The sequence below is a fragment of the Furipterus horrens genome, unplaced genomic scaffold, assembly GCF_987537825.1.
Source record: "Furipterus horrens unplaced genomic scaffold, mFurHor1.1.pri manual_scaffold_4, whole genome shotgun sequence".
Taxonomy (NCBI): Eukaryota; Metazoa; Chordata; class Mammalia; order Chiroptera; family Furipteridae; genus Furipterus; species Furipterus horrens.
Genome location: NW_028327174.1, coordinates 120,583,297 through 120,648,635, shown reverse-complemented (window position 1 = coordinate 120,648,635; position 65,339 = coordinate 120,583,297). Strand labels below are relative to the sequence as shown.

Genomic DNA, 65,339 nt, shown 5'->3' with positions numbered 1-65,339 from the left:
CCTTGTTTTCCTCACCCAACTGAACCTCATACACATGCTACCAGGTTAATATATAGCTATACTTCACATTTCTTTTTCTTCTTTTTTCTTTTTTGTTGCTTGGCTTAGGGTTTTTGTTGTTGTTGTTGTTGTTTTTTTTTTTTTTTTGGTTTTTCAATTACAGTTATCCCATTTTTCCCCATTGCTCCCCCCCACCCACCCCACCCCTTCTCCCACAATCATTTCCCTCCCCATTGTCCATGTACATGAGTCATTTATACACATTCTTTGACTAAATCCTTCCCTTACTAATCTCCCTTCTCTCCCTCCTCTCTCCCTCCGATTGACTGTTATTCTGCTCCTTGTTCTATTTAGTTCCTTTGTTTATGTTGTTCTTTAGTTTCCTGTATTAGGTGATATCATATGGTATTTTGCTTTCTTTGCCTGGCTTATTTCACTAAGCATAATTCTCTCTAGTTCCATCTATGTTGTCACAAATGGCAGGAGTTCCTTCTTTCTTTCTGCTACATAGTATTCCATTGTGTAAATGTACCAGTTTTTTAATCTACTTATCTACAGATGGGCACTTAGGCTGTTTCCAGCACTTAGGTATTGCAAACAGTGCTGCTATGAACATAGGGGTGCATAAGTTTTTTTGAATTAGGGTTTTAGGGTTTTGGGGGTATAATGCTAGCAGTGGAATTGCTGGTTCAAAAGGCAGTTCCATTTTTAGTTTTTTGAGGTAATTCCATACTGTTTTCCATAATCGCTGCACCAGTCTGCATTCCCACCAACATTGCAGTAGGGTTCCCGTTTCTCCACATCCTCACCAGCACTTGTTGTTTGTTGATTTTTTGATGATGGCCATTCTGACAGGTATAAAGTGGTATCTCATTGTGGTTTTTATTTGCAGCTCTGTGATGGCTAGTGATATTGAGCATTTTTTCATGTGCCTATGGACCTCCTGTATGTCTTCTTCAGAGAGGTGTCTGTTCAGTTCCTTCACCCATTTTTTAATTGTGTTGTCTGTTTTCTTGATGTTGAGTCATATGAGATCTTTATATATTTTGGAGATCAGTCCCTTGTCTGAAATATCATTGGCAAATATGTTTTCCCATATGTTTGATTCCCTTTTCATCTTGCTGATGTTTTCTTTTGCTGAGCAGAAACTCTTTAGTTTGAAGTAGTCCCATTTGTTTTTTTTGTTTGTTTGTTTGTTTGTTTGTTTTATTTCTCTTGCCTTAGGAAATGTATCCGTGAAAATATTGTTAACTGGGATATCTGAAATTTTCCTACCAATGACATCCTCTAATACTTTTATGGTGTCACGGCTTACATTTAAGTCTTTGATCCATCTTGAGTTTATTCTCATGTGTGGTGTAAGTTGGTGGTCTAGTTTTCTTTTTTTGCACATCCCTGTCCAGTTCTCCAAGCACCATTTGTTGAAGAGGCTCTTCTCACTCCATTTTATGTTCCTTCCTCCTTTATCAAATATTAGTTGACTGTATAGCCCTGGATTTATTTCTGGACTCTCTATTCTGTTCCATTGATCTATATGTCTGTCCTTATGCCAGTACCAGACTGTTTTGATCACAGTGGCTTTGTAGTATTGTTTGATGTCTGGTATTGTGATTCCTCTTGCTGTGTTCTTCTGTCTCAAGATCGCTTTGGCTATTCGGAGTCTTTTTTGGTTCCACATGAATCTTTGAAGTCTTTGTTCTAGGTCTGTGAAATATGTCATTGGTATTTTTATAGGGATTGGATTGAATCTGTAAATTGCTTTAGGTAGTATGGACATTTCGATGATGTTGATTCTTCCCATCCAAGAACATGGTATTTGCTTCCATTTATTTGTATATCCTTAATTTCTTTCTTCAATGTTATGTAATTTTCAGAGTACAGGTCTTTTATCTCTTTGGTTAAGTTTATTCCTAGGTACTTTATTTTTCTTGTTGCTATAGTAAATGGTATTTCCTTTCTTGTTTCTGTCTCTGATATTTTATGGTTGGTGTACAGAAACGCCTTAGATTTCTGTATATTTATTTTGTACCCTGCTATTTTGCCAAAGTTCCTTATTATATCGAGTAGTCTTTTAGTGGAGTTTATAGGGTTTTCTAGGTATACTATCATGTCATCTGCATATAATGATAGTTTTACTTCTTTCCCAATTTGGATGCCTTTTATTTCTTTTTCCTGTCTGCTTGCTGTGGATAGGACTTCCAACACTATGTTGAATAGAAATGGAGAGAGTGGACAGCCTTGTCTAGTTCCTGATTTCAAGGGGAATGCTTTTAGCTTTTGTCCATTGAGTGTGATGTTGGCTTCAGGCTTCTCATATATAGCCTTAATTATGTTAAGGTATGCTCCGTCTATTCCCGTTTTGCTGAGTGTTTTCATCATAAATGGGTGTTGTACTTTATCAAATGCTTTTTCTGCATCTATTGATATAATCATGTGATTTTTGTCTTTCATTTCGTTTAGGTGATGTATTATATTTATTGATTTGTGAATATTAAACCATCCTTGCATCCCTGGGATAAATCCCACTTGATTGTGGTGTATGATCTTTTTGATGTATTGCTGGATCCGGTTTGCCAATATTTTATTGAGGATTTTAGGATCGATGTTCTTCAGTGATATTGGCCTGTAGTTTTCGTTCTTTGTTGTGTCTTGACCTGGTTTTGGAATTAGGGTAATACTGGCTTCATAAAAAGAGTTTGGGATTTTCCCCTCTTCTTGGATTTTTTGGAATAGTTTGAGGAGGATAGGAGTTAGTTCTTCCCAGAATGTTTTGTAAAATTCGTCTGTGAAGCCATCCGGTCCAGGACTTTTGTGTGCCAGGAGATTTTTGATTACTGTTTCAATTTCCTTTTTTGTTATTGGTCTGTTGAGTCTTTCTACTTCTTCTTGATTCAGTTTTGGAAAGTTATATGTTTCTAGAAATTTGCGCATTTCTTCTAGGTTGTCACATTTCTTGCTATGCAATTGTTCATAGTAATTTCTTACAATCCTTTGTATTTCTGTGGTATCAGTCGTGATTTCTCCTCTTTCATTTCTGATTTTGTTTATTTGGGTCTTCTCTCTCTTTTTTCTTCATGAGCTTGACTAAAGGCTTGTCCATTTTGTTTATTTTTTCAAAGAACTAGCTCCTAGTTTTGTTGATCTTTTGAATTGTTTGTTTAGTCTCTATGTCATTTAATTCTGCTCTGATCTTGATGATTTCCTTCCTTCTTTTTGTCCTAGGCTCTTTTGTTGTTGTTGTTGTTGTTGTTCTAGTTCTTGTAGCTTTAGGGTTAGAGTTTTTATTTGAGATTCTTCTTTGTCTTTTCAGATATGCCTGTATTGCTATGAACTTCCCTCTCAGGACTGCTTTTGCTGTGTCCCATAGGTTTGGGCTGGTGTGTGTTCATTGTCATTAGTTTCCATACATTTCTTGATTTCTTTTTTGATTTTATTGATAAGCCATTCATTATTTAATAGCATGTTATTCATTCCCAATTAGTTTGGATGTCTTTGATTTTTTTCTCTGTGGTTGATATCTAGTTTCAAGGCATTGTGGTCTGAAAACATGCTTGATATGATTTCAATTTTCTTGAATTTGTTGAGGCTTATTTTGTGTCCTATCATGTGGTCTATCTTTGAAAATGTTTCATGTGCATTTGAAAAGAATGTATATTTTGCTTCTTTGGGGTGAAAAGTTCTATATATATCAGTTAAGTCCATGTGGTTTGGTGTGCTGTTCAATGCCTGTATATCCTTGGTGTTTCTTTGCTTTGAAGATCTGTCTATTGTTGATAATGGAGTGTTAAAGTCCCCTACTATGAGTGTGTTGCTGTTAATATCTTTCTTGTTGTCTCTAGTATTTTCTTTATGTATTTGGGTGTTTCTATGTTGGGTGCATATATGTTTATCAGTGTTATATCTTCTTGCTGTATTGTTCCCTTAAGTATGTTATTTGCTGTTTATCTCTTGCTGCTTTTAGGATTCTCTCTTTGTCTTTGAATGTTGCCATTTTAATTATGATGTGTGAGTGGGCCTTTTGGGTTTCCTCTTCATTGGGACTTTCTGTGTTTCTTGTACTTGCATGACCTTTTCTCTCATCAGGTGAGGCAAATTTTCTGTCATTACCTCTCCTATCAACTTTTCTATCCCTCGTTCTTCTTCTTCTCTCTCTTTTATTTCAATGATCCAGATATTATTTTGTCTCATGCTATCCTGTAATTCTCTTAGATCTTTTTCATACTTTTTCAATCTCTTTTTATTTTGTTTTATTGCCTGGGAATTTTTTTCTACATTGTCCTCTAACTCACTGATCTGATTCTCTGTGTCATTTACCCTGCTTTTGACTGATTCTACTGTGTTTTTCAGTCCAGAGATTGTATTCTGCATTTCTTCCTGTTTCTTGTTAATAGTTTTATGTCCTTTGTTATGCTGCTGTAGTTCTCCGTAAGTTCCCTGTAATTTTCTTGGAGCCGTTGGTAACTTTTTTGGAGGTTGTCATAGTTGTTTTTGAGGTTGTCGAGTATATTGAGCTTCTTCACCACCATTGTTTTGAATTCCATGTCTGACATTTGGGCTATGTCTATTCCATCTACCTCTCTTTCTGGGGATTCCTCTTTTCTTTTCATTGAGAGGTTGTTTCTGCGTCTTACCATGTTGGATTCTTCTTGTTTTTGTTTTTTGGATTTGTCTGCTTTGACTTCCCACCTTTGTGATATGAGATTCTTTCTAGGAGATCTGGGGGTTTCACTGGTGCAGTCTCTTTGATCTCCTGAGCCTGATGTTCTTGGGATACCCTTTATGTCCTTTGTTTATGCTGTCTGGTTATATTTCAGATGCTCTTTGGTGGGACCGTTCCTCTGCCTAGTTGATTGAGAGTCACTCTGTCCACTTTGTCTTGAGTTCTTTTGTGGATATGCTGTTAAAAACACAAACACACAGCCCAGGCCAGAAACCCAGACCCTCAAAAATATCCCCCACTCTCTATCCCACTATAGTCAGGAAATGAGCCAGTATTAATATAAATGCAGAGAGGTTAGGGCTTTTATACTATAGGAAGAATAGATGAGTTGTTTTTAATAAAGAAAAATATAATTTTTGAGAGGGGATGATAGATTTATAATAGTAGCAATTAGTGTGACTATGGAAGACAGTAAGTAACATTTACATTGTATGTTAATAACAATAAAAGAAAAAGAGGGAAGAATACAGAATATAGTAAGAAAGTGGAATTTTATAGTATTAGATTTATACAGTAGTTATATGCTATATATTTAGTGTGAAAGGGAGGATAAACAAAACAAACAGACAAACAAAAACTAAAGAGGAAGGATGAGAAGGAGAGATGGTATAAAACAAATTTAAAAGATAGTTTTAAAATTTTTTTTAAAATAAAAGTAAAAATTAAAATTAAAATTAAAAATAAGAAATTAAAAAGAATTAAATACAAATAAAAAACTAAAATGGAAATAAAAATTTAAAAAAAAAGAAAGTTTTTACTCAGTTCAGTTCAGCCTTTGTGTGCCATCTTCTTTTTCTGGATCCACAGCTGGTCTGTTGAGGTGTGCCAGAGGTTCCTGATCCTGGCAGCAGCCATGTGTGCCTGCTTGCAGTGTTGGTCACGCTAGCCTCGCGCTCACTGGATCGCGCGTCACTGGTAACACCTGCACGCCCACGGTGGCCGGCGAGTTTGTTTGGGTCCCGTTGGAGCCGGCCGGGTTCTTGTGTGCGCGCTCACGTGCGCGCGCACAGTGGCTGGCGCGCTAGCCTCAGGCCTGCCGAGCTGAGCCCCGGGCATTGGTCTCTCGCCCCTTGACGCAGGGCCCCGGACACTTGTGCATGGTGGAAGTGGGCATCTGTGAGTGGCTGACACCTGCTGTTCCTGAGTTGCAGCCGCCTGCTGTTCCTGCACCTGCCTGGGCGGGGACGAGTAGAGCTTGTGCAAGTGGGCTGAGTGCCAGCTTGGCGCCAATTGGGGCGGGCCAGTGGTGTCTGTGCATGGTCTCCTGCGTGCCCAGTGTGCCAGTTTTGCGCCCGTTGGCACGTTGATTTTATCCCTGTTGTGTTGAGTCCGAGGGGCAGAGGGACGCGCAGCTAGCAACCTGGCTGCGTGCCTGGGCTAGTGGACGAGGGCACCTCTCTGTGCACGCCTGTGCGACCCAAGAGGAGGGTTGGGGCATGTGCGAGCACACTTCTGCACCTGCACTCCTCAAGGATGTTCTATCACACCCAACCTCTCCTCCCCTCTCCACAGCACACAAGAGATATACATAAAGGGAAAACACGTTCTTACATACACAGCAGTACGCTGTTTCTTGTCTCTCAGCGCCAGATGCCACCTGGCCCACTCCTGGCTCTGCCAGCAGACAGAGACCTGCTCTCCTCCTGATTCCTCTCTAGGGAAGCCTGTGGTCACTAAAAGTCTTTGTGTATTTCCAGCCGCAGCTCGGGAAGCCAACCCAGTCAGAAATCCCGTCTCGTCCCTTTTTCCTCCACTATCCTCACCAAACAGGTCATTCCTAGATGGTCTTCTCTGATGCAGCAGTGCCAAGGCTCAACTATTGCCAGTGTCCAGATGCTCACTGAGATGTTCTGTCTGCAATCATTCCAAACTACAGATGGGTCTCAGGAGCTAGAAAACACAGCCTCCTCTCACTCCTCTACCATCTTCGAACCTACTCTATACTTCACATTTCTAATGGGATCATATTTTGCTATGATGTAGATGTTACATAATAAAGTCAACAATTCCTTTTGAGGTAGATAGGCACCCAATTTCCAGGTTTTTGCTATTTGAATAATGCAGCAGTAAATACTCTTTTTTAAATTATTATTTTTATATTATATTTTATTGATTATGCTTTAGAGTTGTCCTTATTTTTCCCCCTTAAACCCCCTTCCACCCAGCACCCCCACTCCATCAGGAAATCCCCCTACCTTTTTCCATGTCCATGGGTCATGAGTGTAAGTTCTTTGGCTAATCCATTTCCTATACTGTACTTTACATCCCCATGGCTATTCTGTAACTACCTATTTAATCCCTTCACCCATTCCATCACATCCTTCCTCCCATCTGGCAACCAACAAAACACTCTCTGTATCCATAATTCTATCTCTGTTCTTCTTGCTTGTTTAGTTTGTGTTTTTAGATTCAATTGTTGATAGATTTGTATTTTTGCCATTTTATTGTTCATAGTTTTTATCTTCTTTTTCTTAAATAAATCATTTTAACATGTCATATAATAATGGTTTGATGATGATGAACTCCTTTAGTTTTTTATTTCCTCTTTTTCCACTCTCGTTGCCTGTTTAGTTTGCCTTTGTTTCAATTCCCTAGCTTCTGTTGTTGGTTCTTGTGAGGCAGTTTTCATTTTAGTGTTCATAGTTTTGATCCTCCTTTTTCTAAACCAGTCCCTTTAACATCTCATATAATAGTGGTTTGGATCTAATGAATTCTTTTAGTTTTATTTTGTCCTGGAAACACTTTCTCTGCCCTTCTATTCTGAATGACAGCTTTGCTGGATAGAGTATTCGTGGTTGTAGGTTTTGGATTTTCATTACTTTGAATATTTCTTGCCAATCCCTTCTTGCCTGCAAGGTCTCCCTTGAGAAGTTAGCTGATAGTCTAATTGGGACCCCTTTGTACATGATTCTTTTCTTCTCTCTTGCTGCTTTTAAGATTCTCTCTTTATCTTTAACTCTTGACATTTTGATTATAATGTGTCTTGGAGTGGTTCTCCCTGGGTCCAGTTTTTCTAGAACTCTCTGTGCTTCCTGGACCTGTAAGTCTATTTCCTTCCCCAAGTTTGGGAAGTTCTGCTTTATTATATTTTCACTTAATTTTTCAATTTCTAGTTCATCTTCTTCACCCTCTGGCAAACCAATGATTCTTATGTTGGGCCTTTTATAGCTGTCCCAGAGGTTTCTGATCCTCTCATCCTTGCTTCCCGTTTCCTCTCTCTGCACTGGTTGACTGTTTGTTCCTTCTCTATGTTCTGGTTTGTTGGTTTGAACTCTGTATTTTTTTTCCTCACCATCTGTCTCGTATGTGGTTTTGTTCCTTTCAGTATGAGTGTTTTTTTTTTATTCTTTCTCATCTTTTTCCAGATCTTTTGTTAATTCTGTAAGCCACCTGATAACAATGGCCCTGAACTGAGCCTCTGACAGGTTTCTTATTTGTTCATCTGTCAGATTCTTCTTCTGTTGCCTGGTGAGCTGCGCCACCGGGATTTCTATAGTTGTCTGCCTCATTTTGACAGATTTGCGTTTTGCTTTCTTGCGCCAGCCATAGAGGGCAGAGCCTGTGTACTCGTCACAACCCAGCGACCGTTGGCGATCTGGCGCCAATCCACAACCTTTCTCGCCACGCTGTGGTGCTTTGTCGTCACTGCCCAGCAACCAGTGGTGATCTGCAAACTATTTTGCAGCGCTGTGGTGCTTTGTGTGGGGGCGGGGGTCCAAGATGGATTCCTGCAGTTATTGCACTAGGAGACCAGGATCCGTCCTCCCGCCCTCTGGGCCTCACCGTTGGAGGTGATGTGGTGGCTGCTTTTCCCAGCGTTGGGGTCGCGAGCCGCGGGGGTTCGACTGCAGCCAGTATTGTTCTCCCTGCCACTGTCCCTGGTGCTACCGCAAACAGCTCCACCCCCTTTCGCTCTTACCTGCCCAAAGAGAGCCACTGGTTTATATCTTTGTACGTTGGGCTTCTGTGTAGTTTTATTTTCTGGAATTTCTAGTTATCTTTTGTTTTGAAGTAGTTGTATTCCTCTCTAGTTGTAGAGGGAGACTGAGCGTGTCCGTCTAAGCTTCCATCTTGGCCGGAAGTCCATATTTTTAATATTAAGGAAATAACAAGACAGATGGTGCACAGATAAGTCAAATTTTGTGCCAATGGTATTACAGTGGGGGTTTGGGACCCTGTTCTCCACAGCAAAGATAGGAGTGAGTTTCCAGTTGCTCTGGGCTGATAGATGTATGTATGTGAAAGTGTCCTACTCTCCCCAGAGTACTAAGTAGGTGTTGGGCAGTTACACATTTATTTAAGTATATTGAAAATTCAAATATTGGGTTGGTCAAAAAGTTTGTTAATTTTTTTTGTATGATAACTCTAGTAGTGCTTAGTTGTCTTTAACTTCATTTAAAACAATTTTGTTAGATTATATTGTCATAGCTCTCATACCAGCATGTATTTAAAAAAACATCAAAATTGATGAATATATGCATAGTCACTTAATAAAAATGGGAGAAAATAAGCAAATTTTTGGTGTATTAGGCTTTATTACTTCAAGAAAGGTAAAAACACAACTGAAATGCAAAAAAAAAAAGATTTGCACAATATATGGAGAAGATTCTGTGACTGATCAAATGTGTCAAAAGTGGTTTACGAAGTTTCTTGGTACTATTGATATTGTGGCCAAATAATACTTTGCTGTGAATCTGTCTTATGCATTGGAAAATGTTTAGCACCTCTGGCCTCTACCCACTAGAAGCCAATAGCAGGAGATAGCCAACATACTCAAAATATCCAAATCAATAAAGTTACTGGTGAAAATGAAAAATGTGTCTTTTCTTTTATGAAATAAAACTAAGCAGACTTTTTGGCCAACCCAATAGCATGTAACCAGGGTAAAAGTCCAAATTACACTAAAGTGCAATGCAAAGGAAGGTCCCCCTCACAGAGCCCATCCCCAGAGGTCCCCACTGTGTAGGAAGTTGAGTGAACTGTCAGGGGAGTATGAGTGCTGGAGATTGATCAGACCGTCTCCAAAGATCAGCATTTTAAACACTGATTCTTTCCTTCCCTACCTCCCTCTCTCCATTGACTCTGTTTTCCTATTCTCACTCTTTTTCACTCCTTTCTCTAGCTTAAATAAGAGGAAGAGGAGAAGTAGGCTGAACTTTTTAAGACCAAGCAATTAACCTTTTTCAATGTAAATTCACTTTTTGGCTTGCACTGTGTAGCTTAGAGATTCCAGCTAGGAGAGGCCCTACCATGCCACCTCCTGGAAATTTTCTGTTCCTCCATGGTGGAGACTAAGTTGATCCATGTCAAGGTCAATCAACACCTGCCTCTCCTTCCTCCCAGAGTTAATTTAACACACAAGGTCTGAGTCTGACAGATAAAAATAGAGCCAGGGCTCAAGAGAAACTAGACTTGGTGCAAAACCTCAGAATCAATGACAATACCTCAAGGTCAGGTCAAAGCTGAACTTTCTCTAGTGGATCTCACACTAGAAGAGTCTTCAGGTCATGACTGACTACTGCCTTCCTTTACCCAGAAGCAGAAGGGAAGAACCTTAAGCTTTCTTATAAGACCATTTGAAAATAAACAGAATGTGAGTGAAACCAAACATGGGTTTAGCTGCCCCTGTCAGCAGAAACCAAACTCAAGGGCAAAAGGAAAGAGGTTTATACAAGTGCCAACCTAGGCAAATGGTGGACTCCCATCTCAAAGACCATTCCTCCTTCCTGCTCAAGCCCCCAATTCTTATAGGTATGGAAAGGGGAGGGCTTTCTTTCTCTATCCAATCATTTTGCTAGCCCTTGGCATGCTGGGGGCCCCTTCCATTCATCCCCTCAGCCTCTATTACCTCAGTGAAAGAACCTCCCCCTGCACTATCCTGGCCAATGGGTGAGACTCTCCAGTCTGCAATATCAAGACCAGAGGGAGTAGGAGGCTGCAGGCCCACCATTCAGGAAACCTTGAGTTGCAATAGCCCTAAGCCAGCCTCCAGATGCTGGACCCAGCACCTACATATCTGGGGGAGCCAGCTGGAGTCAGCAGGGTACCCCTGGATCCCTGCTTGCCTGTGTCCTCTTGTGCTGCTCCTACACAGCCAGCCCCTCCAATTGACTGTGGTAACATGAGGGCTCTCCCCCTTGGAGGGGGCCAAAGAATGAGCAATTTAGCTGGCAGGTGGGGTGGAAATGTTTGTATGCAACAAAAAAATCAAAGATTAGAATTATTCTAATATTAATATTTCTACCTCAGCTTTCTTTACTTGGCATTTGTCAGGTATTCCTTTTCTATCCCTCTATTTTTCATTTCTTGTCTGACACACATTGAATGTAGGATGAAACACAGTGAGTCTGATGTTATTTTTGTCCTTTTCCCCCGTCATCTCAGCCATGTGAAGCCAGCTAAGTGTTCTCAAATGCAGCCCAGGACAGAAACCTGTGATGCAATGGACATGGGAACCCAGAAGAGGTCTCTTGAATTCTTATGTTTGATCTTTCCCCTGTCGAACCTTGTGATTGGAAGGACCATGCCAAGTGACTGAGTTTGAGTGTTAAAACTTGGTGAAAAAATAAAAAAGACTAACTAGAGCAATTTTTTTTTTTTTTTTTTTGCTAAATGTGGACTGATAATATTTCTCTTCCAAGACTTTTCTCAGGGTTAAAGACAAAGTAAATATTTAATAATTATCAGGGACCAGTTAATGAGTACCTATCCTGTGTGGAACAGTGGTTGGAAGACTGATTAACAAAGGAACAGAAATTTATAAATTTGTTGTTTACTGGGACTGTGATCAAGACTCAAATATAAAGTGGTTATTAACAGAGCCTTGGGATTAAGTGCATGGGCTTTGGAGTCAGGCAGACCTAGGAGCTAATCTCTATAAGCACATTAACTAAACTCCATGAGCATTGGTTTCCTCGCCCTCAGAATGGGGTCAATAGTTCTACTCCACAAGAATTTTGGAAGGACAACATGAGAAAAAGTACATGGTCTACTTTAAAATTGGACTCTTGGTTCATTTGGATACATCATTTGGGAGAATAAGGAGTCAGGCCTTGGAGTAAGTGGGGTGTTTTGTCACGTATAACAAAGAAGGCTAGTAAATAGCTAACATGAGGACAATTAACAATACTACTATTGGCAATAGAATGGAGCATGAATTGATGCAGGCACTTTGGGAAAAGGTTCAGCATCACCTACTGGAATGCAGAATGAGCAAGGCCCATGGTCTAGCAATTCCTGAGTGATCAGGAGATGCACACAAGAATGTTCACAGCAGCGTTGTTACAATGACAGTAATCTGGAACTCTCTCCTAATGGTAACAATAGAGTGAATAAGTGGATATTTTCTCATGCAATGACATGTTACATACCAACGAAGATGAATGACTCACAACTACATAAAACAATATGGGTGAATCACAGATGTGTTACCGAACAAAAGAAGCTGGACACAAAAGAACACACAGTGTGAGATTCCATGTATGTGAAATCGTCAAACTGTAAGATAAAGCCCAACCAAGCATATTTGGTGATAAACAATGAAACAAACTAGGGAAGTGATTACCTTAACTGTCAGGGTGACCGCTACCTTCGATGGAGAGTGAGAGGTTAGTGAAAAGGAGGACACAGTGGTTTCTGGAGTGTTTGCTATATTTTATTTCTTTTTTTAACCTAAGCACTGGTTATATGAGTGTTCTGTGATAATTTTCTCAGTTGTATATTTTTGTTTTGTAAGCTCTTTCTGTACGTGTGTCATATTTCACAATAAAAATTCCAAGAAAAAGAAAAAGCATAGAAACCTTTAGCACAGTGTATGTTCTCATTAAATAGGGTAGTTGTTGGTTTTCTTAATATTAGTTTTGGAGATGCTGAATTGGAACTGCTAAACTAGATAAGCATTTCAAACTGACAACTCTCTTTCTAATTGTATAAACTAAGAGTGAGAAAACGTGTGTGACCCATGAGTAAATTAGGAGACACAAACAAGAGTAGACCTTTTCTTGGTGTTAACCAAGCCAGTAGGCTATCAGCAAACAGGGCACCGTGCCTTGAGAGATCATGCCCAGCAGAGCCTGGGAGAATTGCCTAGCCTAGGTAAGTAAGAATTTCTGAAGGTAAGGACAGCTGTAGGCACTTTACCAAATAACCCCTTATGATCCTAACCTGCACACACGATGGAAAACCTGCACTAGTGCTCAGGTGGAGGATGGCATCTGCTTCTACAGGAGCTTTTGCTGCTCCCAAGAACAGACATCCCAGAAATGGAGTAGAATGACCCTCAGCAGATCCCATGCTCGAGAAATCTTGTGTCACAGGCTAAGATGACTAGTAGTGAGGGTGTTTTATCCCCAACACTGCCTCCCCTAAGTTTGTTTCTTAAAACATTAGAGCTTCTCTTTTCATGAGTAGCCCCTTTTGTCCCCTTCAGATGCCTAGGCCTGGGATTAGGTTTTCAGAGAAGGGCACCTGTATCACCTGGCTCAACATCATCCTGGATAACAGCTCATATACTGGGTGCAGTAAAACCAGTTGTTAAAAATATTAATTTGTTGACCTCCTGGGAAATTTTAACTACTTAAGAAAAGCTACAGGTTTTTTCAATTGTGTAATAATAACTAAAAATGCCAGCTTATCCACTTATGAATCTTCCCCAAGATCATGTGCCACTAAAGACAAAATACATGTAATGAAATGAAATTAAGAGAAACTAATCTTACCTGGAGAATGTGACCCAACAAAAACCCTAAGGACAGCAGGGCAGAGCAGGTATACCTCCTCTCCTGCCTTTGTGTATAACAATACAATTTAATTTTGATGTAAACACCCAAAGTAAGCATCAGACTACACAGGTTAAAGTGCATGGTCCCCAACAAGACTACCCTCATTTTAAATGACAGCCCAAATTTGGGGATACCCAGGCTATTTGTACTTCTGAAAAAATGGCTATAAATCCAGGAGGTCCCTATGACCCTTCTTAGTTTCAATAGTTCACTAGGATGACTCACAGAACTCAGGAAAGTACTATATTTATAAATACAGTTTTAATTAAAAGGACTCAAATCAGGACCAGACAAATGAAGATGTAAATAGGACAAAGTCTGAAAGAGTCATGAACACAGAGCTTCCATACCATCTCCCTATGAAATCAAGATGCATCACCCTCTCAACACATTCATGTGATCACCACCAGGAAGCTCCACCAAACTTCAGTGTCCAGAGTTTTTATTAGGATTTCATTATGTAACTGTGATTGATGGAATTATTGGCCACATGGTTGAACATAATTCCCAGCTCCTCTTCCCTCCCTGGAAGTTAAACTGGCTGGAAACCCTGAGCCACTAATCACACTCCATTCTGAGTCATCTTGTGTAATTCAAGGGACTTGTGAATAATAAATATACTTCTATTACCCAGGATATTTTTGGGATTTAGTCTTCCTCTTGGAAATCTCAGACAAGAGATAATCAAATTCTTTATTATACAACAAGGTTTATACTTTGGGACATTATGTTGTAGAAGAGGAAAAACTGATATCTCAGATTTTGCTTTTGTCCAAGAGACTATTTAAACCAGCCCTGATATGAAATGGGATTTTAGTCCAAATGCTCAAATTCAAAATATTTTGTTTAAAGCAAAACACTGTTAATTGCAAGCCTAAAGTGACCGTCGCTCTTCAGGTGGTGGGCTCCTAAGTAAAATCAAAGCACTTTAGAGGCTATTGGATTGACCAACACTCACCAAACTTATCAAAGAATTCATACAAATCTGAGTAACAATGTAGTAGTTTGTAATACAGAAAATTTTGATTAGGTGACTCAAAATCATTATACAACTTGTTGGTACCTTCTTCCACCAGCAGCAAAGCCAAAATTCAGAGCCAAACTAATAAGAGATTTGTGTGTGGTAACTATAGAATCAGAGCAATGACAAAACCCCATACATTCTCACTTTTTGACCATTTTTTCTATAGGTGTACTATCAGCTTCCCACTTTCATGACATAATGCTTTCCTTAGATATGCTTATAACATTTATTTACATATAGCCTTACATCATATTGTACTTTCTTGAGGTCACATCAAGTTAATCTTAGTTGATCTTTTTAGATTAACAAATTTCCCTCAGTACATATTTACCGTCAAACCTGAGGGTTTATCTCATACTCTTATGCACTTTTAAATTGGTGGTGACCAGCTATTCCAGAGCATTAAATTTCTGAACTTATCCCAGAATTTGGCCTATATAGCTTTGTACACTGTGAGCGTGATTAAAAAGAGCCATTCAGTCCAGCCAGTGTTTACTTCTTGAGACATGTGTGACTAATCAAAGATATTTATTACATACTTAGTTGCCTAGATAGTATGTCCTAAAGTTAGAGCCTTTTAAAATATTCTTTTATTGATAGTTCATTGTTCAGCTGATTCCTTTTTATATCTTTCATCAGTGAGGCAAAAAGAATGAGATTACTTCAGAATGGTTCCTAAAGATTACAGAGAAGCTAGAGGGAGGGAGGAGAGAAGTTTAAAAATACAATGCTACCTCTGCCTCAGGTGAAGCCCAAATATGTATGGTTTTTGACTTTCCAAAATCATCAACTGAAAAGCAGTCATTCTGGAGACTCGAGCCCTGTAACTGGACATAACATTTAGCTTCAGTCATTTGGCACTCAGGATCTGCCTCTTATGACATTTCAGAAGCACTATGAAGAATGCCCACCCCTAGGTCTAAGAGACCAGAGTTAGACACACAGACGACATCCCAGGTGTGTACACCCAACCCCATTTAATGTACCATCCGCACCACGGAGAGCTTAGTCAAGATCCCATCATTGAGCCAATGCAGCTTCTTTGGGAGCAGCCATTCAGAAGAGGAAGAAACTGTTTCTGTCAGCTACCCAGTAGAGCAAGCCAGACTGTTGCATAAGGCAGACTGGACATTCCATCTTTTTTTCTTGGGAGTGGCTCTGAGTCCTCACATGTTAGGTGACAGGAATGCCTGAGAGAAAACATTGTGTTCCGCCAGAAATTAGTGTGGGCCTCTGTGAGCCTTGAACCAACACCCTGTACATAGGATCTCCTCCCTGAGGCTCACAAACTCAATGCCCAAAACAAGAATCATAATCCACCTCTCTAAATCCCTTCTCTCTGTACTTCTTGTTCCAGTCACTGGTACCACCATTATCTATCTAGAATCATGGACATCTTTTTTTGACTGGTCCCTTCCCTCACCCCTGTTTGCCCTCTGACTTTTCTTAAATCTGTCCACTTCTCTCCATTCTAACTCCAACACCCTAGTTGAAGTAGCACTCGGCTCTCTTCTGTAGAGCTCTGATACCTTGCCAGCTGATCAGCCACATTCATTGACTCTCCACACACTTGCCACCCTAGTCCAGGGTGATTTTCTTTAAACACAAATATGTCATTGCCCTGATGAAAGCCCTTCACAATCTCCCGCTAGTCTCAGGACACAGATCAATGTCCAGTTTCAGTGTGGCCAGTGCCTCATCTTGGGCCACACAACAAACCCCAAATCTTGACAAATCAGCCCTACTGGCTTTCCTCTTATCCATGCCATTCTACTCATACTAAAGACTACCTTTGACATTATTGAAGAAAATTAAGTAGTTCTGCATTGTCTTGAATTTTGTTCCAAAGTGGAATCTAGACTTGACCTTAGGAAAACTCAATCTATTCTAACAATTTTAAAATTTTTTTCCAAAGAAAATAATTACTAATTTAGACTTTACCTCTCATAAAAGAGGAAGAATACCTGGTAGTCTTTAAAGAGTATGTTTTCCTTTGATTCTATTCATCAAGATTTCAAAACTATTGATTCTGGACTCGAACATCTGCAGCAGTTTGTAATTTCCAAAAACTAATGTAAAATACAGCTATTTTAGATAAGCTTACAAAACACTCAGCTTGATCCTGCCCACCATGTCTGAAGGGAAGCCCCCACCACCTGTCAGGGGTGACAATGGTGTCTAGAGACGGTTTTCCCTGGGATCTGAGATATGTCGGCACCCACCAAGTTCATGCAGAACTTGTTAGTCTCAACTCCAGGAAGTCCATAGGTTACACAGGGTGCATCTGGGCTTTCATGGGACCAAAAACTCCACACATGAGTTACAGCAGGAACAGCTGACATTCGCACGGCCCTTTACTTGATGTGTTATTCATAACACTAGGAGCTAGGGATCAACATCATCAACAACATCATCCTAATTTTGTAGATGAAGGGATGACATGCAGAGGTCAAGCAGCTGTTCTAAGATCCCTTAGCCAGGCATCTGCCTTTGACGCCAAAACCCTGTTTTTTTCACTCCACTTTTCTTGATATATCATTAACCACTGTATTTTTAGAGGCAACTTTTATTAAAATGGCACTCCAAGTGGTATAAATAAAGAGCTTCTGGCCACTTTTCCCCATGTGTGAAGCCTTGGAAAGTAGAAAGAAATGTGGCTGGTGATTATATGTCCTTTAATTTGACTGAACACTTAGCACTTGATGGCACACTCTGTGGTTATTCAGTGAGTGTGTGTTGACTCACTGGTTGATCAAATATCTGAGAGGAGGTATTATATGATCTAGACTGCTTGGTAACACACAAAAACCTAAAAGCCCTGAGCCCAAGAGCCATCCCCAGGCTCTGTTGCCACTGAAGAGAGTATCCTCATATAGACACAGTTTGAGAGCTGGTTCTTGCCCTGGTTTTCTGAAAAGTTTCACTTAATCTTGGGAGAAAAGTTAGGATGCTCTCTGCTTCCAAGCATAGGCACTGGTAGGCTAAGTTCCTCAGGTTTTCTCTAAATCCTGTCCTGCCTGTCTAAACATTCTCCATGGAGAATACGGTGAAGAACATACTAATCTTTTGGATCAAAATGAGAACAAAATGCATAATCTCCTAGTGCAGCATCAGAGCATGCTTACTTAACACTGTGGGCTCTTGGCTGAGTGAGGCGCCTGAATGAGATCATGGACTAAACCTTCTGACACCTGTCCCCTTGCCACTACTACTTGTGTCCAGCCTTGGACCCACTGAGCCAAAGGTTCCAGTGACCAAAAATGTCCCTCAGGCTGGCATTTCCCATCTTCCCATTAGGTTTTCCTTTTTTTGGTATCTATAAATCTGCCTTTCATCACCCCTACCACATACTTCCCTCAGTGGTGTGTTCCTATGACCCTCACCATCTCTTCCCTTGGCCAAAGCTCATTTATTTTCATGTCAACTGTCAAAATTCCAAATGAAGTAGAATGTAGGTAGCTTAGCTTTATTCACACAGCAATGCATGCATACATCCCCTATACTTTTATTATCTACCTCCTTTTTGAGTTTTCTGCAGTTCCTTTCCCAGGGTTCCTTCGTCTTTCTTCAGTGCTCTCACCTTTCACCTAATCTAAAAGGACTTCAGGCTGTTCAGGAGGGGGAAAAGGATTTTATGTTGTTTTCAAGATTTTAAAAATAGTAATCATTGTCATTTTTTAACATTAATTTCCACTCTGATCCTTACTTACAAAATTATCTCTCCTGACAATAAAAATCTACTTCTGTCTTTCTATAAATTAATGGGGTTTTCTTTTGTTGATTCTTAATTTTGCTAGCTTAAAAATAGTTTCCACTGACACCTCCATTTTACCATCTGTACCTGCTTATTTTCCCCCTCAGTGGTTTGTGTTTAGGGGCTTCATACACAGACACACTTGGTGTGTAAAAGGCATTAAGAACACACCTGTGGGCAGAGATAATTGTGCCCTAGAACACAGGACAGCCTGGTTGTCCAGGTATTTATCTTTGTCCTATCACTTTTCAGAGACAATTGATACACTAAAAAATCACTGGTGGTTGAAAGGTAATATTAATGATTTTTTGAGGGAAAACTCTTACATATCCATTATCAGGTGCTTACTTATTAGAGTTTAAATCATTTTCCTCTTAAAATTATTCATGAGCATGTGTTTTAATTTTTTTCCCTTTTATTGATTCTGAAGAGGAGAAGGGAGGAAAAAAGAGAGAGAGAGACTCATAGATGTGAGAAAGAAACATTGATCAGTTGCCTCTTGCATGTGCCCCAGCCAGGGACTGAACCCACAACCCAGTCATGTGTCATGACCAGGAATCAAACCCGTGACCTTTTGGTTTGTTAGATGATGCCTGGTCAACTGAGCCACACCAGCCAGGGTGTGAACATATATTTTGAAGTTCTCATTTAACAAACTTACTGTGGAAGTCATAGAGCAAATGGAAAGGCTGGACTGCAGCATGAAGAATAGCACCCTCAGTGGGAAGCACCTGTGAAAGCAGCTTTCTTTCTGCTCATCCTGAAAGGGCTTCTCAGAAGGGGAATTATATTTTTCTTAATGCATTGAGTACTAAGCAAAAGGGGGATTGCTGTGCTTTTCTATGTATGATCATTCTGTGCATGTAGGAGGATTTGTGTTTTGTAACAACAAGCTGTATCTTGTTCCATTCTTTCTAAAATAGAAGGTGTGCCCCACCACACATCCCCTCTGAACCTCCCCCTGAGCAGAGGCAGCTGGCGGGGGAGGCAGCTGTGATGACAGGGACACAGTCCTAACCAGAGACACTCATCACTGGGTGAGTACCAATCTGACATTTTGATGCTTCAAAAACATGAATAGGAAGATGATTCATAGAAATTTGAAATCTAGTTTAGAAGGACAAAATTACTATATGAGACCAACATGCAAATAATTAGAGTCTGAGAACTATCCATAGAAAAGGTATAGTTTCCTTCTCACAGTCACTTTGAAAAGAAGGGTCCTCCATCTTTGTCCCATGGTTTGCTATTATGGAAAAGTTTCTCAGGAAGTGGCTTTACTATAATTTTCTCATTCTTTCTCAGTCGTTTGTTCTAACATTAGCCATCATGGCTACAGAAAACCTATTCTGAATATGTACAAACCGTCCAACTAGAAACCTAGTAACATAATATTACTTGCTCTTTTTATTTTTCAGACCTAGATATGTTTTAATTTAAAGAATACCTTCTATACAGTACTCAAACTGGTTTTCCAAATTAGAATCTAAAATATAAGTGCAAACATTTCAATCATTTACAGTTGTGAAGTACCCTACTCAAACGTAATGGTAACCCTGATGACAGATATCTATTGCTGTGTAACAAATTACCCCCAAATTTACTGGCTTAAAACAACAATAGATATTTATTATTTCTGGTAGTTTTTGTGGCACGAGGACTTAGGAGCAGCTTAACTGTGTAGTTCTTGCCCCAGGTCTCTTATGAGTTGTAGTCAAAATGCTGGTAATGCACTGACCAGTGTGGTTGAGTGGGTTGGATGTAATCCTGCAAAGTGAAAGATCACTGGTTCAATTCCTGGTCAGGGCACATGCTTGAATTGTGGGCCAGATCCCTGGTTGGGGGTATGCGAAAGGCAGCTAATTGATGATTCTCTCGCACATTGATATTTCTCTCCCTTTCTTTCCCCTCCCTTCCCCTCTCTCTAAAATAAATAAATAAATAAGTAAGAAAAAAGCTTATGGCAGCTTCAGGGGTCTGAGGGCTTCATGGGAAGGAGGACTACATCCATATTGGCCAACCCACATGTCTGCAAGTTGTTACAGGTTGTTGGTGTGAGGCCTCAGTTTCTCACTCTGAATGTTTCTCTGCAAGGTTGCTTGAACTCCTCCATGACATGGTGCTGCCTTCTCAAAGAGCATATGTTTCGAGAGAGAGGAGCCAAATGAAAACTATATCACTTTTAAGGCTCAGCCTAAAATGTTACACAGCATTAGTTCTATTTATTCAAGGGGAGGAAAATTAAGCTCCACATTTTGAAAGGAGGAGTATCAAATAATTTGCAGACATGTTTTAAAACAATCAGTGGTTATAGATAAATGCAAATTATTTAAAAAAATTTATAGCTTATTTAAAGTACAATTTATAGAAAGTAAAATTCAGAAATCTTTAGTATACAGCTCAGTGACTTTTTACATAAATATATTCCTATACAACCACCACCCAGATTAGATCAAAATATATAACATTTTCAGCTCCTTAGGAAGTTTCATTATGTGAATCAGAATATGTGTTTGAACTATGTGCTATCCCGGTAACTCACTGACATTCAGGGGCCTGACCCACACTGCCAGAGCGATACCCAAACTGAGTTTGCCACCAAGGGAGAGAATGTTCATTTTCCTCCTTCCAGAAATGGGTGAACTCTTAAGGGGTGTCACCAGTGGTGGGTGCAGAGCTAAACATAGTGGTAACACCCTGGTGGAGCTCCAGTCAGAGGGACAGCCAGAGACAGAGACTACAAGAACTGCCCATACAGGTGTGGACATTGGGAAGATGCTTTCCTGAGGCCTCCAAGATTACCTTGGGAAGGGAGTTCCAATGCAAGTTCCTGGCTCAAGCTGGTGAGGTCTCAATGTTAATGGGCATGTAAATCCATTTGTGGCCACCTGCTGGAGAGGGTCCAGGATATTTGGGAAATACCAGAGTTGGAAAGAATTTACACTGCACCTTTGGGATGGCACCTGGTCCATACCGGACATGCACTAAATGGAAGCTTTCCCACTTTCTCAGGGGTTCTGAAAGCTGGGCTGGGAGCACTGTGAGGCCTGCTTGGGTCATGATGGCTGCATAAGCACCCCGTGTCAGGCGGATTGGCAGGAAATATGACCTAGGATGTTGCTTCAAGGATTACTGTCTGGCCACTAAGTCCTAAGTTAGCTTAGCATAAAAGGTGACCCCAGGGTCCAGCTGTGGGGAGTATAGACACCTTGGGGTAGGTTAGCTTGTGGCTTTAGACAGAGGGATCAGGTTCACATGGGGTTGGGGGCCATGGAGGTGGAAAGTGGGTTGAGTCCTTTTAGCTTGGGAGAGTGGGGCCATGGGGATAGATGAGGAGGGTGTGGGAGTCAACTCTAGAAGCAAAGGTCTGAGGACTGCTTGCTTGAACCTCAGCTCTCAGTCTAGAATTTAGCCTCCTCTGTCTGCTTCTGACTCACTCTCCCAGACTGCTCACCCCTATCTGAGAGCGCACTATGCCACAGGCCAGACCCCTTCCTCCTGGCTTGGGTCATGGACCCTAGTCTAGCTCAATTGCTCTGTGAACTTCCCTCCACCACCACTGGGAGTCAGTTCTTTTCCTTCAAACCACATGAGTGATGTTTCTCTACTTTTGTGAAGACCCTTGCTCCACTGCACTAGACACTTGGCAAGATGTCTTACTTCTGATTATGAGCTGAACTGTATTTCCTAACATCCATCTGTTGAAGTCTTAGCCCGCAGCACCTCAGAATAAGGCTGTATGTGGAGATAAGGTCTTAATGGGGTGGTTAAGTGAAAATGAGGTCACTAAGGTGAGCTGTAATCCAATATGACTCCTGTCCTTAAAAGAAGAGGACATTAGGACAAAGACACACACAGAGTGACAATTACATGAGGACACAAGGAGAAGATAGCCATCTACAAGTCAAGGAAAGAGGCCTCAGAAGAAGCCAACTCTGCCCCCACCTTGACTTCAAACTTCCAGCCTACACATCTGTGAGATCATAAATTCCTGTTGCTTAAGCTACCCAGGCTGTGGTGCTTGTTTACAGCAGCTCAAACTGACTGATACACTCCCTCTGAAGGCCTGCTTGCTCCCCACTGCAGGACCAGTCTGTGAGTGAAGACACCCTGCTCTCTCCCCAGCTCCTGTGCTTGCTCCCTCAGTGTCCCACCCCTGCCTTCCTACTGGGACAGTCTCCATGCCAAGTCCTGTTCCCTTGCCCAAGGAGCCAGATGACTTACTCCAAGGGAAGGAATGAGTACTAAGGGGAAGGAGAGGCAGTGGGGTCTTGATACAGGTGGTGGGAGGTGAATGAATCTTTTATTTGTTCTTGTTTTGTTTTTTCAGGATTGGTTGGGGGGGAGGCAACTGAGAGATAAGAAAGGCAAGGAGAAGGAACCACTTAGAGCTGGTGAGGCTGAGGCAGAGGAGGCATGGAGACTGAGACCTGAGCAGGGGGCTCAGTGGGTCACTGCAGGGCCTGCCACCAGGCCCTGAGCACAGAAAACAGTGAAAAGCAGGTCTGTGAAGGCATAAAGGCCATGCCAAGCCTGGGAGAGCCTGTAGCCTGCAGAGGCTGGTGTGGAAACTGGGTCTGAGGAAGAGCAGCTGTGGGATCAGGAGGAGGTGTGAGTGTCTGGATCTCGTTGATCCAGTCAGAGAAGTAGATGACACTGGTGAACACGCTGGGATAGATGGGGTGCCGGCAGTCCAAGCCCCAGCTGGCCAGCCCTACCACAACCCAGGCATTGAGGAGGTCACAGACGAGGGGGCTCCCGGAATCACCCTAAGAAAGAGAGGAGAGTTAGTGGGACGACAGTCTGAGACACCAAGTGGCCGGGTGGGGCGTGAGTCTCCACTGTCCAGGCCACACTAGCATGGCCCCTATGAAAACCCAGACACCAGTGTCCAACTGTAGACCTCATCAAAGTCACCATGGTGGGCACTTGCATCACAGTTCAAAGAGCTTCTAATTGACCTCAGGAAGATCCTGGATCTCCATCTATCAGTACATGGACCCCACCCTCTGCCACTGGACCCAGGGAGGGCCCAGTGGCCCAGGAAAAGGCACTGCCCAAGGCCATTAGGGGACAGCTGCATGGACAAGGTCCAGGAAAGCTGACCTGTGAGCAGACCTGGCCAGCTGAAGCCTCCACTGATCCTCAGCTCCTGCCACACCCTGAACTACAGTGGCCTATCTCCACCTGGATCCTCTTCCTTTTTCATTCATTTAGGCCTTTGGTTTGCTCTCAGCTTCTTTAGAAAATGCCTAGGTTGAAGCATGGTGGAGGCAGCCTGAATTGCTAGGGGAATGAACAGGGGTCCCCAGAAAGCTCCCAGGGATAACTGAAGTCCTGAGATGCTATCTAGTAAGGACTACCCAGTTGGAAGTCCCCTCACTTCATTGGCCAAAGGGAGGGTCTCATCCTTCGGGGGTGCAGGAGCAGGGGCCACATCCACCCATCCAGCCTTCATGGGGAACATCCAGAGCAGCCTCCACACATGGGAGCATGGGGATGAGAAGGCAAAGCCCCTTCCTCATTGTGATTTGTAAGCAAGTCAATTAGCCCACCATGGTCAGATGTGACACGTGGAAACAAGCCATGAAAGGAAAATGGTCAGTGAGTGTATTTCATCTGGTGATGGTGTAAAGTTTTTCTGAGCAAAGACGCCAAACAGGAAACAACCTACCCTTCTGATTCAGGAAAAGAGGGGACTCACCAGCTGGATAGGTGGAAGAGCAGTGAGGGGGCCATGCAGGGAACAAGGGGGACAGAGAGGATGTGGGTCACAGGGCTTTATGGCTGGGCGGTTGGGTTTTCCACCAGTGGAGAAATGTACTCAGGGGGATGGGGGCAAAGCGGTGACCTGACCTATCTAGGCGGATCACTCTGGTGCACTGCAGAGAATGTACTTTGCTAAGCATAAATTAAAGAGGGAAGACCAGTTAGGAGGCAGCCATAGGAGAGAGATGAGAGGTTATTGATGGGGAGTGGCCAGGTGCTGAGGAACAGTCAGATTTGGGATATTTTTTGAAGAAGGAGCCAATGAAACCTGTTGAATCTGAGCCTTCCTCACCAACAAGGCAGAAGGCACAGAGGAAGAAGGGAGCAGACTGAACATGGAGCCCTGGGATCTCCAGTGGGTGGAAAGGGAAAAAGGAGCAGAGTGGAGCAGCTGTGGAGTTTGGGGCCCAGGAAATGGGAGTAAGACCTCCTGATGTGCTGAGTAAACAGACGACCCAGGACAACCTTGCTCTGCAAGACCAAGACTGGTGGGGATGTTGGCCAAATGGCTTTGGTGGCATGGTGGGGACACACTTGGGTGGAGTGGTCAAAGAGACTCAGTGCTGTCAGAGCAGTCTTTTGGGAAAACAGGTAGAGACACTGGGCAGTAGCAGGAGATTGCTCCTGCGAGTTTACATAGCACTCATAAAAGGGAGAGACAGAGGACAGGGAGCAGGAGAACCTCTGAGTGCCCAGTGCTTCAGGAGGGGTCAGCTGTGCATGAGGCTCAGGAGATGCATGATGAAGTGTTGGGGAATGCAGAGCCTTATGGCTGGGGTTGAAAATGAGCAGGCACTAGTCAGACTGCTCCAGTGTTCTTGGTGAAATAAGAAGCAAAATCTCCAGCTGAAAGGGAGGGCTGGGGAAGGGTGGATTGAAGGAGAGAGAAGGGTTCATGTTGTGGCTGGCAAAAAGTGACCCCCAAAGATGCACTTCCTCATCCCTGAAATTGGTGATTATGCTTCCTTATGTGGCAAAGGCAGTTTGCAGTTTCAAGGTGATGATCTTGAAATAGGAAGATTATCATGGATAATCTGGGAGGCTCCAATGTAATCCCAAGGGATTACATGAAGAGAGAGGAAGGCAGGAGGTCAGAGTCAGAGAAGGTGATGTGATGACAGAACCAGAAGGTAGAATGATGCCTTTGAAGGATAGAGGAAGGAGCCAAGAGCCAAGGAACATGGCAGCCTCTATAAGCTGGGAAAAGCAAGGAAATATTCTCCCCTAGAGCCTCCAGAGGGAACCAGCCCTATCCACACTTTGATTTTCAACTTTGGACCTCCAGATATGTACGATAATAAATGTCTATTGTTTTAACCACCCTGTTTGAGGTGATCTGTCACAAGAGCTTCAAGAAAATCATACACAGGGATGATGAGGCTGCATCATCATTGCCACAGCTCTTCCCCTCAGTCCCCAGTTGGAGTGCCCTTGGCATTCCCCACAGTGTACCAACCCCCAGCTGTTTGAGGCCAGCAGAAGACCCAGTCCCTGTTCACTTCAGACATCAGCGATTCATGCAGGTGAGCTATGTGGTTGCCAAAATGACAACGGATCCTGGGCCAGTCTGGGAGAGATGGCAAAAGCTCCAACCACCTCCTGGCCCTAAGGGAGATCTCAGAAGGCTGAGAAAATATCAGCACTCACATATCCCATGCAGTGAGCTGTGATTTGCCCCAGCATAGAGACAGAGCAAACTCTGTGTGTGTGTGTGTGTGTGTGTGTGTGTGTGTGTGTGCATCCAGCGGGGAAGGGCAGTGAATTCTACTTTGGGTGAGAGACTAGGTATAACATAGACCCAGAAAAGTGAGTACAACTCTGATAGAGGGAGGCAGACTAGGGAGAACAGCCAGTACTTGTTAACCACCTACTAAATGCCAGGCAATTTTCTACAGGAACCATATGATGAGGAGACTGTTCACAAACTCAATTCATGAGTGAGGAAACTTAGCTAAAGTCACAATGGCATTAAACAACAGGTTGAAGACTGGAACCAGATCTGTCCTGCTCCATAGTTTGAGCTGCAAGTCACCCTGTGGCTCCGACCCTCCTCAGTGCTATTTCTGGGTGCCCCATGTAAGGGGAGGGACACTTTAGGAGAGAGGAGGGAGTCCCAGGGTGGAGGGTGAGGTCCAGAGTAGGAAAAGGTGAATCCAGAGGGAATCCCAAGGACAGGCTGTGGTGACTGAAAAGGTAAGGGAGGAAGGAGGACTCCCAGGTGCCCAGCTAATTTGTGTCCTCAGCTTGGGGAGAAACTAGAGGAGGAATGAGGTCAAAGGACAGACAAAATGCACTGGCCCTGAGCTCCATGGGAATGGCCTTTGCAGGAGAAGGCAGGCATAGGATGAGGCTGGAAAGGAGGTCTAGCATAATAGCTATACAGGGACTTGGGGGGCTGAGCCCTTTGTTCCACCTCTGGGTGAAGCTAACTCTGAGGAGGTTGGACCATATCAGATAGCCAGCAGGTCCATACCATTAGTTATGGACTGAGAACCAAGAAACCTGGGTCTAGCTTCTACCAGGATGGCAGGTGACCAAGCTTCCAGACTCTGGCTCACTAGCTCACTGAGAAGTAATGGAAATAGCTGTCCATGAGGCCTACCCATGAGTCAAGTGCATCCCGTCCCCCCTGTCTGTCTCTTCTGGGTCTGCCATAACCCCTCACCACAAACTGGGTGGCTTACAAAAATAACAGAAATTTATTTTTCACATCTCTGGAGACCAGAAGTTGAAAGTCAGATGTTTCTGTGTTTCCCTCTTCTTATAAGAACACAAGCCATTGGATTCAGGGCCTACTCTAAATTTAGAATAGTCTCATCTCAAGAGTCTTAAATAATCATGAATGCAAAGACCCCATTTCCACATTAAGTCACATTCTGAGGTTCCACGTGGACATGAATTTGGGAAACACTATTCAACCAACTACACCATCCTTTCAACATTCCCATGGAGGAAGCCTCAGAATGCCACACTGTGAATGACACAGGCTCAGAAGGTGAAGAGGCTACTTGAGGTCACAGGGTAGAGACATGTGGTAGAGCACTGTGTCTGACTCCAGAGCCCTAACACTTTCCCTCCCCTCCATGGCACCATCCATGTAAAAGCTCAGAGCACTGAGACCAGCTCGAAAAGCTGGGCCCTGGGGATGCTGTGGAGGCATGTTTGGGCTTGGAGTCAGAACACCAGGGCGTGATGCGCTGCCTTATTCTAGGCTAGTCACTTTTTCTCTCCGGGCCTGTTTGCCCACCTATAAAATGGGGCAATACAGAGAGAAAAAATAGATATTCACAATCTATATGTCCAACAGTGGACTTATATTCAAAACATAAAAATATACCAAGAGCTCCTAAAAAAAAAATAAATAAATAAATAAAGGAAGACTCAAGAGAAAAATGGGAGAGGAAAAACAACTTGAAGGGAAACTTTACAGAAGATATCTGATGACAATAAATATATAAAAATATAGTTAATTAGCCATCAGAAAAATGCAAATTAAAACTTCAATAAAATATCATTACACATCCACCAAAATAAGAAAACACAGAAAGTGCCAAGTGTTGGCAAGGATATAAACTCATCCACTACTGGAGGAAACAGAGCTGATGCCACCACTTTGTAGAAGTTTGGTGACATCAGCCAAAGCTGAACATCTATACAACTGTGACTCCAAAAAGTATACTAATGGGCCTCTGTGAAATAAAATATGAAATATATGAAACACTTGGAAATGAAATAAAATGCAAAGATTGGATACTACTAAAATACCCATCAAGAACAGAACTGATCATAGAATTCACTTCATATGACAAAGTCCTACAGAGCAGCAAGAATGAACCAACTATAATATAAGTACATGTGACATTTGGATGGTCTCACAAATATAATGTTAAGACACAAAAGACAGCAGGGTTTTCTGGTCAAGATGGCAGTGCACATAAGCACGGCTTGCCTCCTAACACAACCACATCAAAATTACAACTAAAATATAGAACAACCATCACTCAGAACCATCAGAAATTAAGTTAAATGGAAATATGAAAACTTCAGAATTGAAGAAACCACATCTATCCAGAGTGATAGGAGAGACAGAGATGCAGAACAAGGTGGTCCCACATCTACGTGTGGTGGATAAAAATGTAGGAGGGGTATCTCAGGAGTGAGGAGCACAAGCCCCCTATCAGGCCCCCCAGGCTAGGGTTCCAGTGCCAGAAAGATAAGCCCCCATAACATCTGGCTGCAAAAGCCAGTAGATTGAGTCAGTGGAAGAAACTTCTGGAGTTCCAGCCAGTTCCTCTTAAAGAACCCACACATGGACCCACCTACTGAAACTCACTTCCTCTGAGCTCCAGCACTGGGGTAGCAGCTTGAAAGGCACCAGTGGCATACAGGGAGGAACTGAAGTGTCTGGGACATCAAGGTAGGAGGTGGGGGACTGCTTTCTCCCAGACAGAAGGGCTAGAAAAGGTCATTGTCCTTTTTCTGAGCCCTCACCTCACAGAACCACAGAGCTGGCAGGCAGATGCCATATCTGATACTCCATCAACCTAGCTAACAGTGTTTGCCCTACCCTGGAGATCTACTCTGACTTAATTTCATCCAACTTATGTGCACACCCAAATTGTTAACCATGACTTTTCCATATGAATGGCTGGTCTTGGCTTATGCTTCACAACTTCCTAAATTTTATCAAATAAGCAACAGCCAACCTCAGGAAGCCTGCAGCCCCTGTACTTCTTGCTAAGTGGCCCCAGGCCAGGCACTAACAGCAACTAGCCTAGATTCACAGCTTGGCTTCACCTTGCTGGGAAATCTCCAAGCCCAGCACAATTAGCAACTATCTCAGATTGCTTTATTGCCCATGCTGGGTGGCCCTGGGTAGAGCACAGGTGGGGTCTGACCTTGGCTTGAACCATCTGGTAAACCCCAGAGCCTGCACACCCAGTGGACAGCTACAGACCATGTCAGAGCACCACCACCCTGTCCCTGAACAGCTGATCCTCCACAGAGGGTGGAGGTTGGTGGTCAGTGGTGACAACCAGTCCTTGCAGCTGATCAATCAAGGCTCAACTATAAGAGAGGGTGTACTCAGCCCACATGAAGGGTGCACCTCAAGTACCCAACTTGGGTAATAGGGGAGTCTATGCTACTGGACCCTACAGGACACCTAATACATTAGGTCACACAACCAAGGTAGGCAGTCATAGCAGCTCTACCTATATATAGAAAGAAACAGAGAGAGGCTGCCAAAATGGGGAGATAAAGAAGCTGGCTCATATAAAAGAAGAGTTCAAAATTCCAGAAAATGAACTAAACAAAATGGAGATAAGCAATCTATCATATGCAGAGTTCAAAACACTGGTTATAAGGATGCTGATGAAACTTTAGTGAGGACCTCAACAGCATACAAAGATCCATTCAGAACAAAGGATACATTAATTGAAATAATAATTTAAGAATGGGAAGAAGACAGAGGAGTGAGTGGAGATTGTGCTTTCTTGCTCTGAGACTAGTCTGTAGTTTAGGATATTTGTGGACAGAGCATCTCAGTTAACATCTGGATACTGGCAGGAGTTGAGCCTTGGCGCTGCTGACAACAGAGGAGACCGTCTCGGAGTGACCTGTCTGGTGAGGATTGTGGAGGAAAAAGGGGTTAGTCACAAGTTCTGGTTGGCTTAGCCCCTCGAGCTGCAGGTGGCAGTGTGCAAAGATTTTTCAGTGCCTCAAGGTTTCCCCTGAGAGGAGTTGAGTTGGGGGTGGAGAGTGAGGTTCTGCCCACTGGCAGAGCTGGGGGTGGACTAGGTGGCATCTGGCTCTGAGAGGCAAGAAGCAGCATTGTTGTTTTTGTTTTTGTTTTTGTGTGTATGTGAGTTTATTTTTTTCTTTTGATTGGGGAGGAAAGGCTAGGGGCAGGGCAAGATTCTTGAGGAACCCATGCATAGGAGCGCATTTGCCCACTCCACCACCCCCAACCCGCCCCAGGGCACGCGCGCACATGAGCACCCCAGTCCACTAGCCCCAATGTGCCAGGGGCCCACCTGCAGCCCCCACCTCTGCCAGTGCACATAAGCACCCACCCATGGCCCACCCAAAGCCCACACACAGAAACGCCTGCATCCGCCCACCCCAGTGTGCATCCAGCCCACCCTCAGCCTGCTGACCCCAGCAGGCCTGCAGGAGCTCCTGCTGTCTGCCTTGGGTCTGCACACAAAAGTGACATGGGCCCACTGCCATCTCACCCTGCTGGCCTATCCTCCTGCCTGCATTCACCCTTGGCTGTAGCCAAAGGGGGGGTGAAGTGAACTAGAGGCACTTTGGAAAAGTTTTGGGCCCTGGTTCTGGAAAAAGAGCTGGGGAGCAGCAAACTAGATTCCAGTGCATAATCATCCCCAGTACAGTGGGAGAAATCTCTTAAGCAGACTACTCCACTCCAAGTGGCATCAGATGGAAAGAGGAGCTCAACAACTGTCTACAAGAAGGTCATACCACAAAGACAGGAAATAAAAGCAGGTCACTCTAAGAAGCAGAAACAAACAAGATGAACCTATTAAAATGGGGAGACAAAAAACAACACCCCATCAAAAGCAAAGGAGGAATTCCCAGAAGGAGGGATAGATGAAACAGAGGCATGTAAATTATCAGACATGGAATTCAAAACAATGGTAATGAGGAACCTCAATGAACTCAACAAACTCAGAGAAAACTACAATGAACTCCAGGGGAACTACAAAGAACTCCAGGGGAACTATAAATAACTCCAGGGAAGCTATAAGGAACTTACTGAGAAATACACCATCATAAAAAAGGACATAGAAATTATCAACAAGGGCCAGGAAGAAATGAAGAACATAATTTCTCAACTTAAGAACATAGTAGAAAGAACCAAGGCAGGATAAATGAAGCAGAGGATCAGATCTGTGTTAGTGAACATGTAAAAGAAAAATTCCCAGCCAATACAACAAAATGAAAAAAAGATTGAAAAAAAATGAAGAGAGTTTAAGAGAGCTGCAGGACAACATGCAACATAGTAATAGCCATATGATAGAGATACCAGAAGGAGAAGAAGAGGAGCAAGGGATAGAAAACTTGATTGAAAAAGTAATGACAGAAAACTTCTTGAACACAAGGAGAGAAAAAGTCTCACAAGTTCAGGAAGCACAGAGGGTCCCAATGAAGATGAACCCAAAAAGGCCCACTCCAAGGCACATCATAATTAAAATGGCAATATTCAAAAACAAAGAAAATATCCTAAAGACAGCAAGGAAAAAAAGATTACATACAAAGGAGCACTGATAAAGCTATCAGAAGATTTCTTAACAAAAACACTACAACAGAGAAGGGAATGGCAAAAAAATATTTCAAGTGATGAAAAACAAAGGCCTACAACCAAGACTACCCTACCCAGCAAGTCTCTCTTTCAAAATGGAAGGTGAAGTAAGGAGTATCCCAAAGTAAGACTAAAAGAATACATCTCCACCAACCCAGCACTGCAAGACATGCTAAAAGAAATGCTTTAAGAAAAAGAAGAAAAAGAGAGAGGGAGAGGAACACAGGTACAAAGGGAAATGAATAAATACCTGTTTATAATAACCTTAAATGTAAATAGATTAAATGCACAAATCAAAAGACGTAGGGTAGCAGAATCTTTATGAAAACATGACCCACATATATGCTGTCTACAAGAGACCCAACTCAGAACAAAAGACCTACACAGACTGAAAGTGAAGGGATGCAAAAAAGTATTCCAAGCAAATGAACATGACAAAAAAGCTGGAGTAGCAATACTTATATCAGACAAAACAGGTTTTACAGCAAAGACCATAAAAAGAGACAAAGAAGGACATTTCATAATACTTAAGGGAACAATCTTTCAAGAAGACATAACCCTGGTAAACACATATATGTACCCAATGTAGGAGCACACATATATATAAGGAAAATCTTGGAAGACTACAAGAAAAATATCAACAGCAACACACTCATAGTAGGGGATTTTAACACCCCATTGTCAACAATGGACAGATCTTCAAAGCAAAGACACACCAAGGATATTGAGGCACTGAACAACACTCTAGATCAAATGGACTTAGTTGATATATATAGAACTTTTCACCCCAAAGAAGCAAAATATACATTCTTTTCAAGTGCACACGGAACAGTTTCAAAAAGAGACCACATGGTAGGACACAAAACAAGCCTCAACAAATTCAAGAAACCTGAAATAATATCAAACATCTTCTTAGATCACAATGGCTTGAAACTGGAAATCAACCTCTAGGCAAAAACTCAAAGACATTCAAACTCATGGAGAATGAATGACATGCTATTAAATAATGAATGGGTTAAAAATGACATCAAGGAAAAAATAAAAAGTTTCTTAACAAAAATGAATACACAACAGCCCAAAACCTATAGGACACAGCGAAAGCAGTCCTGAGAGGAAAGTTCATAGCAATACAGGCCTATGTAAAAAGGATAGAAGAATCTCTAATAAAAAATCTAACCCTACAGCTACAAGAACTAGAGGAAGAACAACAAACAAAGCCGAAAGCAAGAAGAAGGAAGGAAATAATCAGATCAGAGAAGAATTCAATGACATAGAGACCAAACAAACAATTCACAAGATCAATAAAACCAGCAGCTGGTGTTTGAAAAGATAAACAAAATTGACAAGCTCATCAAGAAAAAAAGAGAAAGAACCCAAATAAAATCAGAAATGAAAGAAGAGAAAGCACAATTGATACTACAGAAATACAAAGATTCTAAGATATATCGGCAAACAACTATATGATAAGAAATTTGACAACCAAGATGAAATGGACAAATTTCTAGAAACGTAATCTTCCAAAACTCAATCAAGTAGAAGCAGAAAGCCTGAACAGACAAATAACAGCTAATAAAATTGAAGCAGTAATCAAAAAATGCCCAGCACAAAAAAGCCCTGGATCAGATGGCTTCACAGGCAAATTTTAGTAAACATTTAGGGAAGAACTAACACCTATTCTTCTCAAACTATTCAAAAAAATCCAAGAAGTGGAAAAAATCCCAAACTCTTTATATAAAGCCAGTATTACCCTAATTCCAAAACCAGGTCAAGGCACAACAAAGAAAGAAAACTACAGGCCAATATCACTGATGAACATAGATGCTAAAATCCTCAACAAAATATTGGCAAACTGGATCCAGCAACACATTAAAAAGATCATATACCAAGATCAAGTGGGACTTGTCCCAGGGATGCAAGGATGATTTAATATTCACAAATCAATACACGTAATACACCACATAAGCAAAATGAAAGACAAAAATCACATGATCATATCAATAGATGCTGAAAATGCATTTGTAAAGTACAACACCCATTTATGATGAAAACGCTCAGCAGAATGGGAATAGAAGGAGCATACCTCAACATAATAAAGGCCATATATGAGAAACCTGAAGCCAACATCATACTCAATGGGCAAAAACTGAAAACATCCCACCATGAGATCAGAAACAAGACAAGGCTGTCTACTCTCTCCAGTTCTATTCAACATAGTCTTGGAAGTTCTAGCCACAACAATCAGACAAGAAAAAGAAAGAAAAGGCCTCCAAATTGGAAAAGAGGATTAAAACTGTCATTATTTGCAGATGACATGATAGTGTGCCTAGAAAACCATATAGACTTCATGAAAAAACTACTCAATCTCATGAGTGAATTTGGCAAAATAGCAGGATACAAAGTCAATATGCAGAATTCAAAGGCATTTCTGTACACCAACAATAAAATATCAGAGATAGAAACTTAAAAAAAATTCCATTAACTATAGCAGCAAGAAAAATAAAGTACCTAGGGATAAACTTAACCAAGAAGGTAAAGACCTATACTCAGAAAACTACAGAATACTGAAGAAACAAATTAAGGAAGATATAAATAAATGGAAGCATATACCATGTTCATGGATGGGAAGAATCAACATCATTAAAATGTCCATACATCCCAAAGCAACTTATAGATTCAACACAATCTCTATTAAAAAACCAGTGACATATTTCACAGACCTAGAACAAAACTTCAAACATTTATATGAAACCAAAAAAAAAAAAAAAAAAAAAAAAAAAAAAAAAAAAAAAAAAAAACCCAACCCAAATAGCAGAGCAATCCTGAGGATGAAGAACAGAGCAGGAGGAATCACAATACCTGATACCAGGCTATACTACAAAGCCACTGTAATGAAAAGTCTGGTACTGGCATAAGAACAGACATATGGATCAATGGAACAGAATAGAGTCCAGAAATAAACCTAGGTCTATATGGTCAACTAGTATTTGACAACCGGGGAAAGAACATAAAATGGAGTGAAAAGAGCCTGCTTAAAAATGGTGCTGGGAGAACTGGACAGGGACATGCAGAAAAATGAAACTAGACTGGAGGCCAAAATGGAGGCCTACAGAGACACACTGCATCTCCCTCCACAACTAACTCAAAACTAGAGACAACCAGAAGTTCCAGAAAACTGAGCTGTATGGAAGTTCAACAAACAAAGATATAAGGAAGAAATACTCATTGAAACAGGTAGGAAGGGTAGAGCTGGGGAATAAAGGATGTGGTGTGGTGGCGGTGGCGGTGGCAGCAGTGGTAGGCCAGCAGAAAGCACAGTCAAACATTTTAAAAAGTCAAGAGGGACACCTGGGGAGCATTCCCTGCTCCAGATCAGACTGCACAACTTATGGTTCCAGCACCAGGGACAATAAAGCATCATTGCTTCTGACTGTGCAAAGCAGTGGGGGTTGGGGCAGAGGAAAAAACTGCCATTCTCTCAGCAGAGTCTGCTTGTTTAAGGGGCCCACAACGCCCTAAAGTTTCTGCAGACCCACCCACTCTGGGAGCAATGGCCAGGGCAACCACTAGAGAGATGCCTGTCCCATATGGAAGTGGGAGAAGTGCTTGTAAAAGGGTGAGTGCTGGGCAGGTGTCATTGTTCCCACTCAGACCCCTCCGCCACACACAGTGGCACAATGTGGTGAAACGGGTCGCCCTGTACTGACAAATACCTAAGGCTCTGCCCCTTACAATGTAACAGGTGCGACAGCTCTACCTAAGACACAGAGTCAAACAAACACAGGAGCTTGTCAAGATGAGAAAACAGAGAAGTATGGCACAAAAGAGGGAACAGATTAAGGTTCCAGTGGAAGAACTAAGAGATGAGGAGATATCCAACCTAACAAACAAGGAGGTAGCCAACCTAACATATGCAGAGTTTAAAACACTGATGATAAAGATGTTCACAGGCTTGACAGATATCCTTAAGTACGGCAAAAACAAAGGGAAGAAGTGAAGGCTATGCTCAATGAAATGAAGTAAAATCCACATAAAACCAATGGTGAAGAGAAGGAAACTGGGGTTCAAATCAATGATTTGGAACATAAGGAAGAAAAAAACAGTCAACCAGTACAAAATGAGGAAACAAAAACTGAAAAAAGTGAGAGAGGCTCAGGAGCATCTGGGACAACTTTAAACATGCTAACATCCAAATCATAGGGGTGCCAGAAGGAGAATAGGAAGAGCAAGAAATAGAAAGCTTATGTGAACAAATCATGAAGAAAAAGTTCTCAAATTTGGTAAAGGAAACAGACATACAAGTTTAGGAAGCCCAGAAAGTCCCAAAGAAGCTAGACCAAGGATGACCACACCAAGACACATCATAATTAAAATGCCAAACGTTAAAGATAAAGAGAGAATCTTAAAAGCAGCAAGAGAGAAGCAGAGAATTATCTATAAAGGGGTGCCTATAAGATTGTCAGCTGATTTCTCAAAGGAAACTTTGCAGGCAAGAAGGGACTGGCAAGAAGTATTCAATGTGAAGAAAAGCAAGCACCTACAACCAAGACGACTCTATCAGCAAAGCTATTATTTAGAATGGAAGGGCAGATAAAGTACATTCCAAACAAGCCAAAGTTAAGGAGGTCATCATCACCAAGCCATTATTATATGAAATGTTAAAGGGACTTATGTAAGAAAAGAAGATCAACACTATGAACTTAAAATGACAACAAACTCACAATGATCAACAACTGAATCTAAAAAATAAAAACAAAAACAAACTAAGCAATCAACCAGAACAGGAACAGAATCATAGCTGTGGGGATCATTTGCAGGGTTATCAGCTGGGAGGATGAAGGGGAGAAATGGGGAAATGGTGCAGACTAAGAAACATATTGGTTGGTGCAAAATAGACAGGGGGAAGTTAAGAATAATATAAGAAAGGGTGAAGCCAAAGAACTCTTATGCATGAACATGGACATGAACTAAGGAGCATGGGGGTGCAGGGGTGAAGGGAGGTACTGAGAAGAGTGGGGTAAAGGGGAAAAAATTGGGACTACTGTTACAACATAATCAATAAAAGATACTTAAAAAAATGAAATTAGACCACCAAATTACACCAAACACTAAAATAAATTCAAGATGGATAAAAGACTTAAATGTGAGTGTGATGCCATAAAGTCCTAGAGCAAAGCATAAGCAGGGAAATTTTAGATATCCCATGTAGCAATATTTTCACTGATATATCTCCTAAGGCCAGGGAAATAAAGGAAAGAATGAAGAAATGGGACTACATCAAACTAAAGAGTTTCTGCTCAGGGAAAGAAAACACCAGCAAAATGAAAGAAGAACCAACAATATGGGAAAACATATTGCCAATGATACCTCAGACAAGGGATTGATCTCCAAATTATACAAATAACTTATATGTCTCAACACCAAGAAGACAGACAACCCAATTTAAAAATGGGCAAAGGACCTGAACAAACACTTCTCCAAAGAGGACATAAAGAAGGTTCATAGGCATATGAAAGAATGCTTAACATCACTAGCCATCAGAGAAATGCAAATAAAAAACACAATGAGATACCACCTCACACCAGTCAGAATGGCCATCATCAACAAATCAATAAACAAGAAGTGCTGGCAAGGATGTGGAGAAAAGGGAACCCTAGTGCACTGCTGGTAAGAATGCAGACTGGTGTAGCCACTATAGAAAACAGTATGGATTTTCCTCAAAAAACTAAAAATGGAACTGCCTTTTGAACCAGTAATTCCATTGCTAGGATTATACCCAAAAAATCTTGAAACACCAATTCAAAAGAACCTATGCACCCCTATGTTTATAGCAGTGCTATTTACAATAGTCAAGTGCTGGAAACAGCCTCAGTGCCCATCTGTAGATGAGTGGATTAAAAAACTGTGGTACATTTACACAATGGAGTACTATGCAGCAGAAAGAAAGAAGGAACTTCTACCATTTGTGACAACATGGATAGAACTAGAGAGAATTATGCTTAGCGAAATAAGCCAGGCAATGAAAAACAAATACTATATGATATCACCTAATATAGGAAACAAATGAACAGCACAAAAAAATGATCAAAATTGAACCAGAGACATGTAAACAAGTAGTTGACTAACAGTTACGAGGCGGGTGTGGGGGAGGCGGTGAAGGGGGTAAGTAGGGGAAGGGTCTAGTCAATGAACTAATATAAATGACCCATGGACATGGACAATGGGGTGGGGATTGACTGGGGGAGAAGGGATGGACTGGGTGGGGAGGGAGCAATAGGGAAAAAGTGGGACAACTGTAATAGAATAACAATAAATAAAGAATAAATAAACAAATAAAAAGAAATAATTTACAGGGATATAGCAATAGAGAGAATGAAATTGAGAATCAAATCAATGATTTGGAAAATAAGAAATAACCTCTCAGAACAACAAGAAGAAAAAAGAATACAAAAAGAAGTGAGAATAGTGTAAACAGCCTTTGGGGCAACTTCAAGTGTTCCAACATTCATATCATAAGGGTGCCAAAAGGAGAAGAGAAAGAGCAAGAAATTGGAACTCTATATGAAAAAAAAAATGAAAGAAAACTTTCCTAATCTGGTGAAGGAAATAGATATGCAAGTCCAGGAAGCATAGACAGTCCTCAACAAGATGGAAGCAAAGAGGCCCACACCAAGACACCTCATAATTAAAATGCCAAAAGTTAAAGAAAAGAGAGAATTTTAAAAGAGCAAGAGAAAAGCAGTTAGTTACCTACAGGGGCATTCCCATAAGACTGTCAGCAGATTACTCAAAAGAAACTTTGCAGGCTAGAGGGATTGGCAAAAAATATCCAAAGGCATGAAAAGTAGTGACCTACAGCCAAGATTGCTCTACTCAGCAAAGATATCATTTAGAATCAAAGGGCAGATAAAGAGCTACCCAGACAAGAAAAAACTAAAGGAGTTCATCACTGAACCATTATTATATGAAATGGTAAAGGAGCTTATTTGAAAAAAAGAAGATCAAAACTATGAACAATAAAATGACAAAAAATACATATCTATCAAGAGTTGAACCTAAAATACAAACTAAGCTAACAAGAAGACAAGAGACAGAATCATGGATATAGAGAGCATTTTGATGGTTGCCAGATGAGAGGGGGTCATGGGGGAATAGGCAAAGAGATGAGGACATTAAGAGGTAAAAATAGGTATACAGAATAGCCATGGAGATGTAAAGTACAGTACAGGAAATGGAGTAGGGAAAGAACCTACACATGACACATGGACATGAAAAAGAGAGTGGGAGTGCTGGACGGAGGGGGGCAAAGGAGGAAATATTGGGACAACTGTAATAGCATAATCAATAAAATATAATTTTTTAAAAGGCATGAAAGATGGCTAGCTGGGATAAATTCCACTTGTGGAATCATAATCTAACCTAAGGTGGTAAAAGTGAAGATAGTGGTTCCCTGAGGTGTTACTGGGAGGAAGGGGGCATGACTGGAGAATCTGGGGAGCTGGTCACATGTGTCAGTATGTGAACATTCACTAAACTTTGTACTTAGTAATTATATACTCAAATATGTATACTCATTTGAATGTACATTATAGTTCAATAAAAAGTTTTAAAATATGCTAAAAATAGATGCTGATTGTGGGTCCTTCCAGCAGATACCACCATGGGGGATGGGCTTAACAAGGACCAGCCTGGAGGACACTGCTGAGAGATGGAGCCCATAAAAGACATGCAAAGGGAGGAAACAGGAAGTCCTAGGGGTCTCACAAAGGGAATAGAGGCAACTCATGCTCCCCCTGGGGAAACTGAGGCCCTGAGCTTAGGTTAGGGAAGAACAGAAATGGCCTCACTCACTTGGCAGATGGCCTTTCCAGTCAAGAAGTCCCCAGCACACAGCATCTCCTCATGCACAGAATAGGTCTTGCCTTTGCCGAGTCTTTGCTCATATAACACATTACAGACCTTGTTCTCAATGAGATTCACTTTGCCCTCCTGGAGATGGAAGGGAGGGAGTAGATGCGCTGCAAGGATAAGGAGATCAGTGAAGGGTGCTGTAGCCTAGCTGAGGAGGCCAGGCTATTCTGAACCCCCACTCTCTCTTACTGCTCACCACTGTCCCCTACACATGGGGTTTTCTCAGCACAGCTGAGCTTTCAACATGGCTTCAGTCTTCTACCATCCCCAATTAGCTCCTCTCCTGTTTCTTAAACATTTTCAAACTCATCCTATTCTCCACCCCTTTCATAACAATAGATCATACCTCTTCTATTCCACAAAGAAAAAAGGCAAATCCCACCAACATATGCCATTCACTGGGCTTAGCAACTATTTCCCAACCCACCTACTCTTTTCATGACCATCCATCTATTCTCTGTCTATCATTACCTTCCCCATCCTCCCATCTACTAATTCCTCCATCCATCTACCCATCTTTCCTCATACCCTCACTTATCCACTCATCCTTCAATCCATTTGCCCATCACCCACCTTTTCATCCATTCCTATATTATTCTCCTGTCCATTTTCCTCTCCATCAATCAATACATCTACCCCCTCCATCTATATCCCCGCCATTTGTCCACCCATCCACCCATCCATCTTCCCTTCCATTCTCTCACCTACCCCCCCAATCCATCCTTTCATCCAGCCACTCACCTATCTATCTATCTTTGTGGTAGTTATCTTTTGGACACTAATGACACAGGGAATGTATTGATTGGAGGAGACAGGGTAAGTGTTGTAAATACAATAAGTTTACATCAAATAAGTAGTGTGAAGAAACAAAAAAGGAAGATGTAATAGCAGAGATTGTCTATGTTAGCTCACATGATCAAGGAAAACTCAGAGGAGGAGCTGAGTAGTAAATGTAATGTAGAAATGAGTCAGGCAACAATTATCAGCAGAGAAGATCACCAAGGTCCAGATCCTGAGGTGAGGATGACTTTGGCATGTTCAAGGCAGGAAAGAGGCCTGGTAACAGGGATGGCATGCATGAGGTATGCAGTAGGAGATAAGGCAGAGAGGGATTGGAGCCAATGTCATGCGAGGGCTGATAGCTAAGGTATAGAGTTTGGACTGTTTTCTAAGCACAAATGACAAGGCACTTAGGGTGCTGAGTGGGCAAGTGAAGTAACTCATATTTTAATGCAAACATACAGCTGTGTGGAGACTAAAGCAGAGAACACAGGGTGGGATCTGAGAGACCAGTCTGGAGCTCCAGGCAAGAAATGATAGTCTATTGAACCAGGGTGGTGGCAGTGAAGTACCTACCAAGTACTAGGCCCTGTGGCACAGACTGTGATATTAGAGCAAGTAAGATGTGGTCCCTGCCCTCAGGTAAGAACAAATCTGTGTGTGTGTGTGTGTGTGTGTGTGTGTGTGAGAGAGAGAGAGAGAGAGAGAGAGAGAGAGAGAGAGAGAGAGAGGGAGCGGGCGTGGGGGTGGGGAATAGGGGCCCTGGTTATAATTAGGGAAGTTCCTGAAACTTAGTAGGCAAGGGCCAGGGATGCTGGCATCTCCCACCCAGTGAAAACATGGTCTGTCAAAAATTCCTGTAGCACCTCTGCTGAGAAACACCATACCAATCTATGTCCCTACAAATAATTATAAATATATATTATTTTTACCCTGTACTCTATTAGCATATCCCCAAACCACTAACACTCTCTTCTTTAATAAACACACTTGTCCATAAGTCTTTGCCTACCTTTCTCCCTTTAATCTAAAAAATAACACAAACTTTTTCCTGTGTTATTCAGTCCACCCAATGAGCCTATGACATAGACAATTTACCAAAGTGAGGCTCTAACTTGATCATGTAGGCTCAGAGGTCAGAAGCATAAATACGTTTTCTTTTCACTTTTCCCAAGCACCTTCTCTGACAATGGGACATCAGGTGTTTGGCAGTGGCCTGGAATGGGCCAGGCCCCCAGCATAATCTTTGAGTTGAAATCACATCATCTCATGTACATGACTGATTAAAACCTTGAAACCATGAGGACTGTAAGACTCCAGATTCTCAATTTCAAAAGTTAAAGTCCTAGACTTTTAGAGCCTTCAACTTAGGGAACTCCGATACTTTAGAATCACATGCTTTTCAGAACTAGAACTAGAATGGTCCAGTCCTCTGGAAATGAGTCATAGTGAGCCAAAGACCAGTGGCCTCTCTGCATGGGGACCCTTCAATCTGAGCTATTCCTCACTTCTTCCCACTCCCCTCCTCCCCCCTCCCTGCTCTCACCCACCCACCTCTCCCACACCCCCTCACTTTCCTCGGTGAGCATCCCCCAGCCGGTTATCCAGCAGGAGGAGTGACTGGGTAGTTGCATTCCAGGTGTTGGGAGGCAGGCGGGACTAATGTGGGAGGTAAAGTTCACAGGCAGGTACAGCTGCAACATGGCTATGTCACTCCCAAAGAGGTGGAACTTTTCAAAGTCTGGGTGCACCATAATCCGGTTCACAGATATCTTCTGGGTGTGCTGGGTGTGCTCGTACAGCTGGGTGCTACCCAACAGAACCTGGTAGTCCTCTGGGGAACGGGATTTACTGGAAGAGGAAAGGGCCACTGTCACCATTGTCTTCAAGTGTTTGGGCCAGCTCTCTCTCTCTGTATCCTTGTCTACCTGTCAACACCCTTGTGAACCATCCCCTCCACCCCCATCCCACATGATGCAGGCAGCTTTTGTCTCCCATTTCTTGTCAGGAGCCTTTCTTTCTTGAGGCTGATTGACAGTCTACTCACAACGTCAGGACACATGGCTTCCCCATCACTCTGTAGTATTGAAGGAACAGAGATACCTAGGTGCTAGAGGGGTCCTTGGTGGGGCCATCACATCAGGGCCTCTGGATTTTACACAAGAGGAGCTCTGACTCAATTCTAGCTTTAACCTGATCCTTCCCAAGGCTCCCACAACTTATCTCCTGGCCCCAGCACTTTTCCTATCCCTTCTTTCTTCAAACACCTTTTTGCCTAAGGGCCGCTTATTAACTTGGTTATAAGCACTCATAAAAGATGTGTTAAAAGAGCAAATGAGTGCAGGAAACAAAACCTCACTTTGTTCCCTGACCACAGGGAACTTCCCACCTTCCTGACGTTCATCCACCTGGAAAGCCCTTTCCCATGCTCCCCGTTCCCCAACCCCCAAACCCTTCATCCTGGGCAAGCCCCTCCTGCTCCAGACCAACTGCAGCACAGCCTGTCTCCTGACCTCCCTCCCTCTCTCATGGGGTTGGCCTTTCTCTCCTCATGTTGGGCTTTATTTCCTGACAGAATGGAGGGACAGCAAGGTAGGGTCTTGCCTCCACCTATGCCACAGAAGGGCTCACGTGGAGTATGGCACAGAGAAAGTGCAATAGGATTCCGGACTCTCAAAGCCATTTGGTACATGAACTCCAACTCCCTGACCAACGCTGTGATGTCTGCTTCCTTGGGCCAACTTCTTGCCTGTTCAGAAGCTGAGCACTGATCCAGGCCCAGAAGGGCTGAAGGAGTTAAGACTCCTGAGTGGCCATGTTACTTTCTAAGGTCAACCCACAACCTGGCACCACAACTGCTCCCAGGCATGTAGTTTTGCTGAAGTGATGAGAATTGCTCAGCTGCTGGTTGTCCTTGCAACCCCAGGTCCCTACCTAGATTATGACACTTAGGAATATGAGGACATTGAGGAGAAGCCATGGTCTGAGGCAGCAAAGAGTCAGTCCACAGTGCATGGCAGCTTGGACAGACACTGCCAATCTCCTAGGGGACTGGCACAGGGGCTGAGGATGAAGGATGAAGAGGATCTGGGCAGGTGAGTGGGAAAAACATTCCAGGTTGAGGGGATGCAAGTCAATAGCAGGAATGACACATGTCTGAAGGCCACAGGCTGTCTCAGAGCAAAGCCCAAAGGAATTGACATGGAACACTCATCACCCCTTTTTTCCTCTTTTCCTGCATCATCTTCCCCTACCAACCTGTCTGCTGGAGCTCCAGGAAGGAGGACTCACTTGAGAAAACAGTGGGCGGTAGAAACTAGCCAGCAGGAGTCAATGAGAACAGCTCCACAGATGTGCAAGTTTCGGTACAGCAGGCTGGCCTGCCAGGGCCACTGGCCAGCCACAACATCCTGGCCACCGAAGATCTTCCCCATCATCTTGGGCTTCCCACACACTGTGGAGACAACCCCCAGCCTATGTGAGAGACACCAGCAGTATTCCAAATGCCACTACCAGGGAGGCTCTTCTCCACCTCAAAGATGTTAAAAGCATGGCCAAGGGTCCAGTGGCCTGGTCAAAATCAAAGGCCTACCTAGGCTCTGCCTTTACTGGCTGCTGTGTAAGACTAGACAGCAGACCACAGCTGAACAAGACCCATAGGGTGGGGCAAGGGGGAACAAAAGTGACCACAGTACCTCACAGCAGCATCTCCTGGGAGACAGACATCCCTGAGAGGGCTTTCCAAGGATTGGGCACATCACAGACCTTATTTCTCTCAATAGCACACGCTACATCTACTCTGAAGATCAAAGAACTAAAGGCCTCAGAAGGTAACAGTGTGCATTGCTTAAGACTGTGCCTTCTAGGTGTCTGTGCCCCTCCATCTCACCCCAGTATCTCAGGCAGACAGGTTCAGAGGCAGGGGTCTGGTGCTATGTGACTTGGGGAAATTTGTTCCCCCTCTTTGATTCAATATTCTACATTTCTGAAAGAGGGGTAGAACCGGTGGAGCTCCTAAATTTATAAAGCAAATGTTGAGGGACATAAATAAAAAGATTGAACCCTGGTTGGTGTGGTTCAGTGGATTGAGCATCGGCCTGCGAACCAAGTGTCGCTGGTTCGATTTCCCATCAGGACACATAACTAGTTTGCACATCAGGTCCCCAGTTGGGGGCGTGAGTGAGAGGCAACCCCACAGTGATGTTTCTCTTCCTCTCTTTCTCCTTTCCCCTCTCCCTAAAAATAAACAAACAAACAAATAAATAATTTTTTTAAGAAGGAGATTGGCATAATACAGTAATTCCAGGGGATTTTAACATCCATTGACATCAATGGATAGATCATCTAGACGGAAAACCAACAAGGAAAAAGCAGCTTTAAATGATACATTAGACCAGATGCTTTTAATTGATATTTTTCGACCATTTCACTGCAAAGCAGCAGAATATACATTCTTTTCAAGCAGAGATGCAATATTTTATAGGGTAGATCATGGTAGAACACAAAAAGAGTCTGAATGAATTTAAGATTTAAATTATATTAAGCATCTTCCCCAACCACAAGGATATAAAACTACAAAGTAATTACAATAAGAAGGCTGAAAAACACCCAAACACATGGAAGCTAAATAACATGTTACTAAATAGTGATGGGTTAACAACAAGATCAAGAAAGAAATCAAAAGATACCTTGAGACAAAAGAAAGTGAAAACACAATGACCCAAAATCTATGAGATACAGCAAAAGCAGTTCTAAGAAAGAAAAAAAGAAAAAGAAAGAATAAGAAAAAGCTCAAGTAAACAATCTAGAAACAAAGTTTAACGTGAGTAGAAGGAAGAAAATAATAATGGTCAGATCATAAATAAAATAGAGTCTTTTAAAAAATATGTTTTATTGATTATGCTGTTACAGTTGTCCCAATTTTTTTCCCTCTGCTCCCCTCCACTCAGTGACCTCCCCATCCCTCCAGTTGTCCCCCCCTTAGTCCATGCCCTTTGGTTGTGCATATAGTTCTTCTCAACACCTTCCTGTCTACTGCATTCCCTCCTACTATGCTTCTTAATTCCTGCATCGTCTCCCTCCCTTTCCCCACTTCCCCCTCCCCGCTGACCTCTCCCCAATATGTTCCCCATACCTATAATTCTTTTCCCCCTCTCGTTGCCTACTTAGTTTGCCTTTGTTTCAATTCCCTAGATTTTATTGTTGGTTGTTGTGATACAGTTTTCATTTTAATGTTCATAGTTTTGATCCTCCTTCTTCTAAACAAATCCCTTTAACATCTCATATAACAGTGGTTTGGATCTAATGAACTTCTTCAGTTTTACTTTTTCCTGGAAGCACCTTCTCTGTCCTTCTGTTCTGAATGACAACTTCGCTGGATAGAGTAATCATGGCTGTAGGTTTTTGATTTTCATTACTTTGAATATTTCTTGCCAGTCCCTCCTTGCCTGCAGGGTATTCTTTGAGAAATCAGCTGATAGGCTAATTGGGACCCCTTTGTACATAATTCTTCTCTTCTCTCTTGCTGCTTTTAAGATTCTCTCTTTATCTTTAACTCTTGACATTTTGATTATAATGTGTCTTGGAGTGGTTCTCCCTGGGTCCAGTTTTTCTGGAACTCTCTGTGCTTCCTGGACCTGTAAGTCTATTTCCTTACCCAAGTTAGGGAAGTTCTGCTTCATTATTTTTTCACATAATTTTTCAATTTCTAGTTCTTCTTCTTCACCTTCTGGCAACCCTATAATTCGGATGTTTGTTCGCTTATAGCTGTCCCAGAGGTTTCTGAGCCTCTCCTCACTTTCCTTGCTTTCTGTTTCCTCTTTCTGCACTGGTTGACTGTTCCTTTCTTATGTTCTAATTTGTTGATTTGATCCCTGGTTTTTCTTCTCTTACCACTTGTCTCATATATGTGTTTTCGTTCATTTCAGCATGACTAGCTTTCATTCCTTCCCCGTCTTGTTCAATATCTTTTGTTAATTCTATAAGCTGCCTTATGACTATAGCTCTGAACTGAGCCTTAGAAAGATTATCTATTTGTTCATCGGTTAATTCACGTATTTGCTTTTTGGTCAGCTGCATGATTGGTATTTCAATCATGATTCCTGCCATCCTGACTGTTTTTGTTTATCTTTCCTTTGTAGGCGGGGTTGTCACACCTCTTGTGCTATCAGGGGTAGAGCCCTGTGCACTCATCACTACTGGGAGACCATTCTCACGACACTGTGGCACTTTGTGTGGGGGCAGGGGTCCAAGATGGATTCCTGTCATTACTCTCTGCTGAGAGACCTGGAGCCTCCTCCTCCGTTGCCACGCTCTCTGGGCCTCACAGACTGAGTAAATGGGGGGCCTTTCCTGGCATTGGAATCACGAGCTGATGGGTCTGAACTGCAGCCGGGGGTGCTCCCCTGGTGCTTCTTGCCTCCCCTTAAATATGGTTGTCTGTGCTTATTACAGTCCTGCCACCCATCGCTGCAGCTGCCACCAGCAGCACAGCTTGATCTCTCTGTCCCGGTTTCGCCCCTCCTACCCGTCCAGATGAGCACCACTTGTTTATAACTTCATACGTTGGACTTCCATGTAGCTTTATTTTCTGGTACTTCTTGTTATTTCTGGTTTTGTGGTAGTTGTATTCCTTCTTAGTTGTGGAGGGAGACAGAGCATGTCAGTCTAAGCCTCCATCTTGGCTGGAAGTCTAGAGTTTTTAAAAAACACAAACATCAATGAAACCAAGAACGGGTTCTCTGAAAAAATAAAATTGATAAAACTTGAAACCAGACTCATCAAGAAAAAAGAGAGAGAGGGCCAAAATAAATAAAATCATAAATGAAAAGAAGTGACAAATGACACCACAGAAATAAAAGGATTATAAGAACATACTACAGTAGTCCCTCTCTATATCGCAGTTCACTTATTGCAGCCTCACTGTATCGCGGAATTTTAAAAAATACTATATATCGCAGATTTTTTGCTATATCACGGGATTTTGTGGTACTGTATACATATGTTGTTAAAGTTACGTAGGTTTAAGAGTGTAGAATATGTTTAAGAAAATAACTAGTGTTTATAAAAGTGTGGAAAAGGTTACTAAGGGAGTGGGAAAGGTTTATAAGTGTGTGGGAAGGGTTTATAAAGCCTTAAAATATATATAAATACTAAAATGAATGTAAGGTTCCTGCTTCGCGGATTTTCACCTATTGTGGCGGGGTCTAGAACATAATGCCCGTGATCAGTGAGGGAATACTGTATAAACAATTATAGGCCAACACTTTGGACAATCCAGAAGAAATGGATAAATTTCTAGCAACCTAGACTGAATCAAGAGAAAGAATATCTGAACAGATGAATCAAAATAATAATTTAAAAATACAAACAAAAGTGTGAACCAGATGGCTTCATAGGTAAATTTTACCAAACATCCAAAGAATTAATACCTGCCTTTCTTAAAAAATTCCAAAGCTTCATGAGGAGAGAAGGCTCCCAAGTTCATTTTACGAGGCTAGAATTACCTTATTCAAAACCAAAGACATTACAAAAAAAGAAAATTATAAGCCAACATCCCTGATAAGGATAGATGCAAAAATTCTTAACAAAATATAAGTAAACTGGATTCAGAAGTATATCAAAAAGATCATACACCATGATCAAGTAAGATTTATTCCTGGGTTAACTGTATGCAATTAATTAATGTGATATACTACATAAACAAAATGAAGGATAATAAATCATTTGATCACATCAATAGATTCCAAAAAAGCATTTGACTAAATCCAGCACCCACTTATGATTAAAAATTCTCAGAAAAGTTAGAATAGAGGAAACATACCTCAATATAGAAAAAGGCTGTATGTGACAAATACACAGCTAACATCATAGTCAACAGTAAAGAGCAAAAAGCATTTTCCTTAAGATCAGAAATAAGACAAAGATGTCCTTTTAACCACTTTTATTCAACATAGTATTGGAAGCCCTAGCCATAGCACTCAGGCAAGAAAAAGAAATAAAGGGAACCAAAATTGGAAAAGAAGAAGTGAAACTGTCATTATTTGCTGGTGATATAATACTGTATAGAGAGAACCCTAAAGATTCCACCAGAAAACTATTAGAACTGGTAAATGAATTCAATAAAGAAGCAGGGTACAAAATTAAAATTCAGAAATTGGTTGCATTTTTATACACCAATAATGAACTATCAGAAAGAGAAATTAAGAAAACAACCCCTTTAAAGTGGCATCAAAAATACCTAGAAATAAATCTAAAGGTAAAAGACCCATCCTCAGAAAATTATAAGACATTAAAGAAAGAAATTGAAGAAGATACAAACAAACAGAAGTGTATACTGTGCTCCTGGATAGAAAGAATTAACATTATTTAAATGTCCATCCTACTCAAAGCATTCTATAGATTCAGTGCAATACCTATCAAAATACCAATGGCATCTTTTACAGAACTAAAACAAATAATTCTAAAATTTATATGAAACCACAAAAAGACCCTGAATAGCCACAGAAAGCTTTTGAAAGAACGAAGTTGGAGGCATCAAGCTACCTGATATCAAATTATAGTACAAGGCTAGAGTAATCAAAATGCATGGTATTAGCATAAGAACAGACACATAGATCAATGCAACATAATAGAAAGCCCAGAAATAAAGCCACACTTATCTGGTCAATTGATCTATGAAAAGAAGGCAAGAATATACAATGGGGTAAAGATGGTCTATTTAAGAAATGGTGTTGTAAAAACCAGACAGGTGCATGAATAAAAAAAAGAAACTAGACCACCTTCTTACACCATATACAAGAATAAACTCAACATAGTTTAAAGTATAAAATCTAACACCCAAAACCACAAAACTCCTAGAGGCAGTAAACTCTCAGATATTGCTCTTAGTAATTATATATATATATCCCTGGACAAGGGCAACAAAAGAAAAAATACACAAATGTTACTGTATCAAACTAAAAAGTTATTGCACAGCTAAGCAAATGATGAATAGAACAGAAAGAGATACTCACCAATGATACATCACTAAGGAGTTAATATTCAAAGTTTATAAAGAACTCATACAATTTTAAAAAAACAACTGAACAATCCAATTAAAAAATGGGCAGAGGACCTGAATAAACTTTTCTCCAAAAAGAACATGCAGATGGCCAATAGACATATGAAAAGATACTCTATGTTACTAATCATCAGACAAATGCAAATTAAAGCTACAATAAGATATCATATAACACTTGTTAGAATAGTTATCATCAATATATCAACTAACAACAAGTGTTGGACAGGTTGTAGAGAAAGGGAACCTTCTTTCATTGTTTTTGTGACTGCAAATTTGTGCAAGCATTATGGAAAAACAATATGGAGGAACCTCAAAAAATTAAAAGTAGTTCTACCTTATGACCCAACAATTGCACTTCTGGGTATTTATCCCCCCAAAATCAAAACACTGATTTGAATATATATATCCCTATGCTTACTGTAGCATTATTTACAATAGCCAAGATATAAAAACAACCTAAGTGCCATCGACAGATGATTGGTAAAGAAGAGGTGGTAGAAATACTGTATACTGTGGAATATTACTCAGCCGTGAAAAAGAATGAATCTTACCATTTGCAACAACATGGATGGACCTAGAGGGTATTATACTAAGTGAAATAAGTCAAAGAAAGACAAACATTACATGATTTCACTTATATGAGAAATCTAAAAATCAAAGTGAACCAACAAACCAAACAAAAACACACTCATACATAGAAGAAACTGAGCATTGCTAGTTGAGTGGGGCTTTGGGGAGACTTGGTGAAAAAAGTGAAGGGATTAAAAAGTACAAACTGGTAGTTACAAACAGTCACAAGGATGTAAAAAGTGCAGCACAGAGAATATAGTCAATAATGTAATAACTATGTTTGGTGTCGGATGGGTACTAGATGTACTGGGGAATTACTTAATAAATTATACAAATGTCTAACCATTATACTGTACACCTGAAGCTAATATAAAATGATATATTGAATGTCAACTGTAGTTTAAAAATAAAATAAAATATAAAAAGAGGGATGAGCATTGACTAATAACCCTGGTTCTAAGACTCACACCTGAGAAGGATGGGGTACAGAGGTGTTCCCAGGCCCTCTCAGAAGTAAGTCCTTGTCCAGCGCCTGGGCTTAGGCCTTAGGGAGAGGGCTGGGACCCCTGGGCCCAACTCAGGACCCTTCATTCATCAGTCCTGATGCTCTACTCTACCCAGCACCAGTTTACTGCTCCACCCCCAGATCCTAGGGAAGTTTCCACCAGAAGCCTGGGAGTGGAGGAAGCACCGGAAACCCAACTGTGCTGAGTAGTCTCTGGGCTGCCTAGTGTATAGGAGGGCAGAGAGGAGATGAGACTCAAGTAACCTCGGGCATTGGGTCCCTGTCCACAGTCCGCCCCCCCAGCCCTGTAGTTTCTTATGTTCACCCCATACAGCGCCGCCCATGCACCTGGGGCTCTTGGAGCCAACCGCTGAACGGCACCACCCTCCAATGTCTCGCGGGGAGCCAGGGCAGGAGCGGCCATGGATGGGGACCGTTGCTGTCCCGATGTGTCCTGGGGCAGTAGCAGCAGTAGCCCGAGCAGGGACACTGACCAGCCTGGGTAGGTTGACACCTCGGTGCCCATCATCAGGGCCGTAGACCTCGGCCTGACCTCAGTCTGACCCTGGCCCTGACCCCGCCCTGACCCTGCCCTTACTCCCACTTAAGCCTAGCCCTGACCATGGCCCAACCCAGCCCTGGGTCGACCTCAACCATCGACAACCCTCTACCCCAGACTGACCCACCTTGTCCTAGCCTTGACCCAACACTGACCCAGACCTTGACTCCTCCCAGAAGGGCTTCCATCCCCAACCATGCCAGTCTTTGACCAGGAGGTTGTATGGCTTCAACTACAATGCAACCAGTGCTCTTACAAATTATTGAGAAAAGAGTAATCTATGCAAAGAAAAATAGAAAAGGATATGAAAGGCAATTCCTGAAAAAATAAATTTAAAAGACCCATAAACAGGAAAAAACGGTCAATCTATTTAGTTATCTAGAAAATGAAAATTAAAACGTCATTTTCAACTATCAAATTCTAAAAATGTCCTGAGATTGAGAAAGACCCATAATCTTCTGTTAATCAGAGATTTTCCCATGGAGTGAGGAAAGCATCCAAATTTCAAAAACATGTTTCATATTGTCTACTCCAGGGTGTAATGTCTTGGATTAGATGTACTAGAGGTAAGATCCTGTTATTTCACATTCATTTTCTATGTGTTTGTCTTCATCACTGGACTGTAAACTCTGGACTACAGGGAAATTATTTTATTCACCACTGAGTCTTTTGTTACCACAGAGAGTAACAAAAATAGCACTGCACACAGTATACACTAAAATATCAAGTTAATAACTACTACTCTTATTAATAAAAGCAGAAACCAAGGGTACCACAGACTTTACTTATTGGTTAAGTCCTTGAACTTCAAGAAAGTTTTTAAAAATATTTAGGGTTTGATCAAATTATACTGGCATTAGGAAGAACTTATACTTAAATACAGAAACTGGAAGAGACATTCATAAATTGCAAAAAGAACTATAGGATTGATGGTGAAGGTGAGGTGAAGATAATGAGGACCATGTCAAATGAATTGAGACTGAGGTATCTAAGGAATATTGAGTGGGATTTGTCCAATAGATATTTAAACTGCCACTTTAGAATTTGGGAAGTGTATTTGGGTTGCAGATGTAGATATAGTTTAGTAGATCTAGGACTTTAGGAATTGAGGTGAGAGTTGAAGCCATAAGAGCAGGTAAATCATCAAAACAAAACATGTAGAATAAAATTACAGATAAAAACATAGAAAATAGCCAAATATTTTTTTTTAAAGGCAGTCAGTTAAGAGACTGAGGCTTGTATGTAATAAATTTAAACACAGAAAGATTAAATATAGAAAAGGTTTCTTATTAACTTTTTAGAAGGTTTATTGAAATATAATTTATATACCATGAAATACACTCATTAGAAGGAAAAATTCATGACTTTCAGTTAATTTTTAGAACTGTGCAACTAACACCAAATTTGCATTAATCTTGGCTCCCACCCCTACCTCTAAACAATGACTGACCTGCTTTATGTCCTAAATTTGTGTTTTCTGGAAAATTTCATGTAAATGGAATCACACAATATGTAGTCTTTTAAGTCTGACTTCTTTCATTTAACATAATTATTTTTAGAGATTTTATTTATTTATTTTTAGAGAGAAGGGAAGGGAAGAAGAAAGAGAAGCAGAGAAATATCAATGTGTGGTTGTCTCTCTCCGACCCCCAACTGGGGACCTGGCCCGCAACCCAGGCATGTACCCTGACTGGAAATTGAGCCAGTGACCCTTTGGTTTGCAGGCTGGCACTCAATCCACTGAGTGACACAATCCAAGGCAGCATAATGTTTTTGAAATTCAGCCATGTTGGGGCCACATATCACTCTTCATTCCATTGTACGGTTGGAACACATTTTGATTATCTATTGATAGACATTTGGATTGTGTGCAGATTGGGGCTATTATGAACAATGCTGCTGTGAGTATTCATGTGCAAGTCTTTGTGTGGATATATGTTTTTATTTCTCTTGTGAAGATTCCTCGCATGAAATTGCTGGTAAATTTATCTTTGAAGTTTTAAAAACTGCCAAACTGCTTTCCAAAGAGTCTGTGTCATTTTTACATTCCCACTCCAGTTCCACTTTTTCTGCATGATTGCCAATAGTAGGTGTTATCCATCTTTTTTATTATAGGCATTCTGTTAGGTATGAAGCAGTATCTTATTGTACTCTTATTTTGCACTTCCCTAATGACTAATGACATTGACCATGTTTTTATCTGCTTAATAGCTACTCATATATTATTTTTAGTGAAATATCTATTCAAATCTTTTGCCTATTTCAAAAAGTGTGCTGTTTTTTCATTAAGTTGTGAAAGTTCTTCCCATATTGTATTCTGGATATAAGTTCTTTACCAGGGACATGATTTGCAAGTATATTTTCCAATCTGTGCTTGACTTTTCATTCTTTTAACAGTGTGTTTTATAGAGCAAAAGTTTTTATTTTTGTTTTTAATATGGAACACTCCATGAATTTGAGTGTCATTCTTGCACAGGGGCCATGTTAATCTTTTCTGTATCATTCCAATTTTAGTGTATGTGCCGCCAAAGCGAGCACAAAAAGTTTTTAATTTTGATGAAGTCCAGTTTATCAATTTTTTCTTGTATGGATCACACTTTTGATATCATATCTCAAATGTCATAATGACTTTCTCATATTTTCTTTAAGAAATTCTAAGGGTTAGTTGTATATTTGGGTCTGTGATCAGTTTGAATTCATTTTTTGTGTAGTGTAATATAAGCTGTGTGTATGTGGGTGTTTGGTTTTGCCAATGGATATCCATTTCACCCAGCACCACATCTTCATAAAAATAAAAAAATAAAAAAGACTAGATTTCCCCCTATTGAATAGTCATGGGACTTGTTAAATTCAATTGATAATAAAAAGTAAGACTTATTCCTGAACTCCTGATTCTGTGCCATTTGTATAAGTCTACCTTTGTGCCAGAATCTGACTCTCTAGATTGATATGGGTTTCAGTAAATTTTGAATTGGGTAGCAAAAGACCTGAGATTTAAATTTTTTCAAACTACATAGGCTATTTTATATTTTTGAATTTCCATATGAACTTTAGGATCAGCTTGTTAATTTTCACCCAAAAAAAGGTCTGCTGGGACTCTGATAGGGACTGCATTGAATGTGTAAATAAATCTGACAATTTTCACTTAAAATTTTTTCCTTTAAATTCCTCTTTAGAAATGTGCATCTTAACTTCCAAATGTTTGGAGTCTTTCTTCTTCTCATTTTAATTTGTGTATAATTTAAAAACTTAAACTTTGGACACAGTAAAGGAAAATGCAGTTATGTTTGTTTAATTACTCCATATCGGTTCTTCAGATATAATTAGAGAAAACTTTCCAACTATTAATTTTATGTAATAGTTCTGTCATTTGCACTTGTAAAGTAAGCATAAAGGGATGAAAATATGAACTGTAGGCTTCTGGAGGTGGGTTTATCAGGAAAGTTGACAGACAGAAAAAGTGTTAAATGGGTGAGTCACCCCTGCATATTGCTTTCTGGGCCAACAACAGGGATTCAGTAGGGATTCAGGTCCAGGGGAAGGGCCCAACCTTAGCTCTGGTGCTCTATGTTACATGACCAGAGAAGCCAGGGCTGGTATGGGCAGAAACCAGAATGAGCATGGTGACTTGCAGGCTCTTCTCCATTGAACAGGCACCCAGGGTGAGGAGAGCACCTGTCTCTCCCTTGCTGGTCAGGGCTGATTCTGAGCTTGTGTTTGCAGCATGGACGGCTCATAGGCCCATGGCTTAGTCAACAGGCAGCATACACCGGCTTTGGCAGCCTTAAGCCCTGGATGTGGGCAGTGTCCATGAGGCCTTGAGGGAGGCTGGCCTGTGGGAAAGCAGTCCTTCACAAGGTGAACCTACCCTCTCGCCATTTCAACAATCAAATTTTCATCACTCACCTTCCTACCCCCCACCCATTAAAAAAGCACAGTTTCTCACAGGTTTGTCAGTCTTTCATTCTTCAAACACTGTCAATATAATTTTACAAGGAAAGGACATCCTTACTCCAATTAACTAAGAAGTACATATTGCAGAATAAGCAAGTTTTCCCTGAAATGAGACATTTGATGACATCCATGGACCATCCCTGATTTCTCCATTATGTTGCTGAGTAGTGAAAAGTCAGTATTTGAAACTCCTTGGACAGTCAGGGTGCTATCAATAGCATCTATTAAACAGGAAGCTGTCACCCTCTGTGTCTGTATTGGCAGTGGAGATGAGGAGGCAGTGGATGATGGCTCTGTGCTATCAGTGAGGGTGTCCACTGTCCCCATCTCTTTTCAGTCTCTTCTATTGTAGGGGCACCAAATATTCCCTGTAAAAAGTTTCAGAGGTCTGCTAAAAATGTAAATATGTAGGGGCTTCAAGTGTTCTTTGTAATAAGTAGCAAGAACTTGCTAAAAAGCCTTGGAAAGAGGAATGTAGGGAGAAGTGTTATAGCAATTGGTGATTTACAAGCTGAAAGCACCTCAGCCTCTATCACCTTCCATTTGCTTGTGTCTTGTTTGTAACATTTGTGAAAGTTATCTAGCCCTTTACAGAATATCTAGCCCTTTGAAGATAAATTGTTTCGCAGAGAATTCATCCCTGGCTGGAGAGCTATGATGCCACTGGAGATAACCTTATAGCCTTGTGAATTTCTGTTCCTGTTACTGCCAAGACATTTCTACAGTCCTGCCCAGCGTCCCCTCTTCCTAAGGCTGTTTCCTGCCCAAGAAGGAACAAAGGGGCATTACCAGTATATAAGCCCCTGCCTAAAAATCCCAGGATGTTGGAGCTTGTTAGAGACCAGCTCAGGGTCTGCCCAACTTGCCGGCAACCATTAAAACCCTTTGCTTACTTTATATACCACTGCAGAGTGTTCAATCTCACCAATGTAGCCATAACACTATCCCTGCCAATGTAAGGGATGGTGGCAGTACTGAGGACACTAGCCAACATTCTAATAGGTTACCAGCAGAATTGTCTCTCTAACAATGTTATGGAGCATTAGCGAGCAAAGAGGACACGAGGCAATTTAGAAGTAAATTTATGGCGTTTATTTACCTGGCCAGGGACGGGTCTTCCCACTTTCAGAAGCAGAAGATGGGAGAGCCGCCCCGCCTTACAGACTAAAAGGTTTTTAAAGGCAACAGAACTATTCCTATGTCCTTGGGGTAACTAGATAACAACAAAAGAGAAAAAAACTACACAGGCGTGAGAAACTACATATATACATACTTTCTAATTTAGAAGGAACTTCAGCTGATAAATACTTGGCCGGACACTATTCTCATGTCCTTGGGGTAGCCAGATAACAGCTAGAGTCAGCTAGCAAAAGGGGGGCTCAAGGTTGCTAGGATATGTGAGTAAAAAATAACTTGCCACTGAGGTAAAACGCAAAAGATGGCAAAGAGTAAAAAATAACCCATTACAACAAGAAGGTCACCTGCAAGCCAGAGTACCCAAATCCTCCTGGGAACACCTGGCTCCTTATCCACCACTTAATAAGTTCCTTCAAACAAAGCTGCTTTAGCTGTACATTCATACAAATTGTTATGATACGTAGTGAAAGAAATGATAGCCCTGACACTTTCCAATAACACAGTTAAAGATGTAAACACAAAACTTAGTCAAAAATTTACCAGCACTTTTGTCTCATAAGTGAGTAATCCAACAACAACAACAAAAAGTCTGGGTTTGCTATTTTCCTTGCATTTGTTCAGTATCAGTACCAAAAACTATTGAAGACTTTCATTGATCACCAAGAAAAGTGGTGCTGAAATCTTTCAATTGCTGGTTATTTTTCTTGAATCTCATAATCCATCCTGGAACAATTGTGTGGTTGTGTGGCATATATACTGATGGCACAAAAGCAGTGGTGGCAAAATTGCCTTAATCCAGATCGAGGAGTGCCACCAAATGGTACTAGTAGGAATTGCTGTTAAAAGTGCCAGTGCCAGTTAAGAATGTTCTAAATAAAGCAGTAAAAATTACTTGTTATTAAATCTTTTTTTATTTTTTATTTTTATTTTATTTTTTTTACAGTGAAATGACTCATATTCCCTTTATTTTTTTTTCTAATTTTATTTTTTGTTATTCAATCACAGTTGTCCTATTTTTCCCCCATTGTTCCCCGCTCCCAGCCCATCCCTTCTCCCACAATTATATCCCTCCCCGTTGTCCACGTCCATGAGTCATTCATATACGTTCCTTGACCTGACCCTTCCCTTACTTATCCCCCTTCTCTCCCTCCCCCCTCCCCGCTACTGACTACTATTCTAGTCTTTGCCTATTTAGTTCGTTTGTTTGTGTTGCTCTTTAGTTTCCTGTATTGGGTGATATCATATGGTATTTTGCTTTCTTTGCCTGGCTTATTTCACTAAGCATAATTCTCTCTAATTCCATCCATGTTGTCACAAATGGCAGGAGTTCCTTCTTTCTTTCTGTTACATAGTATTCCATTGTGTAGATATACCACAGTTTTTTGATCCACTCATCCACAGACGGGCACCTAGGCTGTTTCCAGCACTTAGCTATTGTAAACAGGGCTGCTATGAACATAGGGGTGCATAAGTTCTCTTGAATTAGGGTTTCAGGTGACTATTGAGGAATATCCAAGATGGCAGAGGAGTAAGTGAAAGCTACACTAACCTCCTCCCAGGACAAATCTGGAATTACAACTTAATTGTGGAGAAATCATCTGGAATAACCAACTGAACACTAGCTGGAGAGAAGCCTTATAACCACAGACAGACAGAAGAGGCCGCTTTATCACATGACTGGTAGGAAGTACAGAGACATGAGAGAGCTGGCTGGGCTTCCACGGGCAGCAGTAGAAGGGATGGAGAAATAGCTCAGCAACTGGGGGATCCCCTTAAGAAGGGTGGGGTCTAAAGCCCCAGCTAAGCTTCCCAGCCTATAGCGACAGAGCTGAGAGTAAAACAGCATCCAGCTGTGAAAAGTGAAAAGCCATGGCATCTTTTGCTAGCCTAAGAGACACAGCTGGAAACACAGAGAGATTCTTAAAAAGTCCACATGTGAAAATACATTGGCACCCACCTACCATAAGCTCCAGCAGAGGGAGGGCAGGGTGGATTAGAGACGCTTAAGAAGAGTTTGGGGTGGTGGCTTTAAGGAGAGAACTGAGGGAGCAACCGACATGGTCCAAGTGCTGACTCATGCCCCATACTGCAGGCAGACCACTCCCCTCCAAGTGGTGTCAGCCTGAGGGGAAGCAATAGCCCCACCCAGAATTGATCTGCCTTTCCCTCAGTTCTTAAGCCTGACTGCTGATCACAGACTAAATAGATTAACAACTAAAGGAGACAAAGACAGTAGGTCTCTGGTAGTCTTGAACAGGCTACCTAGGCCCAGACTGGGACACAATCTGACATCACCATGGGCATAGCTAGGAAGAAAAGAAAGTGCACCTCTACAACAGTATACAAGAGGTGGTGGGCGAAATGACTCTCAGCTAGCCAGAAGGAAGGACCCACCAAAGAGCAACAACAACAACAACAACAACAAAAACCCACTCAAAACTCAAGTACAACCAGATAGCCCAAATAAATGGCATAAGGGGCATCCCTAGAGCATCAAGCTCAGGAGATCAAGGAGTCTGTACCACTGAATCCCACAGGTCTCCTACCACAGAAGGTCACACCACGAAGACAGGGAGTCAAAGCAGTTCAATCTAATACAAAGAAACAAACAAGAAGAGTCACCCAAGATGAGGAGACAAAGAACCCCCAATCAACAAGAAAGGAGGAATCTGCAAACCAAGTGTCGCTGGTTCGATTCCCAGTCAGGGCACATGACTAGGTTGCACGTCAGATCCCCAGTTAAGGGCACAAATGAGAGGCAACCACACAGTGATGTTTCTCTCCCTCTCTTTCTCCTTTCCCTTCTCTCTAAAAACAAACAAATAAACAAATAAATAAGTAATTTAAAAAAAAAAAAGAAAGGGAGGAATTCCCAGAAAGAGCGCTAAATAAAATTGAGACAAGCAAACTGTCAGACATCAAGTTCAAAATACTGGTTATAAGGATACTCAAGGAGCTCAAGAGAACTACAAAGAACTACAGGGAAGCTACAAGGAACTACACCAGCATGAAAAAGGACAGAGAAGCTATTCATAAGAGCTAGGAGGGAATGAAAAATACAATATATGAAATGAAGAACACAGTAGAAGGAATTAAAAGCAGGTTAGATGAATCAGAGGATCGAATCAGCTGGCTGGAGGACAAGGTAGAAAAAAATTCCCAGACAGAGAAACAAAATTAAAAAAGACTCGAAAGAGATCCAAGATTGTGGAGGAGTAAGTGAGAGCTGCTCTGACCTCCTCCCAGGACCAGTCTGGAATTTTCAGCTTGATTGTAGAAAGGTTATCAGAAGTGATCAACTGAGTGGTGGCTGGAGAAAAACCTTATAACCATGGGCAGATAGAAGAAGCCACTTCATTACAGTGTGACTGCTACAGAATGTGAAGAAAATGCGAGAGGGCTGGCTAGGCTCCCACAGGTGGCAGCTGAAGTGCTGGAGGGATATTTCAGTGGCTGGGACTTACCCCTGAGAAGTGTGGGATCTAAACCCCAGACTGATCTCACAGCCTACAGCACCAGAGCTCGGCTGCATAGGTGAATTTTACCAAACATTCTGAGAAGAACTAACACATCTTCTTAAACTTTTCCAAAAAATTCAAAGTAGGGAAGACTCCCAAGCTTATTTTATAAGGCCAGTGTTATCCTAATTCCAAAACCAGATAAAGACACTACAAAGAAAGAAAATTATAGGCCAATATCCCTGATAAATATAGATGCTAAAATTCTCAACAAAATATTAACAAACCAAATACAGCAATGCATCAGAAAGATCATACACCACGATCCAGTGGGATTTATTTGGGAGTGCAAGGTTGGTACAACATTCACAAATCAATAAATGTGATTCACCACGTAAACAAAATGAAAGATAAAAACCACAGAATCACATCAATAGATGCAGATAAAGCTTTTGATAAAACCAGCACCATTTATGATCAAAACTCTCAGCAAAGTAGGAATAGAGGGAACATACTGAAACAGAATAAAGGCCATATATGACAAACCCACTGCCAGCATCATACTCAATGGGCAAAAACTACAAGCATTCCCTTTAATATTGGGAATAAGACAGAGCTGTCTGCCTTTACCTTTCTTATTAAACATAGTACTGGAAGTCCTGGCCACAGCAATCAGACAAGAAGAAAAAATAAAAGACATCCAAACTGGAAAGGAAGAAGTAAAATTGTCTTTATTAGCAGATGACATGATATTGTATATAGAGAATCCCGAAGATTCAACCAAGAAACTACTAGAACTTATAAATGAATATCATCAATGTAGCAAGGGTACAAAATTAATATCCAGAAATCAGTTGCATTTTCATATGCCAATAAAAAACTAACAGAAGGAAATTTAGAAAACAATGCCATTCACAATTGCTTCAAAAATAATAAAATACCTAGGAATAAACCTAACCAACAAAGTAAAAGACTTGTATGTGGAAAATTATAAGACACTTAAGAAAGAAACAGAAGATACAAATAAGTTGAAGCACATAGCATGTTTATTGATAAGAAGAGTTAACATCATTAAAGTACCCATACTACCCAAAGCAATCTATAGATTCAGCACAATTTCTATCAAGATTCCAGTCACAGAACTAGAACAAGTATTTCAAAAATGTATATGAAACCACAAAAGGCCCCACATAGCAACAGCAATCCTGAGAAAGAAGAACAAAGTTGGGGGATCATGCTACCTTATATCAAACTGTACTAAAAGGACATGGTAATCAAAACAGCCTGGTATAAAAACAGACGTATAGATCAATGGAACAGAATAGAGAGCCCTAAAATAAACCTACACCTTTATATTCAATATTTAACAGAAGAAGCAAGCACATACAATGGGCTAAAGATATTTTATTCAACAAGTGGTATTGGGAAAACTGAACAGATACATGCAGAAAAATAAAACTAGACCACTTTCTTACATCACACAAAAGAATAAATTCAAGATGGATTGAAGACCTAAATGTTAGAACCTAAACCACAAAAATTCTAGAAGAAAACATAGGCAGTGAAATCTTGGATATTGCTCACATAAATTTTTAAAGTATATTTTATTGATTATGTTGTTACAGTAGTCCCAGTTTTTCCCCTTTGCTACCCTCTTCCCAGTACCCCCTTCTCCCAGCAATCCCACCGCCCTCGGTTCATGTCCATGGGTCATGCATATAAGTTCTTTGGCTTTACCCTTTCCTATATTATTCTTAACTTTCCCCTGTCTGTTTTGTACCAACCAATTATGCTTTTTAATTTCTGCACCATTTCCCCATTTCTCCCCCTACTCCCTCCCAGCTGATAATGCTCCAAATGATCCCTATACCTATGATTCTGTTCCTATTCTGGTTTGCTTAGTTGGATTTTGTTTTTATTTTTTAGATTCAGTTGTGGACAGTTGTGTTTGTTGTCATTAGTGTTCATAGCTTTGATCTTTTTCTTAAATAAGTCCCTTTAACATTTCATGTGGTAATGGCTTGGTGATGATGAACTCCTTCAGCTTCACCTTGTCTGGAAAACACTTTATTTGCCCTTCCATTCTAAATGATAGCTTTACTGGATAAAATAATCTTGGTTGTAGTTCCTTGCTTCTCATCATATTGAGTAATTCTTGCCAGTCCCTTCTTGCCTGCAAAGTTTCTTTTGAGAAATCAGCTGATAGTCTTATAGGCATCCCTTTGTAGGTAACTCTCTGCTTTTCTCTTGCTGATTTTAAGATTTCTCTTTATCTTTCACCTTTGGCATTTTAATTATGATGTGTCTTGGTGTGGTTCTCTTTGGGTCTAGCTTGTTTGGGACTCTCTGTGCCTCCAGATTCGTATGTCTATTTCCTTAGCCAAATTTAGGAAGTTTTCATTCATTATTTTTCACATAAGCTTTCAATTTATTGCTCTTCCTCTTCTCCTTCTGGCACCCTTATGATTTAGATGTTGACACATTTAAAGTTGTCCCAGAGGTCCTTAAGCTTCTCCTCATTTTTTTTTTAATTCTTGTCTCCTCATTTCATAGTAGTTGACTGTTTTTTCTTCCTTATGTTCCAAATCATTGATTTGAACCCTAGTTTCCTTCCCTTCACCATTGGCTTTGTGTGGATTTTTTCTTCGTTTCACTTATCATAGTCTTCATGTATTCCCTTATGTATTTGCCTTATCTAGCATATCTGTCAAGGCTGTGAACATCTTTTATCACCAGTGTTTTGAATTCTGCATCAGTTAGGTTGGCTATCTCCTGTTTTACCATGAAGATGCTGAAAGCAGAGAAGTCATGGGACTATTTTGCACCAGTGAACACAGAGTCCATGCTCTGTCCACCACCCACCACATTTGCATCCAGTGGCTGCCACCATACACAGGGACTTATTAGGTGGGCACATGGGGAGGATGTTCACCCATGAGGGGTGGCAGGCACAACACACACTGCGTCTGATGCAAACTCTGAGCCTGTTTCTGTGTTGAGGCCCAGCTGGACAGGGAGGGGGCAGCAGCTGGGGAAAGTGTGGCCAAGATGAAAAGTCTCCTTCACAAAATACTGAGAAAGGCTGGGAGATGTGAGAGCTGCCCACAGCAGAGAGGGCGGGAAGGCAGAAGAGGTGGACCTGTGGGCTGGCCTGTGATTCTCTGGGAGGAGGGTGAGAGTGAGGGCCCTGATATAAGTCCATTCTCACCCAGGCTCTCTGTGGGAGGCCAGCAAGGGGCCAGGCATCCTTTGGAACTGGACAGCTTCAGCCCCATCCCACTCTTGCTAGTGGATCTCTGCTCTGGGACACAGCTTTGCATGCTGGGTGAAGCTGTGGCCATGCTCCAGAAGGTTCAGCTGTCCTAACACAACCTCAGCCCAAGGAAGAAGTCAAAACATAAGCACAAGGAAGAGGCTTTGGCTAAGAGAGAAGAGGATGAGGGCTAAGGCATGTCCACATGGGAACAGAGAATATGACCTGTGCTGGGACAAGGCAGTTCTGGACACATGGGGTCTCCTTCCTGGAATTAGCTCCTGTGCCTCACTCTCTGCCCATCTCACTCTTTCATCAGGGGTTCAGATCCCCTGCTTTGACTGTGGGGTCTGTACTAGCACTCCCAGCAGGGTGACTGAGGTCCCTCCCTCAGCCTGAATCCTCAGTTTCCACCAACCCTGGGGCAAACACACCTCGCCCCCTACTGCCCCTGCTGATTGTGCTGTACTTACAAAACTGGGTCACGATTTGATAGTGGAACTGTTTTCTATTGGAACGTAAATCTGCGTCCGCATCTATTCACACGACAGTCTAGCCATGGTTGGAAGAGAAGAAAAAGCAATTGTGAGGTGTCCTTGAAGACCCACAGTCCCCCAGTCACAGCAGATAGGTCCTACTCCCTCAGTTAGACAAGATTCTCCCATACAGAAATCCCACAAAGCACCTGTCATTTCCCACATACCTCCCCCTATAAAAGGCTTATCATTATCTTTTTGTCAACCCCTTGTTCTAGCTTCACTGCTTCCACCACCCTCCACTTTATTTATTTTTTTTTTTTGAACTCAGATTTTATTTTTAATACATGATGTCTTTACATACAGGGTAAATTTTATGGCAATTTCTTAGTGAAAAGCTATTTGTAAACTCACTGTCTGCTGCACATAATTATGTTCCCTGTTGATTGCATAGTACAATTTATGTAGTTCTCACCCATTGTGAACTCAGTGATTCTAAACATAAACATAAAATCTCCTTAGAGTCTTTCTTTTTGTTTTTGGTTTTTCAATTATAGTTGTCCCATTTTTTTCCCCAGTGCTCCCCCCCACCCAGCCCACCCCTTCTCCCACAATCATATCCCTCCCCATTGTCCATGTCCATGAGTCATTTATACATGTTCCTTGACAAAAACCCTTCCCTTACTTATGCCTCTTCTCTCTCTCTCTCCTCCCCGCTATTGACTGTTATTCTGCTCCTTATTCTAGTTAGTTCACTTGTTTATATTGTTCTTTAGTTTCCTGTATTAGGTGATATCATATGGTATTTTTCTTTCTTTGCCTGGCTTATTTCACAAAGCATAATTCTCTCTAGTTCCATCCATGTTGTCGCAAATGGCATGAGTTCCTTCTTTCTTTCTGCTGCATAGTATTCCATTGTGTAAAGGTACCACAGTTATTTTTTGTTGTTGTTGTTGTTGTTGTTTGTTTTTGGTGATAAAGTAAAGGAGTCTTTATTCAAAAACTACACAATTTTAAAATAACAGCTTTCCACATGCATTAGTCACTTACGCCTATCAATTAAGGCTAAACTTTTTAACTCCTGAGTTCCCCTACCATTTCCACTGTTAGTTTCTAATTATCTTATTTCAGTAGGGATGATGCTAAGACTTGCAACAATAATGGCTGTGACGCAGCCAGAAATGCCCCCAGTGGTCTGACAGAAGGTGGAAAGAGACATGTCTCATGACATACCTGTATTCTCCATGGTGGTGGCTGTTGCAAGTGTCGGAGATCTTGTATGCCAGGTGGACTGCAGGTGCACTGGTGGCAAGCGTGAACACTAGTGCCTGTGATCATGGGGAAGGTGTTATACTCTGCAATGAGGTTGTGGATGTTCCTCCTCCTGCAGCAGCCATGCTGTGGCCAGATGGATCCCCAGTTAAGAAAAGAGGTGGTGACTTTAGCCAAGGGAATGTTGCCACTGGGTGGTATGTGGTCAGAATTAGGAAGGGCAAGGACAGGGGGCAGTGGTTTTCCTATGGAGCAGGAGTGGTGTCCATAGGCTCCTCGGGGTCCATGGCAGGGATTTGGTGAACTGCCATGGATCTTACACTGCCACCTGGAGATGATACGACTGTGGTGGCATAGTACGGAGGAGTCGTGTCCATTTCGGTGTCATCATCCTGTAAAGCGGGCCGAGAGGTCAAACGTGTAGATGCTCTGGCAGTGATGGTAACAGGGGCCTGCCCCATTTGAGTGGCCAGGGGAAGGGTTCCTGCAGGCACCGAGGCAGCTGGAGGCAGAGAAGCAGCAGGCTGAGTGACCTGGGTCTTGTCCCCCGCAGTCTTTTTCCTTGGACCCTCAGATCTTTCCATGGTGTGCAGCTTTGGGTCCATGGCAAGGCAAGGAAGTTTAGCAGGCGGGGGCAGCTCACCTCGATCCCACCGCAGTGGTGGCAGTGGAAGCAAGAGCGGCCCAGACTGCTTTCTTTTGCGGGGCCTCCTGCTGGCAGAGGCCGGGGGAGAATTGCTGCTGGATTGCTTCTCCTTCCCTACACATACTGAATCTGGAGTGCTGGGCAGATGCCCACTGCTGTGGGGGCTGTCCCCATGATCCTGCCCTTTTTCCTCTACCTGGCTGGTCTTCTGTGCCGGGCCTTTTGGGGACTCTTCCCGGACCTTCCCCACCACCTCCTTTGGGAAAGGAAGTGGGACGATTATAGAGGGTCCCGGCTCCTCAGCCTTGACTGCCTGCTCAGGTGGTGAGCGCAGGCCAGAAGATCTGCGACCTGAATGACGAATAGGGCCCGGTCTCAAGCTTCCAGAC

General features: G+C 41.7%; 1 protein-coding gene and 1 non-coding gene across 2 annotated transcripts; both read right to left on the bottom strand.

Annotated features, from left to right (window-relative positions):
• Nucleotides 1–22,729: 22,729 nt before the first annotated feature.
• On the bottom strand, nt 22,730–50,721 carry LOC150012756 (putative serine protease 47). Its single transcript, XM_090275183.1, has 5 exons — nt 50,544–50,721; nt 43,351–43,513; nt 41,633–41,910; nt 39,220–39,386; nt 22,730–23,047 (listed from the first exon to the last, which is right to left on the bottom strand). Exons 1-5 carry the CDS (start codon nt 50,719–50,721, stop codon nt 22,730–22,732), a joined length of 1,104 nt encoding a protein of 367 aa, XP_090131309.1.
• A 2,464-nt stretch (nt 50,722–53,185) lies between these two features.
• On the bottom strand, nt 53,186–53,292 carry LOC150012755 (U6 spliceosomal RNA). Its single transcript, XR_016510896.1, has one exon. It is a non-coding gene; the product is annotated as a U6 spliceosomal RNA (small nuclear RNA).
• Nucleotides 53,293–65,339: the final 12,047 nt, after the last annotated feature.

Coding starts and splice junctions, on each gene's coding strand:
- LOC150012756 (XM_090275183.1), bottom strand. CDS start 50,721: ATGGGCACCGAGGTGTCAACCTACCCAGGCTGGTCAGTGTCCCTGCTC. Junction 43,514..50,543: donor GTTGGCTCCAAGAGCCCCAG/GTGCATGGGCGG, acceptor TTGTCTCCACAG/TGTGTGGGAAGCCCAAGATG. Junction 39,387..41,632: donor GGGGATGCTCACCGAGGAAA/GTGAGGGGGTGT, acceptor TTATCCTTGCAG/CGCATCTACTCCCTCCCTTC.